This window comes from Peromyscus eremicus, chromosome 1 (genome assembly GCF_949786415.1).
Source record: "Peromyscus eremicus chromosome 1, PerEre_H2_v1, whole genome shotgun sequence".
NCBI classification, from domain to species: Eukaryota; Metazoa; Chordata; class Mammalia; order Rodentia; family Cricetidae; genus Peromyscus; species Peromyscus eremicus.
The window spans coordinates 4,131,614-4,203,702 of NC_081416.1; the positions used below are offsets into that span (position 1 = coordinate 4,131,614).

Here is a 72,089-nt window from a genome sequence, read left to right on the forward strand (position 1 = left end):
GATCTCAGTTCCTGTGAGAAAAAATGAAGTCTAACAGAGGAGAAATTAGCTTATACTCAACAGAATGCAGTGTCTGACTTGTGTGGGCAGCAGCCTGGGGCTTATTGTGGGAATGGAGTCATGGACCATCATTAAATCGAATGCATGGAACTGGAGTCTGGATTTAATGTGTCCGTCTATACAGCTGGAAATGTCACTACAGTTTTTTCAGTTGATTCAACAAACTGTACACCTCTATAGCCAATGTCCAGTGAGCTGAGATCCAAAGCCCACTAATATAACAAAACAATCGACAGATGCAGGGAGATAGGGACGTGGGCATTCACGGCCCAGATTCCCACCATGTCTCTTGTGGACAAGGCGGTAACCGCTGTGCTCCACTTGGGGAATGGTTGGTAAGGAAAGCTTCAGGATCCTAGCAAAGCCTCAGGGGCTCTCCTCCAGAGCCTGGCACCAGCAGTGGAAGGTGCTGCCATTGAGAAGAGTGTGGAAGGTAGAGACAACAGAAGAGAGATTCCAACAGGGGATTTACCGTTGAGATTTGTGGCCTCAGTGGTGAGGGGTGGAATGAGAAGGACTATTTGCTGAAGTCATCGGAAATAACCCAGGAAGCAGCTGCCACTACAGGGACCCCGCAGGGTTCCAGATGGAGATGCTAAGGGAAGGGGCTCTGGGAAGACAGAAGTTAGTCCTCGACAGAGACAGCTGCCACTCTGCTATCTTGGGGGCTTAAAGAACACGGAGGGCTTTGACCCTTTGTGAACTTTTGCTGAGGTGATGTTGACAAACTCAAAGGAAGGTCCCTCTTCCTCCGTCCCCGCCAAAACCAAGCAGACAACACATCAGTAAAGGGACAATCCCATCTGCAGGTTTTTTACTCAGCTACGCAGCAGAGCACAGGAGTGCAGGTCTGAACTGAAGAACAAACTACCTTGTCCCTCATATCTTAAGAAGCAAATGTTGAACAGACAGGGACCCTCCCCTTGCCAGAGCCGTACAGTACTTAGTAAATATTTACTGAACAGCATGGTTGACACACCATGTCCCAGTTTCAGACCTCAACATATGGGGTTTTCTGTGTCTAGTTAGAGATGTCATTCCACTCCAAAAAAGATCATCTAGGAAGGTCTCTGTAGAGATGGAATGTCTCTTGGGGTAAGTGGTTTGCTAAATAGAGAACCTGAGGCAGCTTATCTGCTCCTGAAAAAAGAAAATTTTAAAGGAAAAAGTTATTGCAGCCAAGTATAGTGATCCATGCCTGTAATCCCAACATTTGGGAGGTTGAGGCAGGAGCATTATTGCAAATCCCTGGCTCTCCTGACCTACATATTGAATTCCAGGATATCCAGAGCTACATAGCAAGATACTCTCACCCTCCTCCCTCTGGGGGCTCGGGGGAGACAGAAGTCATTGTTAAGGGTTAGGAGCAGCTCCCATGGTGACACAGTGTTTCTGAAGAGTTTGCAGATAGAGATATGACGTAGGGTCTGAGGAACTGGTAAGGACCTGGTAAGCTCAGCAGTCAATAGAAAAACTGAGCGTTTGTGTCTATCCAGCATCTTGGTTTAACCAAGAGGTCCATCCATGGTTGTTGAGCCGTTGATGATACAGATCCAGAAAAAGCCAACAAGCAATGGCCTTGCACCAGAAAGGGTAGCGAGAGCAAGCAGTACAAGCGAGGACAAAGGACTTTTAATAACGCGAAGGTCTTAAAATGGTGTCGAGATTGGAATGTTCAACCCAGAATTATCTGTGTCAAATTAATTACACTCCCCTCATCCTTTCTTCCCATTGAAATAAAAATGATAATGAGCAACACCGCTCTGCAAGATGAGTATCAGCTTTTCCTCTGAAACATTCAGAACTCAATGAATATCAATTATATTACACGCTATGCATGAAAAGATGCCAACCACTAAGGGCTGTGAGAAAGTATTTTTATTTCAGCGTCAAATTTCAAAGAAAAACACTCAGAAATTGCTATGCACATTTGCCTTTATAGCTTTTATTCTTGGGATGTGGTTCTGAACCCAGATTCCAGTGAGTCTCATGTGCTCCTGCCAGCAGCGTGTTCAGGGAAAGATTTAGTTGACCTGTGTCACCGTGGGTCACTCTGGGTAACAAAAGCCTTTGCAGCATCAAACACGCTTTTATCAAGAAGTCCAAGGCCCGTGGACCGTGAGCCCAAAAGCAAGTGCTCTCTTTGCTTCTGTTTCTGTTGGAGCCCAACACTGAGGCAGCTGAAGGTGGTCTGTTCACCAAACACCACCGTAACAGAACGGAAACAGAGGCTACAAGACGCTCAACTGACGTAAGGAGCCCGCAAAGGTCACAGAGCCGTAAGATACACTGCCTGCCGAACCTGTTGATAAAAACAACAGAATGGAGGTCTCAGCACCACAGTGTAAAGAAAATGGGTTTGTTGGCTTCTCAAATGCTCCAGTTGAGGGTTCTCTAGAAAAGTCTAATGGACTGAGCCCCTCCGTGCTGGCCTACTGGAGAATGGAATGAGGGACACGCGGGTGAACCTCATCGTTCCGGCTTTGAAATGCAGTTCTATCCACACTAGTGGTCTGCGAGCCTTCTCCTCTTTCTGCATTGGAGTAACATGGATTTTGTGATTGCTCTCTCCTCAGTTCCGGCTGGAGGCAGCAGCAGCCTGGAAGGGTCCGTGATGCCTTCCTTCCTCACAGGCTGGGTGCATCACTTGCTCTTCTGAACCACACATCTAGCTCTTCAAGCTTTCAGTTCTGGTAACGGCTCTCAACCTTGACAGGAACAGCCTGTTAGACACGGGATGTGCTCTTGGCTAGTTTGGGGCCTCTACCCCGAGCATCAGCCCTGGCATCTTCAGCGAATCTCTGGAGAGGGGGTATGAAGACTCACGTGGACACGGTGGGGGGAGTTGGGGGAGGGGAAAGAACGGGATAAAAATACATTGCATCAACATCTACCCCATCTGTGACCTGCTGGGGTGTGTGAAGGGACTGGTCCTGAATGGTCAACATGACTCGGGGCAACAGCAGGATGTCCAAGGAGTTTCTGTGGAGGTTCAGTGTTGATGGTTTGCTGGAGGCCAGAGGCCTTGAACTTGACCAACAAAATATTACACAAAGAACATTGTGGTGGTATTGTGTTCCCCAAAATATTGTGTACCCTAATAGACTTATCTGGGGTCAGAGAACAGAAAAGCCACTAGATACTTAGGATAGGCAGTGGTAGCACACACCTTTAATCCTAGCATTCCAGAGGCAGAAATCCATCTGTTCAAGGATACAGCCAAGCATGGTGACTCATGCCTTTAATCCCAGAAAGTGAGCCTTTAATCCCAGGGAGTGATGGTAGAAAGCAGAAAGGTATATAAGGTGTGAGGACCAGAAACTAGAAGCATTTGGCTGGTTAAGCTTTTAGGTTTTGAGCAGCACAGTTCAGCTGAGAGCCATTCGGACATGAGGACACAGAGGCTTCCAGTCTGAGGAAACAAGATCAGCTGAGAAGTTGGCCAGGTGAGGTTAGCTGTGGCTTGTTCTGTCTCTCTGATCTTCCAGTATTCACCCCAATAACTGGCCTCGGGTTTGATTTTATTAATAAGAACTTCTGAAATTCCTGCTACAGAACATCTGTAAGGAAACTGCATGATACATGGCGGCTCCCAACGCCACCAAGACAAAAGAAGATGGAGGATCAGAGGAGCCAAGAGTCTTGTTTGCTTGCTTGTTTTTTGTTGATTTGTTTTTAATTGAAATTGATAGTCATTTTATGTATTTTTTAATTATTTTATCTTTTAAAAATCTATATTATTATTTTAGTTTTCCTTTTGGGGGGGCACTACAAGGGTGAGGGGCAGATGTGAAGGGACTGGGAGATAGGTGCGATTAGGGTGTATGATGTGAAATTCATTAAAGAATCAATTAAAATGTTTAAAAATTTAAATAAAAAAGAATGACATGGATACCATATTGTAAACAAACATGTATTAAACCTAGGAACATATTCTCCCCAACCCTCACCTGGCACAAGAACAGAGGCCCTGTGTGGTATTCGGCCAGTGTAGTATTCGGCTTTCTGGGAGTCAGCTGGTATGATCTGCTTGCCTGTGAGGATTTGCTCAGCCCATTGACAGAATCAATACCCTAATGCTATTTTCTTTTTAGAGACCCCTGGCCAGTCCCCAAATATGCTGACTAGTCTAACCACAGGGAAGAGTAAGGTAACATCATTACATGACATTATCGGGCACACTACCTTTCCTTTTTAGTCCTTAAATGTCAAACTTGGGAAGGCAGGAAAACCCCTTGTCATAAGAAGACTGGGAAGGAAGAGCTGAAGTTGTTATCTTGCTTGCTGACAGGTGTAAGCCCTGGCCTGGTGGAATGTCAATTGGGAGGTGTTACCTGTCTGCACACACCCACAACCTCTGGATTTTCCTCACCATTTCCCATCAGCACCACCTGATTCTTTTAATTGGATATGCACCATCCCAACATTGAGAACAATATTGGCAAGGGAAAGGGGGGCAGTTTTACAAATGTTTACCGAAGCCAAATGTTACCCTACACAGTTGAGGGAAGTGCTCTGCCACCGAGTTTATCCCATCCTTGGCTTTTCAAAACAGTGTTTCACTTGGACTTTTGAACCCCCTGCCTCAGCTTCCCGAGTACTGGGATTATAGGTGTTCACTGTCATTCCAGCCTGGATGCCCTACCTCTTTAAGTCCAGATACATCTTTGGTTTTAATATTTCAATTGGCCATTTGCTTTCTCTATGACAGATCCCCAAAGGTCACGTAGAACAGGAAACTTGGACTCACCAGCAGAGAATACAAAGGTTCCAAATCACAGCTTCTTTATGCCGACCTCAGAACGGAATAAAACAGTTTGGTGTGAAGAACATGGTGGAGTGGAGAGAAATTTCTTACTGAGCTGGCTTTAACTATAGTTATGAGATCTGAGTTTCCAAATAACACAGTCCCACTAAGAGTGAACTGTATGACGTAGCTGGAGACAGGCTCCGTGGTGAAGTGCTTGACTAGCATGAGAAGCCTGTGCAACACAGATTGTCTGTGTGTGTGAAACCCAGATATCTAGTCAGGAGCCAGGAATGGAGGGTCAGCATTTGGGAGGTAGAGCTAGGAGGATCTGAGTTGGAGGCCAATCTGGGATGCATGAGATCCTATCTCACCTACTGTCACCAAACAGAATCCAATCTGGGTCTGAGCTACCTCACAACTTTTTCTAGTTCCATCCATTTACCTGTTAATTTCACTTTTTTTTAAAAAAATGGCTAATACTCCATTGTATAAATGTAGTGTTTTCATTATTCTTTCATCTGTTGATGGACATCTGGGTTGTTTCCAGTTTCTGGGTATTATGACTATAACAGCAATGAACATAATTGAGTAAGTGTCTCTGTGTTAGGACGAAGTGTCCTTTGGGTAGATGCCCAAGAGTGGTTTAGCTGGATCTTGAGGAAGATTGGTTCCCTCTCTCTGAGGAACCGCCGCACTGGTTTCCACAGTGGCTGTACAGCTCAAACTGCTGTCTTCCTTTGAAATCCATTGGGGAGTAAGGAACAGGATTTGTCTCTTAGGCATGCTTGGTCCTCCCAATCAAATGTCCCCTTTCCTTCTAAAGTGATCTGGCTAACAGTGACTGAAAGACCAAGAGAAACAGATTTTCCCTCTGGTTTTCCACCCCCCATTTCCAATTAAGGTATTTGGGCAAATACTCAAGTAAATGGGTAAGACTAGAGTCTGTTTTAAATGTCAGCTAAAATGAAAAGTTTTCAGAACATTGGAAAACATGCTTAGAAACAGTATTTAGATGACTGTTTCCCTAAGACTCTCACAAACAGCTCTTACTTTAGAACATGCCTGTCATGGAGGGAACTAAGACATATGTGGAACTCACCCAGGGAATCCACCAGCTGCTAAGCTCCCCCATGAACGAGTACCACAGTGACTCGATGGCTGTAGCATCCCATATTCCTTTGTACGCTGGGGTGAAGAAAATTGCTGCTTCACAGTGTCTTCTGGAAGGACACTATGGTAACCCTTGGGAACCCACTGCCACTGTGGCTACCTGCACAAGACTGGCCTGCCAACACTCCATCACGAATGGAGGAGGCGTCCATCCTCTAAGGAGCTATGTGAATGGGTGGTGGGGTCATTTTCTTTGGTGGTGTAGCCACTGTTAAGTTGCCCTGCTCAGTAAAAAGCCGCACCCTGTGCTCACACCAGTCATGTCCAACCCCAGAGGATCAAAGCAAAACAGGAGAGTCGTGTCGGGAAGAAAGTGTTCAGCCAGTGGGAGGGGATGGGAGAAGGAAAAGGGGAGTGGAAATGACCGAAATGTATCACATTCATGTGTGAAGCTGTCAAAGAATAAAAACCAATAAATGTAAAAAGAATCACAGTTTCAGACTTATCAGTGGATAAGATAGTTTCAGTTAGGATTCTACAAAAATATAAGACAACATTTTGTTTAAGTTACATTGATTTATTTTCTTGATTTCCCTCTTAATCCTGCATGCACTGTTAGCGCAAAAGCTGAAGTGGATCTCCACCTCCCTGGATGGGACGGTAGGCACACAGTCATCTGAGAGTTTCTCCATCAGCGGCCACCATCAGTGACCTACACGATGTTCACAGAAAATGTACCAAATATCCTGTTTAATGTAAACAAGGCAGGAGGCCAACAGAGTATATTAAGTGACAATATTTTACAGGGCCCAGAAGTAGAATCATCTGTCTTAACATAGCAAGTATCACGATGACATGCATATTTTACTTTATTGTACAAACCCAAAATGTACAATTACCATATAGTTTGTGGGTTTAGTATTCCACTGTAACTTCTTCTGTTACGTGGTATACTTAATAACCAAATGGTAACTGTAGAATAATGTAATAACTTATGGAGACGTTACCGTGAAAGTATGAAATCATTCTATAATTTGTGCCCTGTAAAATTAAATGTAACAATCTTTACACTAGCAACAGTGTAAGCAAGCTAAGGATTTTGGTCCACATATATATATATATATATACATATATATATACACATGTGTATATATATACATATATATATATATATACATACACACATTTATATACACTCATGTACAAACACAATAATATACAGGAAAGCCAAAAAGCTATGAATCCACTCATAGCTTCATATTGCACAGATACATTATGAGAACATTAAGTTATAATGTGGGCATTACGATAAAAATTGGCAATGGCAAATCTGATTTTGTCAAGGGAAGAATGGCTCATTACTGAAACTAAAGCCAAAGACTACTGTTAGGAAGTAAAAAAAAAAAAAAAGTGCACACTTATTTCCTATTTATACAAACATGAAGCAGGCCACAGTTCAGTTTGGAACTCACCATGGCAACCACTTGCTAAGGTGGTACTTTCCACTCACACAGCTTGTGGAAATACCGGAAATAGCCGGGTCTCTGAGGGCACATGGTTTCCTTAACAAATAACCTTAGTCCCATGACTTGTGCTGACTCTAGGTCTGAATTAAGAATGAAAAAGAAATTGAACTTAGAAGAGAAACTGGCTAACCCTAGCTGGTTACAGATCAAGGTCATTACGACAACTTAGGAAAACTCTATCTCAGAAGCAGCAAACACACAAATAACAGTTAAAGCTTTACTGAGCTCATCTGTGTGGATTAGCGATAAGGTCCTGCTGGGAAGTCAAGGACGACGAGTATTTGGTCTGGGAGGTAACCTCACTGCTACCACACCTACTGAGCACTAGAAGGCATTAAGAGATATCTGACACCTCTCAATGCCTTATTTTAACACACCTTCATCAGAGTAGACTGCAGCAACATCTAAGAATGGAGGTGCTGTGGTAACTCTTGCACAAACTGGTCAATAATACAACAAAACAAACCATTTCTCATCACTCAAAGCCACAGAGGGAAAATCATGCAGAGAACCACTGTCTCCTCTTGTTACTGTTTTATGTAAGGGATTTTTTGAATGAGCAAAGGAAGATTTGCATTATGCTAGAAACGGACAGTTGTTTTGTTGTTTTGACAATGATGACCATTCTAGAACTGTGGCTATCATATCTTTTGGTAGTTTGTTTCTAAGGAGCAAAACTGAACTATAAAATGAATCAGAAATGCTAGTAAAACAGACTGAGCAAAGTGTCAAAGTGCTCCGAGCACATGCCACGTGCCGGGGCTGCGCACACGCATCTGGTGACGTCACAGAGGGTGGAAGCAGACGCACTAGAGCTGAGCTCCCAACAGTGAAGAAGAAAGTGCCTGCTGCTGAACACTTGCGTGCCACATCCAAGTGACTGCACCAATCACCTGAAGACTACAAGGACAAGGAGACGGGGTGACCTGCAGCCGCGCCCTGCAGCTTGGCTAACCTAGACATTCAGGCATCCATACCACTCACACACACTCAGCTTCCTCAAACCCTTTAAGGTGGAAACGGAACATGAGAAGACTTTTTTAAAAATCTCTTAAGACCAAAGACCAAACGAAATGAAAAGCAAATGTAAACATGAAGAGGCCCTTGGCATTCTGATCGCCACGTAAGAGCTGGGTCAGTTCCTACCGGCAACTACCGCTTCAGTAAGGAAATCAATTAGAAAGCATTTCAGAAAGCAATTCTCAGAGAGGGAACGGGGGAGGTCCCGACCCAGTATGTGTTAATTAGCTTAAAAAAATACTATTTCAGCAAACACCACCAATGATGGGCCTAAGTCCAATGCTGCCGCCAAAGTGACAGTTAAAATAAACCGGGAGCCACATGGAAATCAACACGAACATGGCTATGTGCACACAAGAGTAAAAGAACATTTCTTTAAAAATATATATATTAATTAATACTTTCTTTATCATATTAAATTGTTATTCTTACAAAAGCTGAAGAAGTTGATGTTGCTCTGCATGTTTCTATCTCCTAGAGATCCCTTTGATGTTTCCTCAACTACATTTTTTTCTCATTTACAGTTTTCTTAAATATTTTTGTACGATAAGAATCTTAACCTTAAAAAGTTATAAAATTAGTGATTTTTTTTTTTTTTGCTGCTTATTAATACAAAAGAGTTTTATAAGCATCTGAGTCCCAGAGAATGTCAAAATGCTCTGCTGCCTGTAAAGATTTTAAAATAACAGAAATACCAGCAAAGTCCTAACATCACAAGTTTTGCAGCTTTCAGTCACTGAAACGCTATCTCCAGAAGTTCTGGTTGCATCCCGGGTTTCAACAACGTGCAATTTATACAGAGAATCATGACAGAGCCAGGGGGAGCGACGTCAGGCGCGTCCATCGACAGCAGTCACGCAGTGGATTCCTACGTCATTTACCAAGGTTTTCTGTCCTCTCGTGACTGGGTGGAGCTGAGTCTTTCCGGATGAAATGTACACAGTAACTTGGGTTCCCAGAGACCTGGGCGACTGTGGCAGAAGCATGGTGACGTCACTCACGGCGTGGCGGAAGCGTGGTATTTCACAAAGGCAATGGCCGCCAGCTCCTTACAGAACTCCTCTAAGACAATCACACCCTCTAGCAACGTGATGTGGTCGATACTGGAAAAGGCAGATGGAAAATCAGGAACAGCACAACACTGAGTTGGGTGAGATTTCTGGATAATGTATGTAAAACTGACTCACATTGGGCCTTCAGGCTCCAAGCCCAGCAGCCGCTTCCTGACCAGGAGAAGCTTGGGGGTGAAGTCTTGAATACGCTGAATTCGAACCATCAGGTCACCAACAACCTGCATCAGAAACAAGAATTCAGCTCCTGAGTGACTCCATGAGGATTCTTAGATCGAGACTCCTTCCTTCCCATCACCAAAGAACCCCAAGCGTCGCTATTATCTTTGACAAACCAAATCCTATCTAATCTTCAAAACACAATGTCAGGGCTGGGAGGCGGCTCAGTGGGTGAGGTGCTTGCTGTTCAGGCACGAGCACCTGAGTCCGGATCCCCAGGCCTCACATACAAGCCGGGAGCAGTGTGTGTGTCTGTAACTCCGGCACTGGTGGTGGACACAGGACAACCCCAGGGGCTTAGTGGGCAGCCCGCCCAACTGAAAGGGTGAGCTGTGAGTTCAGTGGAAGACCTGGCCTCAATAACTGAAGTGGAGAGTGACGGGAAGACACCAGACATCAGACTCTGGCCTACACAGAAGCACACGTGGCCAAGCACATCTGCACACGCACACATGCAGCATGGGCCAATGCATACACGCACACTCATACATGTGCACACTCACAGCTGTGCACACCATATAAATAAAACAAAATTTTAGATTAATTACTTTATGTGTATGTGTGTTTTGTCTGCATGCATGTATACCACGTGCCTGCAGAATTCAGAAGGTGTTGGATCCCCTGGAACTGGAGTTAGGGATGGTTGTGAGCCACTGTGTGGGTGCTGGGGACTATCTGGGTCCTTTGCAAGAGCAGGTGCTCTTAAGCCCTGAACCATCTCTCTGGTCCATATATCAATAATTTAAATGAATTCTCTTAACTCTGTAATGGTTCAGAATGCGGAGCAATTATCTGCAAGCAGTAGACATGTTCTGCTTTACATGAACTACACACAATGAGGTGAGGATGTGGACCAGGTGGCTGGCTGAGCCCAGAGAACAGAACATTTATGAACTCACCCTGACGATCACAGAGAAGAGGGATCTGCAGCCAGAGGCCAGGTTCACATAGGGATCCAGGAGGTACTCATGTGTGTGCGGATGCGGGAAGAGGGAGAGCCTGGACAACACTGAGGTCACCTGCAGATTCACATCGTAAGGCTGCGAGGAAGCGAGAAGAGAAACACTCATGTCCTGTGCTCCCCTGACACATCCATGTGGCTCCCCTACCACTCTCCCCCCACCACTCTCCCCTGCAAGGGAGACACTGGCAGCTAAATTAGGCCTTACCACGGAAGTCAAGGCACTCACTGCAGTGCGGAGACTTACAAACAGAAAACAAGGACACTAAGAAAGACAGCTGCGATAAACAGGACAGCTGACGTCATGAATGAGTGCAGCAGGCCATCAAACTGCCAGCGTGACAGACCTAGTATTAACTAGGAACCACAGGGGACACACTGACCCGAAGTCCTAGCAAGGTGTCTGAACTTTTAAACAGTGTAACTTTAGGCCTGCTCTCCACGACTCAACACGTGTGTAGCTCCTCAGGTATCTCTTGCACGCAGCATCACAACATTCCTTGAACTTCACTGCTCACTGCTGTTTACAGGCCACAGAAAGCCAGCAGCGGAGAGAACGGCCTTGTTAGGACTCCCGATGAAGCCCACTCGCCCCTGCTCTCTTTCTCCCAGCAAACACAGGAAACTGGTGGACTTAGAACTAAGTACCTAGAAGGGACAGACGCGGCAGGCTGGGGCAGCACAGGTGGTCAGGACTGAGACGCTGCTACGCAACATTACCATTCACCGAGTACAGTGAGACCAACACCGGATCTCTGGTATGCAGGAGAAGGGCTGGGCACATGGAGGAAGACAGCAGACGAGCTGATAAACTACGTTTCCCCCATATTCTATTACAAGGTGCCCAAAACACAACTCCTGGCTTTAAGTTCAACTGTAGGCTTTCTTACTATGAAATCATAAACACAGGGATTTTTTTGTGAGAAAAAAACTACCTTTGAATCACTCACCCTTTTTCATAATCTTGCCTTAAACAAGACAAAGGAAATCTGAAGTCCCAATAAAGGAGAGTTTAAAAGTATATTTTCCTACTTGTGAATATTCACAGCAGAATACACACACACACACACACACACACACACACACACACACACACACACACAGCTTTCTTCAAGAGCCAGCCCATTGGCTGTGGGAATTCACAACCTATGGACAGTCATCAAACACAAAGACTAAGGTCATCATCCAGGATGACCCCACGGGGTCCACCACATCAGTATGACAATCAGTACCTTCCGGAGCATTACCTGATCAAGAATTCTTCCCATTCTGTCAAATAAAACTTTCAAAAAATGTCCTTCAAAAAAGGTTGCTTCTAAGTCACACTTCTCCAGAGGTTTGGGGGCGCCAGGCCACTCCCATCGTAAACAGACAGCACAGTAGTCTCGGAACTGGGAAAAGCATTTGGAATCATTGAAGAGCAGTCAGGAAACAAGTTGGGATGAAACAGAAATAATTTCCTCAGATACCATATAAAGAATCACGTGACTGTCAGCTACGCCTGAGGCGGGTGTGTGTGTGTGTGTGTGTGTGTGTGTGTGTGTGTGTGTGTGTGGTGACTCAGCCGATGAGGAGGTGCAAGGGACATGACTATGGCCGAGGTTGGTGGGGAAACAGCGTATCAGACTTTGAGAAATCACTCCTTCAGGATCTGCTACGCGCCTTCCTTTAAAGGACTGAATCCTTCAGTTATCATGGCAGCCTTGGAGAACATTTACAAAGCAAGGTTCAGAACCCGTCTAAGGTGTTACACATAATGTCACACGTAATGGATGGACGATGCCTGTTGCCAAGCACGCTAACTGTTCTTAGACACTGGGCCTGTCACCATGAAAGCACGGAACAGTGCTCTCTGAAGGGTGGTCCATGGGTCAATGCTGACCCTCAAAGTCTTGTGATCACCGTCAGTGACGAGAATGGAAAAGGGAGTTAGCACACACAGCTCCCATAACTTGACTAGGCAGTTTCATATTGGCCAAATCGAACAATGAAATAATTGGGAGGGTTTTTTTTTTTCTATTTTTATTTTTCTAGTAATTCATTCTTTATCGTGTTTAAATAAATCTGGTCCTTGAGAGCTATGGTGGCCCACATCTATAATCCTGGCACTCGGGAGATGGGAACAAGAGTTCAAGGCCAGCCTGGCTAACCGGAGACCCCAGATCAAAAATAGACAGATAGATAGACAGGTAGATGGCGCCAGCAGACTGAAGTCTCATTTCCCAGGTGAGCTGACTCCTTTCTTTTGAGTAAGGGTTGCTGGCAACTGGACAAGGTCATGGGGGGAGGGGAGGGACAATGTGTGTGCATTTTACACGCTCATCGGTCAGCTCTGTCACTCACCTGCCTGTGTGCGTCTCTGAGGTAGGTGTCATACCCAGTGCCCTCCACATGGTACGAAGACTTTGCTTCATCTGGCACTAAACAGAGGAAACTTAAAGGGAAAAGGCCATGATAAGCACAGACAGTCTCCATGGCAGCATCTTATATACTAAGCTTCAAATTCTGCCGCAAGCTAAACCAGCTAGAAATGCAAATGGAAACTTGAAAAATTAAGCACACATTGTTTTGATAAATGGTAGCTCTGTTCTCAGATTATTAAGTAAAGATTTTATTAAAAATAACTAATTCTGTATGTAACACAAACCGAAAAGACTTAGTACTGTGTCACAATAATGGGTTGCTTTATTTATTAACCTCAAAAACTGGCTTTAAGAAACTGAACTTGAGATATTTTTATGGACTGTAACTTCACATGTGAGCCATACACTTGCCAGGACCAGGCATATTGTTGACAGCATTAAAAGTAAAGACACTAGAGAAAACTGTCATGAAAAGACACTTTAAAAAGTGTGAAAACACAAATGGAAAGAAGTAGTTGGACACTTGGCACACCTGCGTGGTGAGCACAACTGTCAAACTGGCTCTTGTCAATGCTGCTGCAGGGGGGATCACGTGACGCTAAGTGGTCTCAGGTCGCTGGCACACTTAACCGTCACTCCTTTCTCAGTGACGCTTTCCTCTGCTGCTGTGCTAAGGGTGGACCTCAGAAGGGGGCACAGACTGTCCGGGGCTCCTCTATTAAGCCGGGCTTTACTTCTGGCATCAACTGTGACCCTGCTGTCACTTGCTACACCATCGAGACAAAAAGACTAACAGCACCTGTAAAGACTGAACTCACAGTGCGCTCCTGTGACGGCCCAAGGGCAGAGCTACCGGATTCAGATCAAGCCAATGGCACAGTGACCCACCTGTTGACGACTTTATGGACTTCCGTCTTGCCGTCATTTTTGGGGTGGTCTGGGCTGGCATGGGGTGAACTGATCCACTCTTGGTTTGGTAGAATATTATCTGGTGAAATGTCAGTAAATAATGGATCTTCCTCCAGATCTCTAAGTTTAATTTAATGATGTATAAAAAACAACATTTATTATGACATTTTCTAAACCAAAAGATTCTTTGCTAGTTTCTGAGAAATACTACATAATTTTTCTAATACAAAGAAATAAGGACTAATGTATTTAATATGCAAATTCCCACTTTACACTAACAATCTCCAGGGCTCACTGCTACTTTTGTTAATGGGCTCAAGGAGGAGTCAGCAAATCTCCTGACATTTACAGGGATGTGGCTAAACTGCTGGGGACCTATTTAAGGCACTGGGAGGGAACCCACACACTGGCTGGGGAGACGCTGCCGCCTCAGACACTTACACAGCTCCTGCCATCAGCCCGTTCTCCACCGCATCCTTGTCTTCTGGGCACATGGGTTTGTATTCCGTATAGTTCCTTTCTTCAAGGTTCCTCAGGACCAAGTTGTAAAGAATGTGCTCGTTGGGTTTTTGCAGGAGATGCTCAAACATCCTCAGGGTCATTATGCTTATCTGAAACCAAGATTGATAAAAGCGGAAGGGAAAGTTTCAAGTCCGCTGCCCTTCTTGCCATTTCACGAGTCAGACTCCAGGTGTTGAAGGCACACAGACTCATCGGAAGGACTTGACACCAGAGGTGATCCCCCGATTCCATCCTGGAACCCACATCCTGGAGAACACCGACTCCTGCGAGCTTCCCTCTGACTTCCACACGTGCACCACGAAACACGCATGCCACCAACCCTCACCACCACCACACAACTAATCACAAGGACATTGAAAAACAGCATTTCAAAGACTCTAAGGCCAGCGCTGTCACGCATGGCTTACCTCATCAGATATGTGATCACAATGTTCAATTAGCCTATGTCTTAGGGGATGCCTGCTAATTTCTGACAGAGTTTCTGGCTCCCTCTGTTCTCCGAGGATAAAGACCACCATTTCCTGAAGCAGGACATCCGAGGTCACTTGCCGAACAATGCGATGCAGCAGAGCCGTGGATGTCAGAATCCCCATCTCGGAGCTAAGTATGGCAGACAGGGGGCGGTCAGCGGGAGAAATGATGAGGACAGTGACTACTTCTGTAAGGGGAGAGGGCACTCACGTCTGCATCAGCTCAGGTTCCATAACACCAATGAAGAACCTCTCATGGATGGCTTTGGCGAGAGCAACAGCAGCAGTCTAGAACACAGCACGAACATCAATAAACCGATTTGGGCCTAAAGACCACTGGCTCTCACTAGAAGCCACGTGGAGGTGGGACCCAAACCTGGGTCTTCGCAAGAACAGTTACTTGCTTTTATCCCACTCCACCTCCCCCAAACTAAAAAGAACAGAGGAAAACAATCCCAGTAACTTTGGGAAGCTGGAGAGGAGCCATCGCTGTCTAGTGAGTGTAAAGCATCGCCCGTGACAGTAAGGTGCAGTCAAGACACTTCTGGAATAGTGACTCGTTTTACTTCATCAACACATTTTAAAGCTATCAACAAACAACGAAGACTTCAAACCTTTTGTGCTTCCTTGATGAGTTGATCACAATAATCAAACCAGGAAAGAAATGAAATTAAGGCTCGCTTCCCTGGGAACGCTGATGCATCCTCTTTATGACTATATGAGTCCAACCTGCACAACACAAGAGAACACACTGAGGCCGGGAAGCGTGGACAGTCTTCGGTTTCTAAGGTGGAAGAAAACATCCGAACGAGCTCATTCAATACACAGAGCAATGCTGGACACCAACCAAAGAGACTTAGGGGACATAGACAAGAGACGTCCCTTCAGACAAAAGCCGTACATCAGTTCACCCCAATACAGAAAACTGTCCAGAGGGCAACCAGACAGTGCAGGAGCCAGGGAACAGAAGGTCTGCCGAAGGAGGCTTCTCTCTCTGCCCCCAAATGCAATGTGCTCCTGACATTAACAAATGCAGCTGCCTGAAGGACACACGCAGAACACCGTGAGGGGACAAGAGCACAGGACAGACTTAGATGAGAACATTAGCTGGTCATAAACTGGACTCGATGGGTTTAGAACCAAAAGGGCTGAGCTGAGTGGGGAGGACGGCAGGGTGGACCTCAGAGGAGCTGGGCAGAGTGTGAACATGATCAAAACACACTGTATCGAAGTCTCAAATCATTAATATAAACATTTAATTTTCAAAAACAATGAAAATATTAGGCTGCTGGTAGGTGGCAAGTTGTGAGTAGTTTTTAATGTTTTTATTTTAAAACAATTTATAAATGTTATAAAAAAAATCATTATTTTCTTAAAGATTTTTATTTTTAGTGCTTGTGCGTGTTGTACAGAAATGTGTGTATGAATGTGGACTCCCATGCAGACTTGAAGAGTGGATCCCTGCAGCCAGAATTATAGGCAGCTGTGAGCTGCCTGTGTGGATGCTGGGAACCGAACTCAGGGCTTCTGCAAGAATAGTATGAGTTCTGAACCAAAGTCCCATTTCTTTAATGAGAATACAGTGGGTGGGTTTGGGAAACAGAACTGAAGTAGGAGAGTCTATAGGGCAGCCACAGAATCCCCCAGCCTGTCTAGGGCAAGGGGAAGTTACTCAAAGGCAGTCTCTCCTGGGCCAGGTGAAGCGTGAGGCAGAGGCAGGTGGATCTGTATTTAAGGGTAGCCTGATCTACAAAGCAAGTCCTAGGCCAGCCAAGGCTACACACTGAGACCCTGTCTCAAAAACAACACAAAACAACAAAGCCCCTCTTTTAAAGATTTCTGTTAACATAACAACCAATTACTGATCTTGGCATAAACCTGTAATGGGCAAAACAGGAGCTGGACTCTGTAACCCTGGTCTGGTTCCACACCATTTTGTCAGCCCTAAGAGACAATACAATGAGTCCCAAGAAAATATTCCATTTAATCATCACAGTAGTGCTAACTTTTCAAAGCTAAACATTCCTGTCACTGTAAAGCAGAAGTGGACTTTGGAATGTAGGCACCCAGGTATTCCCCTCTGTGGAAAACAGTGGTGCTTACCCCCAGTTAACTGCCTCCACGGTTTCAATATCTAAGGGATCCACTGACTGAGGTAGGGCCTTGTACAGGGAGGTAAGTCTGCCGGTCAGCAGCTCGCACAAGCAGGTGCTCTGGGCAAGGCACTTGGCAGCCGCAGGCTCTGGCAGACTCACCAAGAGCATCAGGCCCTCGCACGCTTTCACGGCTATCCGGCCGTCCTGAGGAAGAACACACGCGTTATTTGTGGAATTAAACATGAAAGGATTCAGTGTTTCTCAACAAGGGAGAATAAATCTGTTTCTACTTCATAGGGGTGTTACTGTGAACACGCTGGGGAGAGTGAGACTGTGACTCACAGGGCTCCTTGTCAGGGTCAACAGAGAATTCACTAAGTTGTAATCCTGCTTTGGCCGAAGGACGGAGGCCTCTGGCGACGAAGAGACACTGAGGTCATCCAAGCTTGCAGACAGGTCATCCACCTGGGGAGGGGGCTCATCCTCTGACTCTGTGGGCCGCATCCCAGTAGCACTTGACAGCTCCTGAGGCTGGGGGCACTGGCTGGTGTCCGCTGACACCGGGTCCTGACTTTTGGGGGCATCTTCTGAGATGACATTCGGGGTTCCTTTGGAAGTCAGCGACCTTGACTTGTTCTGAAAAGGAATGTGTGTCTGTGAGGGTCACGTTCAGAACAGAAATCATGCTACACAGTGAGGCCCTCCTCAACCGAACAAAACCCAGAGCTCACACAGAAATGGCCTCCTTCCTTCTTTTCTGATGTGCTGGGATCACGGCCCATCCTCACTAGGGCTAGACAAGCCCTGTACATCGCTTCTGAGCTACATCTCCAGCTCTGATAGACTGTGGGGGTCAGAGGTGGCGCTGGATATCGAAGGCAAGGCCCCACACATACTTGGCAAGTGCTGTACCACCAAGCTGCACTTCCAATCCTTTCTTGAATATTTATTTTGAATTAAGGCCTCATTTAGTTGCTCAGGCTAATCTGGAACCCATTTTGTAGCCCAGGCGGGTCCTGAAATGGCAATCTTTCTGCCTCAGCCACTAAGTGGCCTCCTAGTGGCTGCTATCACAGACCTGTGCCATGAGGGGCCCAGCTTGGACTTTTCTGATTAGCATTCCAGGTGCTAATTAGAGTGGTAATAAGCGTTACATCAAATGAAAACGTACAGACTCAAACCACATTTTAGATGTGATGCTACAGTCACATGGTGTTACCGACTCTCCACACTAATCACAAGCCTTTGACTCTGACCACACACGGACGATCTTAGCGACAACTGTGGCTGCTGGAAATCACCAGTACTGGCAGGCACAGTGTTTTCAGTTCCCAGTTATTACAGATACATCACCGCATCATCAGTGTTATTCCTGCTTGGGCGGGGGAGTGCAAACCCCAACGTTCAAAGGTCGCCAGCATTAAGACTTGAGGTTTCCACAAAAGCCTCAAATTTTCTTTAATTTGTAAGAAAGTTTTTAAAGGATTTTCAAAATCTTAGCCTCTGCTTAGGAAATGATAAGAAACTACCCTGGGGACATTTTTATTTGTGTCTTAGAGGATTCGATTTGCTTGCCTGGTCCCCCCATCCAAATACAAAGAGACCCTTAACTGGAGCAAATTGGGAGTTTCAAGGCAAATGTCTTGCTTCCTATTTGACACAGAACAGAAATCTAATTCCTCACAAGGTGAAGCTGCCCTGAAGGCAGCCTCACCACAGGGCACGCTGCCTTCATCACGGGGCACAGAGAAGGCTCAACCGAGTCACAGGCCACTCCCCGGCACAGTCATCAGAAACCATGGCCACTGCTGTATGAGTAGCCCTAACTCAGTCCTCACACAGACAAGCTCAGGGCACACAATCAAACAACTCCATGTAGTGAACAACTTGCCAACTGCCTACAAAACCCACAGCATATCACACTTTACAAAAGAGCATCACTTGAGCCTGTGAGATGGCTCAGGGTGAAGGCGCTTGCTGCCAAGCCTTAGGATCCGAGTTTGATTCCCCAAGACCCACACAGTGGAGCAAAGCAGTTCCTACAACTTGTCCTCTGACCTCCACACAAATACATGCATAAAATACACATTTTAATTAAAAAGAGAGAAGCTCAGCATTTTCCTGCCTCCTAATTTCTAATTCTGTCAGAACTGATGTCTCCAGGAAGAGTGCTGAGGGCAACTGCTCCGTAGGCTGAGTCCTAGTCTCCTGTGACCCTGAGAGGAGCGGACTCCTGGGCTTGCGGAATGTGAACTCTGGAGGCAGAGCCAAGCAAGCTTCAGTTACAAAGCTAGTGACAGGAACTGCGGCCATCAGCAGAGTGCCCCTCATCGCTTAAACCCAGACTTCTCTCCAAACCACAGACCTGTGGTCTCAAATACCAGTCCTTACGTCCATACGGGCATCAGGACAGCTCCCAGTACTGAGAACCCAAACACCATCGTCCCCTCGAGACCAGCTCCTCCAGCTCCCCTGCTTCCTCCTCCTGCCTCATCATTTCTTGAGGATTCCACGCATCCAAATGGCCTTTCCCTGCATCCTGCACACAAACATCCCACAGCACACTGGGCCTGCTGCAGCCACGGCAGACAGGGCCACCTCAGTTCAACCCACTGCTTCCCACTCAGTCAGTTCCTCATATTTCTCCCTCCCAACGGAACCAGCTCAAAAACGCTGCCTGCAACTTCAGTTACTGAGGCCCAGATCTGACCAGGTAGTAACATCGCTGTTCAGAATTCATCAGTGGCTCTATGTGAAGAGACCCATCTCGCCATTAGAGCCTTTGACAGTTTCTGGCCTGTCCACTCTTACTTAGGCTGCCCCCTAAACAGACTCATTTCTAGCTGAGCATGTCTCACGGCTCGTCTCGAAGATGACTCTTCTAGGAAGTCTTTCTAATGACCTTGAGCAGACGCCATCTCCCCATCCTAAGATTTATTCTGCATCCTCCTGAGTCTCAGTTTGCTCTACCTCATGCCACTTCACTAACACCTAGCAAAGACTGACCCCAACTCTCCTATCTGCGCTTAACACACAGCAGATGCCTGTGATGGCTGGTTACATGAGCAGATTTCAGGGGTGCATGCTGGAGAGCCACAGAGCAGTAGTGGATGGTGACAATGGTCATTGCCCATATTAAAGCGATAAAGCTCCATCTCCTGGAAGGCTTGCCATTCTGTGAGGATCAATGAAGCAGGCGTTAAGCTTTGTTAGCTATGAGAGGCTGTGCAGACCCAAAGATTGGAGAGGCAGAATCATCGTCCTCAAGAGGCGAATTGATTAACAGGAGGAAATAAAGGCACATCAGTAATCCTGAAGCTGGGGAGGCTGTGGCTGAGGCTGTGGCTGAGGCTGTGGCTGAGGCTGTGGCTGCAGTACTACCCACTCAGCACCGTGCTTGCTGAGTAAAGCAGACGTGAGTTTCAGGTGTGGCAAGTGCATCTCAAGACTGACACACACAAGTCTGCAGATTTCCTCTGCTTCTGGCCTATGTAATTATGAGACACGTTTCAGAGACTTCCAGGCAAGTTTTGGGGAAAATCCATCTAAAGTATACCAAGTGTCTAAGAAAATATTAGAAAAAATGAACTTTGAAAACAAAAATCTCAGCCAGTAGTAGTAGCTCACGCTTGAAATCTGAGCTTTCAGGAGCTGAGACATGATTTCTGCAAGTTCAAGGACAGCATAGGCTATATTGAGAATTCTAGGCCAGCCTGGGCTACAGGCTACAGAGTGAAATCCTATCTCAAAAATGAAAACCAGCCAGGCATGCAGGCAGAGGCAGAAAGAGTATCCCAAGTTCAAGGCCAGACTGGTCTACACAGCAAGTTCTGGGCGAGCCTAGGCCACACAGCGAGATCCTCTCAAAACACAAGGTGAAGAAACCTCACAGGCAACCAAACTAACCTATTTCCTATACAAACATTAAGAACAAAAGAACTATAATCTAGCCTAAGTAACCTATCTTTAGAAATCCAAAACTTGACTAACAGAACTATTTTGATGCAAACCTGGAGAAGAAGATAATAAGGGCACACACTAACGGAAAACAGGCGTCTCACGGCCCTAGACTACATGCAGAATTCAATTCATGTAACTCTGCAGCCGAGCTGCTGCCAGCCTCCAGGAGTGTTGCAGATAGGACCCCAAAGAAACATATTAGGGTGGCAAACACTAGAGCCTCCCAGCACCCCGAGACAGGAGACTGCACACACAGCTTACAGGAGGGCCCACAAGAAAGCCGCTTCCCTCAAACAGCCCTCAAGGATTCCACGGCTAAGAAGAAAGGGGCTGGGGCATGGCTGCGTGTTAAAGCGCTCACCTCCAAGCACAAGGGCTTCAGCTGAGGTTCCCAGAGCCCATCACAGTGGCGCATGCCTGTATCCCTGCACTGAGGTTTGCTGGCCAGTCTATCCTAACTGGTGAACTCCAGGTTCAGTGAGAGAGAGTCTCTCTGTCTCTGTCTCTGTCTCTGTCTCTGTCTCTCTCTCTCTCTCTCACACACACACACACACACACACACACACACACACACACACACAATATGTAAACATACATTTTAAAAAGTCTAAAAAAAGATTAAAGGAAAAAAGAAAGTGAACAAAAGCAGAAAGTAGACACAATTTATTTTCCTTTTTAAAGCTGTAAGTAAAATCTAAAATATCAGTTAAAACAGAGCATGTCTTGATCATGGCTATAAAAATAGTACAAAATACTGCAGCCATCCAAAAGGAAAACACGCTGCTGGTAACTGGAGATTGGTACAGCCTGCCCACCTCGGCACCTGCTGCCCTTCCCCCGCACTCCCTGGCACAGCGTCTATCTGGCTCAACTGCATTCCTTGAAATTCTCCTTCCAGGGTGACTTCAAATTGGAATAAACATTGATTTTAAATGAAAACTACTCTGGAAGGCAGACCTTGCAGGCCTGAAATGCTCCTGAGGATTTCATTTCAACTTTCCTAAGGAGCTACGAGTCTGAGGAGTGTGGCATTACCTCCAGAAAAAAGTTCACCAAGTAGGGATCCTGTTTCAGCTTCGCACACACGATGCAGAGAAACTGAATCTCTTCATTTTCCGTTGGTGTTGCAAGGACCTCACCACAGAGTCGAATTAATTTCTGTCAAAACATTTTTTAAACTTTAAAATTCTCTTTGTGCTATTATGCGGGCAAAGTAAAAAGAAAATGTATAGAACTTTACAGAGAAATATAAATACAGTGAGATATAGAAAACCCAAGTGTTTGCTAATTCTCACGCTATTAGAATAATTTCCTCCATTATTTTTACTCCTAGAAAAACAATACAAAATCACTTGTATCTGAATTCACTGAGCTTTTAACTTGAAGTCAGGGGAGTGGGTACCTGCACAGGCCTGTGTACGTTGATGTGTGGAAGCAGGGGTTGCCGGATTCTTCCCAGAAGCTTGGTGTAGAACAGTAAAACCTGCTGCTTCATCCCTGGAGGACACTGGGCGCAGAACAGATAAACACATGCAAATGTTCACAGCAAGGCAGACCATGTCTGTCAACATAGTTCCTCTCAAAGACAATGCCAGTGACCAGTTAATGACTTTACCACAACGAAAATTTCCATGACTGGCATTCTAGAAACACAATTATACACCTGAGACCACACATGGCATGTGAGAGCACAGCCTCAGGTGATCACACACTTCATGGTGAGCATGCACTTTCGGGCAGTCAGCTGGTTATTGCTGGGACAACACCAGCCTATGAGGGTCTACTCGCTGCCAGACCAAGGGTCGAGCTTGTTACTTACAAAACGAGCCAGTTCTAACAAACAGACACTGATAAAGGGATCTTGCGCATTGACTCCTTTAATCTAACTGCAAAGATATTTGGATTATGAGGACTATAAAGAACATTACTAGGAAGTTCTTATAGCATGCCAGCTACTTTGCTGAAAAGCAGCAATCCTGATGATCACTCTGGATTAAAGGAGCATGAGTCAGCCAAGTCATAAGTTCTGTAATAAAGTAGATGACATTGCCTACATACAGTTAAGCAGTCATGAGATCTGTATGCCCAAGGATCATCACAACATGCTATCTGGAAACAGCTTAAATATAATCTTTAGTACGATGATATTTTTAGGTAACAACTACCTTATATTATTCAGATAAAATGCTAACAACATTTATAATCACTTGCATCAGAAATAAACTTACTAGCAGTACAATTATTACCATCTTGCTAAAACATCAAACTAATTCAATTCAGTGTTGTAAAACTCCTCACTTGAAAGGATGGGGGGCAAGGGAGTATGATGTGGTCCAGGTTATTGGGGAACAGATTCGCTCCTTAGAAAAGGGTGCACTTAACTCAAATGCACCTCAAATAAATTGGGGTATTATAGACTTCATTAAAAAGAAATTGTCTTTAATATGATTTACAATTATATGGTATTAAAATGACCATCATTTCATTTTAGCTTTTTACATTACAGAAGTTCACAGAACTACTGAGTTTTCAAGCTGGAGGAAGGCCCTACAACCACTACAGTTAAAATAATACAGGTCACACAGTGTGCAGGTGTGCAGCAGGCAGCATTATGGAGCTTGTGAAAACCATGGTGTCCACACCACGACAAAACCAGCCGACGCATTTCTCAGAACATGTCCCTGCCACTAAGTTTGAAGCTCTCGTGGTAAAATACCATTTATGTTATATTATCTTTGCAAAGATTTTTCCAAATTCATTAGGCCTAAAATTTGCATTGCATCCACTGTGATGATTCAGTGAATGTCCGAATAACCAAAGACGTTCCCTTTTAGGACCACAAACTCTGACAGTACAATTGTAATGGACTTCTTATCCCCCTTGACTGTGAGCACATGTACTTGAGTTTATCTTCACAAATGTTTACCCTGGGACTCTAAGCAGCTAAGTAGGAGTGTGGTCCAGAGCATGGGCATCTCTGCTCTCTATGGATGCTGTAGCTGCACAGGACACATACAGCCCCCATCTCCCCGATCTCTGGCCAAGCTGAGATGGGTGGGTCAGAGACTTACATCAGCTTTCCCTAAGGTGTATAATGTTTCCAAGATCTTGTGGTGGAGCAGGTATTCCATACATGGCCCTGTTTCTCCAGATTCTCGCTCATTTTCTTCTTGGACCAGTATGTCTAACATCTGTTCCAGGTGGGATGGAATGTTCGTATCAGTCACTGGGGCTTTATCATCTAAACAACAGAAAAATCATAAATACTTGAAAAACTTCTTAAACTTCCTGTGTGCAACTGCATTACCCTCCTTCCCCATTCCAACTCCCACAGAAACGTCTAAACCACACATGTGAGGTGGGGTCACATGTGGCTATCTTTGTTAGAAACAGCATATTCAAACTGTGATCCACAGCCTGGAAAAGACCTTGTCAGTGAACATTCTTCCATATCATTTAGAAATGTCTCTGAAAGGCAGACCTAACTTCTGTCTCCTCTGGTCCACTGCTCCTGAATTATTATCACCCCTGTGCCCCCTGCACACACTTCGGCCTGCGGTACCTCTGCTCGCCGACTCAGGGGCTTCACTTAGAGCTCAGGTCAGACCTGCTCCCTCCGACTCCCCTTCTCTCATCCTCGGTCTATCCCAAGACTCTACCTGACTCAGACTGAATTTGTCCTTCACTAACTAAAGTACACACTTGCTTCTACTACTAGATAGAGAAAAAAAATCCTTTAAAGCAAGAATGTATTTCCTTAAAGCCCAAAGAAGGAAAAAAAAAAATCACAAAAGCTAACAGTAATATTGAAAGGTAGCTTGTCTCAAAAAAAATCAAAAACAAATCAAAAACAAAACACCTCTGCAGGTCAGCTGCTAAGCATGAACCGCACTCAGCGCATGTAAACTCACTTTCCATCTGCAGGGGCCATACCCCAGCCTCACTTACTGCAGTTTCTTGTCTTTTACACATGAGTTACCTCTGACCTCATCAGCTTGCCGGACAGCCACCCCCATTTCTTCACTCTTGTCTGATCCGTACATCCACTACTGTGACGGCATCCGTACACCCACTACTGTGACGGCATCCGTACACCCACTACTGTGACGGCATCCGTACACCCACTACTGTGACGGCATCCGTACACCCACTACTGTGACGGCATCCGTACACCCACTACTGTGACGGCATCCGTACACCCACTACTGTGACGGCATCCGTACACCCACTACTGTGACGGCATCCGTACACCCACTACTGTGACGGCATCCGTACATCCACTACTGTGACTGCATGATCCTCCAGAGAGCAGACCAAACCCCAGCACAGGGGACACGGGAAGCAACGCCTCAGTTCTTATAAACACCATCAGCCACAAGGAATGCCCGTTCTGTATGATTTGCAGGTGGCTGCTTTTGTGCTCAGCAGCACAGATGACACACGCAAAGGAGACTGTGTGGCCCAGAAGGGACAGTTCGCTAATTCTGAGGATAATCTACCCATGTCCTTCTCCTCACTGAGTACAACAGAAGCAACCAGGAGATAGTTTATAAAGACTGTGGAGACTACTCCTGGCTGCTCTGCTTCCTGCCTTGTTTTCAGGAGCAAACCATCCAAAGGCCAGGTCCCCACTTGAGCACTGGATTTCTCTCTTTCCTACTTAATGATGATGCTCGCCAACACCCTGTCTTACTCTGGTATCTGCCCTTCCCTCCACTGGACTCTCTGAAGCCTATCTTACATCCTTCCAACCCTCCACCATCAGTTTCTTTTTTAAAATGCTAGTGTTGTGGTGCCGATATACCGGATGGCGGCATGTAGAAGATTGCAAATAGATCCATAACTATCGCCCTGTACAAAACTCAAGTCCAAGTGGATCAAAGACCTCAACATGAATCCAGTTACACTAAACCTGATAGAATAGAAAGTAGGAAGCAGCCTTATACACACTGGCACAGGAGATCACTTCCTGAATAGAACATCAGCAGCACAGACACTGAGATTGACAATTAATAAATGGGACCTCCTGAAACTGAGAAGCTTTTGTAAAGCAAAGAACACTGTCAATAAGACAAAACAACAGCCTACATAATGGGAAAAGATCTTCACCAACCCCACATCTGACAGAGGGCTGATCTCCAAAATATATAAAGAACTCAAGAAACTAGACATCAAAATACCAAATAATCCAATTAAAAAATGGCATGCAGATCTAAACAGAGAATTCTCAACAGAAGAATCTCAAACGGCCAAGATACACTTAAAGAATTGTTTAACATCCATACCCAACAGGGAAATGCAAATCAAAACAACTCTGAGATACCATCTTACACCTGTCAGAATGGCTAAGATCAAATACTGAAAACAGTTTATGTTGGAGAGGATATGGAGTAAGGGGAACACTCCTCCACTGCTGGTGGGAGTGCAAACTTGTATAGCTACTTTGGAAATCAGTATGGCGGTTTCTCAGAAAATTGGGAATCAATCTACCTCAAGACCCAGCTATACCACTCTTGAGCACATACCCAAACAATGCTCAATCATACCACAAAGACACACACTCAACTATGTTCACAGCAGCATTATTTGTAATAGCCAGAACCTGGAAACAACCTAGATGCCCCTCAACTAAAGAATGGAAAAAGAAAATGTGTTACCTTTACACAATGGAGTATTACTCAGCTGTAAACAACAACATCATAAAATTTTCAGGCAAATGGATGAAACTAGAAAAAAAAACCATTCTGAGTGAGGTAACCCAGACCCAGAAAGACAAACATGGTATGTACTCACTCATAAGTAGATAGTAGATACAAAGCAAAGGATAACGAGGCTAGAATCAATAGCCCCAGAGAAGCTAGCTAACAAGGAGGACCCTGAGAGGGATACATGGATTGCTCTGGGAAGGGAAAATGGATGAGATCTCCTGGGTAAACTGAGGGCTGGGGGGCGGGTAGAGGGGATGGGAGATGGGAACATGAGGGATTGGGATGGTCAAATTAGGGGAGGGACAGAGAGGGAGAGCAATGAGAGAGATATCTTGATAAATGGAGACATTATGGGGTTAGGGAGAAACCTGGTAACACGAAAACTTCAAGGAATCCACAAGGATGACCCCAGTTAAGACTCCTAGCAATAGTGGAGAGGGTGCCTGAACTCTGGCCTTCCCCTGTAACCAGATCCATGACTACCCTAATTGTCATCATAGAACCTTCATCCAGTAACTGACAGAAGCAGATGCAGAGATCCACAGCCAAGCACGGAGCCAAACTCTGGAAGTACAGTACAGTTGAAGAAAAGGAGGAGGAATTATATAAGCAAGAGGGATCAAGACCATGACAGAGAAACCCACAGAGACAGCTGGCTCCAGCTAGTGGGAGCTCACAGACTCTAGACTGACAGCTAGGGAGCCTGCCTGGGACCAACTAGGCCCTCTGCATGTGGGTAACAGTTGTGTAGCTTGCTCTGTTTGTGGGGCCCCTAGCAGTGAGACCAGGATCTGTTCCTGGGAGCATGAGCTGGCTTTTTGGAATCTATTCCCTATGGTGGGATGCCTCACTCAGCCTTGGTACAGGAGGGAGGAGCTTGGTCCTGTCTCAACTTGATATGCCATGCTTTGTTGACTCCCATGGGAAGCCTGCCCCTTTCTGAGGAATGGATGGGGGGGCAGGTAGAAAGGAGATGGGGGTTAGAAAGGAGATCAGGGAGGGAATGGGAGGAAAGAAAGGAGGGGAAACTGTGGCTGGTATGTAAAATAAATTAAAAATTTTAATAAAAAAAAAATGCTGGTGCTGGAACCCAGCACCTAACTCATGCCAGGCAAGTGCTCTACCATCTCAATACCTTACATCTTTTGAAGTAATTAAAACATTTGGGGGGTATTGGGGATGTGGCTCAGTAGGCAAAGTACTTGCCATTCAAGCATTAGGACCTGAGTTCGGATGCCCAACACCCATGTAAAACCAGGCGTGTGGCTGTGTCTGTGATTCCAGTAGTTTGGGGAGGGAGAAGACAGGTAGATCTCAGGAACTCACTGGCCAGTCAATCTAGAGAATCAGTGAGCTTCAGTAAGAGACAATGTCTCAAAAAGTATGGTGGAGAGCTGTGGGATGTCCTTCTGTTTCTGTGACTAGGTGTGGCACCCATTGGTTAATAAATAAAGCTGTGTTGGCCTATGGCAGGGCAGGATGGAGCCAGGCAGGAAAATCCAAAAGAGATAATGAGAGAAGGGGGGGATCGAGAGAGACGCCAGCCTGAGGTCCAAGGAGCAACATGTAAAGCCACAGAACACGTGGCAATATACAGATTAATAGAAATGGGTTGAGTTAAGTTATAAGAGCTAGTTAGCAAGAAGCCTGCCATAGGCCAAACAGTTTGTAATTAATATAAGCCTCTGAGTGATTATTTCGTAAGTGGCTGTGGGACTGTGGGTGGGAAAGATTCGTCCAGACTGCTGGGGAAGGCAGGACTGGAGAAATTTCCACCTACAGTGGAGAAGGCCAACAAGATGGCTACCAAGTAAAGGGGCTTGCGGTACAAGCCTGATGACCTGAGTTCAATCCCTGGAGAGAGCCAGCTCCACAACGTGTACTCTGATCTCTACACGTACACCAAGGCATGCTTATTCATATACGCCACACACACACACACACACACACACACACACACACACACACACACACGGGGAAGGGTCGGGGACAGAGGTGGACAAAGGGAGACAGAGAGACTAATTGACCAATTTTAAAAAATAAAAACAAAGGTGGAGTGACTGAGGAAGATCCCCAGGATGGTCTTCTGCGCCCCTACCCATCCCCACCCCTCTCGGGTCTCCTCGTACAATACTCCTCAGGAGGCAATCCACATCCTGTCCACACATTTTCTACCCATTTTGTCCTAAACTTCATCACAATCATCTTCCCTCAGCGCCATTAAAACAGGTTTCCTCAAGAACACCAGTGAGGGCTGGATGGATGGATCAGTAGGTAAGAGCACCCAGGTGAGGGCCTCTCCAGACGAACAAGGCCAAAGGGCAATGTGGTCTTCTCTAGACTGAAGTAGCCACCTGCCCGTCCCACACCCAAACACACACTGCCACGCCCCCTCCTGCCTGCTTCATTTCCCGACTCTTAGCTGACACACACTTCACATGTTTCCCCGAGCTGCTGTGCCTGCTGAGTGTGAGACTTCTACTCAGCTCCCACTGCCTAGAACACTGCCAAACACAGGAGATGTCCAAAGGAGACGTTTGAAATGACCCTAAAAGAGGAATCAAAATTGTTTAAAGTTAAAAATAACTGAAAGCTCATCTTGAAGCAGATCATACGCACGGATGTTCCTTACCTGAAGTCTCTATGTAGTAATGGGTGATTGCCTTCCAGTGATACACAAAGTCTTCTTGTAATGGAAGAGACGGAGCAAGCTACACAAACACAAAAGAACAGACTTAGAGCGAGGCATTAAACCCGCCTGTAAATTTTAATATTACACTTGTCCAGGATGCAAGAGAAGCATCAAAACAAAGGGTAAACTTGATTTTTATGTCAGATATCAAATAAGAGTTGGATCAAAATGAGTTGAATCCAAGGAAGCAAAATGACTTAAGAAGAACATCCCCTTGATCAATATTATTTGTGAACTACGGCATTCAACTTTCCCCCAGTCTGTTATCACACGGCTTCAAAGGCGACGAAGGCAAAGCACTGTCATTCTGACTAAGGTATCTGTGCAACGACACTACTGATGACCAGAGGTCTCTGGACCCCGGACTTTGGATGGGGAGAAGGTGGCGAGTAGCTGGCAATGGCTTACACACCAGCACACACACACACCGCGCTGCCAACGCCATAATCAGATTAAACCGCTCCCTACTTTCCACGGCTGTCTCTGTAAGCCTGGGTCAGGCAGTGTATATTTTTAGCAAAATAACTACATGAACAAGACACTGCAATTTAAATTCTACAAAATGTGTTACAGTGCAAGCTTTGAAATGCACTTCCTAAGTTTTAAGGCCGGAGTTACAGCCCCCAGCCACTTTTCTGCCAGTGGGCCAGCACCAGGGAAATCAAGTTAAATGGAAGACAGGCAGATGTGGCCGCTCCTTCTCCAGGAGCCTTGACTCTTCCTTGAGAGAGAGGGGGGAAGAGGGGAAGGAGTGGGGGAGGGGGGCATCCTAGAGGTGTCATCAACTTCTGTCAGAAGTACAACTCCGACCTACGGTAATGCAGAGCTAGAGGTTTCTAGCCTGGGAACCCAAGTCTGATGGGGTAATTGCCATTTCATACTCCTCTAAGAGCCAACAGTGTCCAAACTTCAACATTGTGGCCAGTTGTTGTCATCTACAAAGCTCACACTTGAGAATGCGCAAACTGAGTACACACACACACACACACACACACACACCCTCATCATGTCTTAAGAAGTCTATGGTTTTGTGTTGGGCCACATTCACGGCTTCCCATGGCTGCAGGTTGGGGACACCCACCAAATGACCTGCAGTCAGATCTCTCCTACACTTCCACTTGTTCCAGGTTGACCTTTGGTTTCCCAGCTAGTGACCTTGAAGTTGACAACTCTGTCAACACCATTTCTCAACTCTTGTGCAACTTACGGGTACAGTCTTGGACATGTTAAGTGGCTCACTCCACAAGGTGCCTACATTTATGAAAATGGGACTCAAGAATTTCAAACCATCATTGGCTTCTTAAAGCTGACCCTCGCTACACTGTCTGCCTGTGTGCAGAAAACTTGACCAAGAAAGTAGAAATACCCAGTGCAGTTGTGAAAGACTTAACAGGCAGTTAAGCTTTGGGAAGATTCAGCTTTACGGAGTTAAATTTACTAAAATGGGACAGACACAGGAGGAAATGATTGCGTTTTTAATGTAGTAACAATTACACCTTTTAGGTGGTTACACAGTGTCCTTCCTCCAGCTCTTCCCCAGCAGGACCCCAGGCTGGAGGCTCTGCCACAGAACACCATCAAATCCCAAGCAGGACGGTGCTATTACTCCGGTGCAGGGGAGAAACAGCAGAATTGTTCTGAATTACAGTAACTCAGATGAGTAACAATCTCATTCAAACATGAATAAATTCTCTTACTTCGTGAGACTCCAGTAAACTTGCCTTGTCTGTAACTAACATGCAAATGACCTGTTATCACTGCATAAAAACATCCATCCTCTGAAAGGGATGTGTGAATCAGCAGCAGGAGACTATAATTCAATTTTTTAGTATTTGGAGATTAAATTCTCAAAACTCTCATCCCTATAGCCACCCCAAATGGCCAGGACACCTATCTGTGACTTCCTGTTCTCGTACTGGGACTTCCTGTTTTCCTACCTGGGACTTCCTGTTATCCTATCTGGACTGTCCTCCTCCTCTCTAGGAAGTTTCCCCTCTCCACTCTGAAGCACCCACTTCCTCCTAGCCTTGACCCCAACTTTTACCACTGCTTAGCTGCTCTCCTTTAGGATGTAACTGGACAAGGGCTGGAGTGGTACCATTCTTTTCATCATTTAGACTCCTGGTTTCAGCCCAGTGATGGAGCCGAATCAGCACCAAAATGTTCATTTGATACACAGGTGTGCAGGCTAGCACTCACTGGTCCTGCACACTAGTGAGTCTTTACTCATTGAACTGGAGATCAAACTGAGGGCCTTGCAGAAGCAAACACTCCACCATCAGGCCACACCCCTAGCACTCTTCACATTTTATACTGCAGCAGGGTCTCACTACATATTCCAGGTAGGCCTTGAACTTGAAATCCTCCTGCCTGAGTGCTGGGATTACAGGTGTGCACCACCCCATCATACCCAGCCTAAAACAGTGTTAAATTCTCACTGGAGCTCCTCTTTTGCTCAAATTCCCATCAAAGACCAAAACACCAGTTAGCTGACTTGCCTTAGGTAACAATGCTTTCTGCCAGAAACCTGGACTTTATCCAACACGTCAAATACACAAAAGGACTTCCATCAACAAACCTTCCAGTCACCACCTCTGCTTGAAATGTCTACAAAATGCACATTCTAAAAGATCTTTTAGAGTGTCCTTTTTTTTTTTTTTTTGGTTTTTCGAGACAGGGTTTCTCTGTGTAGCTTTGCGCCTCTCCTGGAACTCACTTGGTAGCTCAGGCTGGCCTCGAACTCACAGAGATCTGCCTGGCTCTGCCTCCCGAGTGCTGGGATTAAAGGCGTGTGCCACCACCGCCCGGCTAGAGTGTCCTTTTCTACCCCAAACTTATTTTTATCTTTGTTTTGGTGTTTGTTTTTGTTTGAGACAGGGTCTCTTGTAGTCCCAGCTGGCTTCAAACTCACTATGTACTGGCCTTGAACTCCTGTTCCTCTGGCTTCCAGCTCCTGAGGGTTGGGATTACAGCATGTACATAACCCACATCTGGGTTTGCCTTGTGTTTTTTAAGACAGCCCAGGCTTGCCTGGATCTCACTCAAGAAGGTCTCGGAGATACAAGTGTGAGCTACAACATCTGGTTCCAAGTCCTTACCACCCTCCCTATCTTCTCTGCCTCTCTACTACCCTGTTCCAGTCTCACCTCCGGAGAATCTCCAACTACTCCTGAGATCAGCTTCCTTCCCCCTCCAGCCCCCAGCCTGGCCAAACCGATCTTAGAAGCATTATCCACCCCACAAAACTCTCCTACACACCTCGTTTTAACCCCTGTGGCCTTCTGTACATCTAACTACTCACACTGCGTGGAGAAGGAGCTTGAGTGCACCAACTCAATAAACTTCCGTTGTCAGGACAGAAGGGGGACAGAGGCTGGCCTGGACCCCTGCTCTGTCGGTTCCAGGCTGATCGCGCCCTTCTGCATCCCTGACAGTATGACTTCCCAGGTGTTTAGCCAGTCGGCACTGTGAACCAAGACGCAGACACACCATGTTTCCTCACCCCGCCTCTTAAAACACTTGCTGAATGAGAGAAGGGCTCAAGTGGGGTTGGAAAAGAAGTCCCAGGACAGAGCTGTTTTCAAGAATTGGTAGCCACCAGCCATGCCACTAGGCAAACTGCTGAAGAGGGCAAAGGATCAAGGCTAGCCTGGGCTACAGCTTTAGGCCTGGAATGGTTCAGAGGTAGAGGGCTCTAGCAGGCAGGAGGCCCATGTTCAGTTTCCAATATGGTGGATTGGGTGAGATGCTGTTCCCAACAACTGTCTTTGAAACAAACCTATACTTTGAAAACATTGATTCACATTCTGAAGGATGACTTCCACTGAGCTGGTTAAAACAGATAAAAGTTCAGAAAGGGAAAAAGCCACTCTGCAGGACCTGGCCCTCAGCAAACACTAATGGAAACGGCTGAAACAGTCATCTCACCTTAGGACGGGCCTCATCAGAGTTGAGACATGTGGCAACTGGCTAACAGAACACATTCATTCCTACAACTCTTACTGTAACTCGAATTCCTAAATGGTCTTTTAATAAATAACCCGGAGTCAGATATTGGGGTAAATGCTGAAAGATCAGAGAGACAAAGGAACAAGCCATTGTCACATCTCACCTTGTCAACTCCACGAATCCTCTGACTAAATGCCTCTGAGTCCTCAGAGGTCCAGCAGAAAAGGGCTTTGGCAGAAAAGCCTTCAACCATAAAGGGCTCTAGTTCCTGTCTCCTCACACCTTATATACCTTTCTCCACCCAGCCATATTACTTCCTTCCTAGTTCTGGGATTGAAGGCCTGTGATTCCCAAGTACTGGGATTAAAGGTGTGTGTCCTCACTGCCTGGCTCTGTTTCTGTCCTAGATTGAGTCAATCTCATGTAGTCCAGGGTGGCTCTGAACTCACAAAGCTCCTGAATGCTAGGATTAAAGGTGTGCATCAACACTGCCTGGCATCTATGTTTAATCTAGTGGCTTGTTCTGTTCTCTGATCTTCAGATAAACTGTATTAGGATACACAATATATCACCACTTACTAACCAGTTCATGCTACATGAGAGGAAGACCATCTTTTCCAGAAAAGGAGTTAAGAATTACATGACAGGTCTTGGCTTTTATCGGCTTAAAACACATTTACAAATGTGAGGCTTTGAAAACATCTTCTATTTCCCCTTTTTGTAGTTTTTGGCAAATGAGGAAAAACCATTTGATTAATACATGCCAGGTGTGATAGCACGCTCCTGTAATCTCCATACTTGGGGGGCTGAGGCAGGAGGACCCCAAGTTTGAGGTCAGCCCCAGCAATTTAGTGAGACCCTATTTAAGAATAAAATTTTAAGCCGGGCGGTGGTGGCGCACGCCTTTAATCCCAGCACTCGGGAGGCAGAGCCAGGCGGATCTCTGTGAGTTCGAGGCCAGCCTGGTCTCCAAAGCGAGTTCCAGGAAAGGCGCAAAGCTACACAAGAGAAACCCTGTCTCAAAAAAAAAAAAAAAAAAAAAAAAAAAAAGAATAAAATTTTAAAGTCTGGAGAGATGGCTCAGCAGTTAAGAGTACTTGTTGCTCTTGCAGAAGACCACGTTTGGTTCCTGGGACTCGGTACCCTTTTCTGACCTCCACAGGCACCTAGCATACACTTGTTTCATATACATATGCAAACAAAACACTCATACACATGAAATAAAGTGAATCTAAATAGATTTTTTTTTAAGAAAAAATTTTAAAGGGATGGCCCAGCAGTCAAAGATACTTGCTGGTGTCTGACCCCTTGTGTTTGATTCCCCAGGACTCACACAGTAAAAGGGAAAGATGTCCTCAGACTTCCACCTGATCAAGTGCTGTCTTCTCTCTCTCTTTCTCTCTCTCTCTCTCTCTCTCTCTCTCTCTCTCTCTCTCTCTCACACACACACACACACACACACACACACCCTACACACCACATACGCTTACACATGCATGCACTCACTCAAAAAAAAAGGTCATAATAAAAATGTTCAGGAAAGGCTGGGGGTGGGGTGGGTAGAAGACTGTGGTACAGTGATTCCCTAGCATTTACTAAGGTCCTGAGTTAAATCCTCAACACCAGAAACTAAATGAATAATGAAGCACTAGCCTATGATCCCAGCTCTTGGAAGGCGGGGGGCAGAAAGATCAGGAGTTCAAAGTCATCTTTGGTACTTAGCAAGTTTGAGGCTGGTCAGGGACCTTAACTCAAAAACAAATCAAACAAAAAACCCAAACTCCTTACCTAACCTCATCTAGATGAATATACACCTGATTAACCTTAAAAAAAAAAGAAGGCTTAGCTGACTGAATATGGACACTTAGACACAGCAACACCATAAGGCCAGGTAGGAGAGCATAGCTCCGAAGAAGCATGCAGTCACTGGCGGGCCTGCGATTCCCTCCCAAGTCTGCAGAACCCTGATGATTCTATTCTTTGGAATGCTACATCAGAACATAAAAGGAGAAAGAAAAAGCCAACAAATTAAGGAATGCGAAGACTTGTTTATGGATAAAAACAAGCAAAAAGTCAGAGACTGAGTAACCAGGAACTAATCTTGGGTTATGAAAAACATTCAACTACCAAAGGATGGCTTTATGTATCATTATCTAAGAGTTCTTTCCCCGGAGAATGTTGAAGGGGGCATCAGAAAATATTCTTCAAGGGATGAGGGACTAAGTAGATAACCCCAGCCCTTGGGAGATGGAGGAAGGGAGGTTTACAAATCTACAACTCTAATTTTGTTAGCTGACCCTAAAATCACTGTATTTGATTTATTTTTTTTCTTTAAAAAAAAAATCATGTGAATTTGAAAGTGATTAGGTCATTCCCAATGTAAGTACAGGGCCAGCCTGGGCTACATGAGACTCTAACACAACAAAAAAGCAAAGCAGAACCAATCAGATTTCAGGAGCTTTACTTTCTCTTGGTAAACTGTGTGGGTGGTATAGCATATCAGAAACCAGCATTGAGCAAATGAACTTGACATTTCCACAGGTCAGACACTTATTCCTGGGACTAGGTGAACCTAGTGAACTCCTTCTCACTGACCCGAGCAAGACAGAGAAACTATTACCCAGCCAGAGTCTCACTCAGGTAATCTGGTAGATGTTAATGATACATGCAATTATAAAGAGATTACAAAAACAGAAAACACAGGCCTTAGGACAAAAAACGAGCCAATAAACCAAAAATCCCAGCTAGGTTTGGCGGCATGCCTAGACAGAGGCTAAGGCAGAAGTTCAAGGCCAGCTTGGGAAACTTGGTAACACTTGATCTCAAAAAATAAAATAGAATAAAATAAAATTCAGTGGGAGAGCTTTTGCCTAGAACATGACAGGCCCCAGGGTTTAATCCACATAACTTATGCCTAATTATCTATTTATCATTATATTAAGTTTGACGACTATACTCGAAAGTATAATTCAAAATATCGATATAACTGTTCTTAAAACTTTTCAATTATTTTACAGCTGCTGTTGCAGGCTGACTCTGTATTAGGCAGGGAAAGGAAAAGCTGTGTCTCAAAGCCCTGTCTTCTCTCCGTGTGTCAACACTGCTCCTCCCCCTTTCTTGCTTGGTTTGATGTGTCACCAAGGGGGTAAACAAAAAACCTAGATTCCATATACTACATAACTGGAACTGTATTAAAGTTTTGTCTCCATAACTGAAATTTACAACTCTAATTTTGTTAGCTGTTCCTTAACATCACCGTGGCATTTGATTTTTTTTTTCCTTTAAAAAGTCGAGTGAAGTTGAAAGTTCTATTATGAAGTCATTCACAACATGTAAGAAAACGTCATTTTTAAAATTAACACAGTAACTTTCGTCACACAGGGTAATACTCAATCCAAAACAAGCAAGTCAAATAAAGCAACGGGATGTGTTTGGTACTGGCAAGGCATTCTCTTTCTAGGTTCTTCGGGTCTGTTAGGAGGTTTGAGTAATGTCCCTCTGTTGTTTAAGACCAGCCTCAAAGTACAGCGGTTGCAGGCTGCGCCAAGAGCGTCCGGGAAGCGCATTATTAGACAAGAAAAGGGAAACAGATGTGAGAGCTGGGCGATCGCGGACCTGCAAACTCCTGCAGATCCATCATCTCCCAGGTCCTGCCGAGGTGAGCCGCCGGGCCCGAGCAAGCAAGCAAGCAAGCAAGCAACCGAGAGTCGGCACCGGCGTCAACCGGGCCCGCGGTCCCCAACGCTCCTCTCCCACCCGCACGGAAGCAAAAGCAAGTCCAGCCCACCGGCACCGCCGTTCTATTGTCTTGCGCGGCGCTGGCCACTCGGCCCCGGAGGTTAACGGCCAGGAGGCCCCGGGAGCCGCCCGGTCCCCCGGCGGGAGGGCAGAGGCCGGGCGAGCGCCCAGGCCTTCCTTCCCCGCAGCCTCCCCGCTCCCGGCAGCTCGGGCCGCCGTCCCCGCACCCCCCACGCCCCGCGCGGCCTCACCGCCTCCACGGCGTGCTGCAGGATGGACGTGAGCTTGGAAAACATCCTGTCCCGGGACTGCAGCAGCCTCTCCCGAGACGACCTGGAGAGCTCCTCGATGCGCCGCCGCCGCCCCTGCTGCGGCTGCCCGGGCCGCTCCAGAGTGAAGGCGGGTGCGGGCGGGCTCGGGCGGGGAGCTGAGGGCGGAGGCCGAGCGGGAGGCGCGGCGGCTCGGCTCGGAGGGCGCGGGGCCGCGGCGGGCGGCTCCGAGGACGCTCGGCTGGGACTCGGGGCCCCGCGGAGCTCGGCGGCGGCGGCGGCGGCGGCGGCGCGGACACGGTGGCAGGAGGCTCGGGCTCTTCCGGCAGCTGTGCCCGCCGCGGCCTGCAGGGGGCGCCGGCGCATCCCGGGGAAGCCCAGGCCTCGGCGGCCTGCGGCGCTGGACGTGGGGCGGGGCGCGCAGAGGCCGCGGCGGGGAGGGCGGGGCCGGCGCGGTGCACCGGGCGGGCGGTGCTCGGCCTCGGTGACCCGCGCAGCGAGCGGATTTTGCCACGACACGTTGACATTGTGCTTACGTATGTCCCATACCGGGCAAGTTTGGAAGGCCGCTAGGGAAATACTAGCATCCCTAACGCAAAAACGAACAGTGGGTCCACGTGCTAGGATTCGAACACATCAGGGACAGGTGAAAAAGAGTCCTCCGGGCTGTAAAATAGCTTATTAGTCTTATCAAAACCGGAAGTGCCAAGTGGACACGTGGGACGAGGGTTCGGTTAAGTAACTCAGGATAGTGAGTTACAAGGTTTCAGTGTGTTCCTGGAAAAGAAAAGAATATTCAAGTTGCCTAAGACTGATAAGTGGAGCTACAGTGTGATAAGCACTTAGCTGGAGGTCTCCTGAAACTCCATGCAACAATGTATTAAATAAGCCTATAGGAAACACTGATCCGACCTGGCAATTTTAAGTTGGTTGATAAAACTTCTGAAGGAACTTTAGAGAACTTTGCATTAGCATTTCACCAGGAGGATCGATCAGGGAGTTCTGGATTAGAGTGGAGTAGATTTCTCATAACCATTGGTGAAAATACCTATTTATAGTAAAATTCGTTGAACAGAGGACAGATAAAGGGCAGAAGAGGTCGCCACAGATCTTAGGGTTAAGAAGCCAGGCCCAGGAGCTGGGTCCTGTTTGAATCCAGCTCTGCCACTCTTGGGCATGGGGTGGAGGGATTTTCACAGACTTTCCTCAACTGTTGGTTGTCATGTTAGTAACGACACAGAGGATGGGAAGCCAAGGTATAAGGTAACGGGAGACAGACTCTTGTCCTCTTTTTCCATTCTTCGGTTGTACTTCCGCTGAGGCCGGTAAGCATGACCTCGTTTTCTGTAAACTAAAAATGCTGCCAACCTCTGTAATTTGTTGAATATTGAGAAGTGTTTCTTTCCAAATTCAGGCTCCTTGTTCCTGCTCCAACCCAGAGCATATAATTGTTGTTGTTGTTGTTATTATACTGTTTAAGAGGTTTGGTCATTTTATTAACTATAATGATTTTCCTGGCCTAATTATATGGCATTTTGTATTTTCATAATGCCTTACAACCACAGCTTGTGTGGGGAGTTAGGTTTGTGTACAATGGATACTTAAGTCTGCATACTTATTATAAGCTCAATAAAATATATATTTGGGTCTATCTTAATACCAATACTCAATGATTTATCTACCTGGTACCTAATTTCTGAGATGCACAAGTTAGCAAGGAACTATAACTGAGCCAGTGGTTATAGTTCCTGTTCTCATCCTGGAATGCTTAGAGTGACACCAATGTACAGCCTGCCTAATTCATGGGTATAGTTGGACTCACCCCAGCAACTGATTTGGGAAAACTCAGGAGGAAGCCTTTCTCACCTTTGAAAACACCATGGTTGCCTGGAATTCCTCAACTGGAACCTTGTGTATTTATTCTGTTTGCTTAAGGCAAATAATAAATTTAGTCCTTTTTGAGAACTGAAATGGGGCTGGAATGATGGCTAAGATCGCTTGCTGCTCTTCCAGGGTTCCCAAGTTCCGTCCCTCATACCTGCATCAGGTGTCCACAACCTCCTGTAAGCCCAGTTCCAGGGGATGCAACACCCTCTTCTGCCTTTCCTGGCCATGTGCACATGTGTGTACTTGGAAGAAGCACACACACACACACACACACACACACACACACACACACACACACACACAAATAAACACAGAAGGCCTGGAAACTGACGCCCAAGTAGGATGGAGCTGAGAAAAAGAAAGAGATGATGCTAATTTTCAGTGTTTGGTGACTTCTGGTTCAGTGGGTGGATGGGGAAAATTAGCAACATTCTCTTCACAAACCCTGCCAAACTGAATAAAAGAGTTTCTCCTCCACAAACCCAAAAGGACAAGTAAGCCGGTAGAAGGGATGGTAGCAGAACTCCAAGAACTGCTCGTGGTTTAGTGATTAGTGACAGAGTGGTTTGCGTGTGAAATGTCCCTCAGAGACTCATGTTTGAACACTTGGCCCCAGCTGGTGCTGCTGCCTGGGGGTCACAGAACCTCTAGGAGGTGGGACTTCCAGGAGGAAGTGCACACTGGGAGCATGGCTTTGAACTTTATAGCTGGTCCCACTTCTGGTTCCCATCCATGTTCCCTGTATGGGGGTGAAATTGGATTACTCAGCGTCCTGAGTACCAGGCTGACCTCAAGCTCCGGCCGCCCTGCCTTCCCTGCTGTGATAGATTGTCATTTCTGGAGCCATAAAGTAAATCCTTTCCTTCCTCAGTTGTTTTCAGCTATGGTGTTTGTCACAGCAACTGAAAGGCAACCACAAGAGCAGGTATCTGGGCACATGGCACAAACAGGCTCCAGAATGGAGGGACAGGTGGAGTTTGTTGAGATCCGGTAGTTTTGTGAGACCCCCTCCTGCCCTTCTGCAGTCCTGGCAGAAGATGACTTAACTCAGGAGAGGGTAGAAATGCCATATTGGGATAGCGGAGAGAAAAGAATGAAGTGAAAATGGACACATCCCTAACCCACTCCTGTCTCCTAGGGTAGTCACCTCAGTCTGCTCCTGCCAGATGGAAGAAAGGAGTCTGGAAAGACCTGAAGATACTGGCAGGGAGCCTAGTGCAGAACTCCTGAGCTCCTGCTGTATGCTCCGAGAGCTCAGTCGGTCTTGTGCACCTCTCCTAAATGGATCCGACTCTATGAGGTCATCAGAACTAGGAGGAATGTGTCTAAGACCGGTGATTGGAGGCACCAAAGAAGAGACAGTGGAGGGACTTGCAAGAGACGAGTCTGTATTGAACAGATGGAGACTAAAACCTAAGGAGAAACAATGTTCCCACCACTCTCCAAGAACAAAAGAAGATACTCATGAATGAACATCTGCTATTTCTAAAATAGCAGCTTTGGAGCACAAAGAAGGAAGGGCTTAGGAACCAAGAGTAACACACAGAAGTTAAAAACGAATATTAAAAAGATGGAAACATTTCCCAAAGTATTTCCTAAGCACCAGTGAAAAGCCAGGTGTGGTGGTACACATGGTCTTTAAAAAAACAAAAACAAAAACAACAACAACAAAAACCCAGAGCCAGAGATCAGGGTGAAAGCTGAAAGATCAGAGAAGCAGAACAGCCAGCCACTAGTTCTTACCTCTACAAAATCCTCAGTCTAAAGAGAGTGAGTTCCTGTTTCCTCACGCCTTATATACCTTTCTCTGCTCAGACATCACTTCCTGGGATTAAAGGTGTGTGCTACCACTGCCTGGCTCTGTATCCAGGGTGGCCTTGAACTCACAGAGATCCAGATGGATCTCTGCCTCTCGAATGATAGGATTAAAGGTGTGTGCCACCACTGCCTAACATCTATGTCTAATCTAGTGACTGGCTCTGTCCTCTGATCCTCAGGCAAGTTTATTAGGGTACACAATATATCACCACACAAAAACATGTTCTTAAAAGCCTCAAGAGTTGTGGTGACATGACGGCTCCCAGCAGCAGCATAAAGCAAAAAGACACTGGATAATGCCTTCAAAATTCTGAGGCAAAATTACTTCTAGCCTCGAATTGGACTAAGACAAGGTTGTATGTGTATGAGGATAAAGGGAGACATTTCAGATGCAGGAGATGGTGAACTGTTTCCAGTTTGCTCTGTCCTGGGAAACTGAGATGTGTTCCATCCAACTCAGGCAGTAAACAAGCCAAGGGGAGGGAGGGGCAGGAGAAGGAGGGAGGAGAAGCGAAGGAAGTTCCTGGGACAGATGAAGGTGAATCTGAGGATGACAGCAGCTAGGGGAGGACCAAGCAGTCCAGGTAAGAATGGTCAGAAGATTTTGGGGGTGCGGGGATGCAGTTGATAAATGGAATATGTATGTGTTTGAGCAGATTTTCTAGAGAACACGAAAGTTTGATGTTGGAGTAGTAATGAATTAAAAACAAAACAGCAGGAGGAGGGAGATTCTTGTTAACACCAAGAGTGAAGCTTGTAGTATAGGAGCAGGAGGTCAGTCCACATGGTGCTGATACACACGATCAGTCCACATGGTGCTGATACACACGATCAGTCCACATGGTGCTGATACACACGGTCAGTCCACATGATGCTGATACACACGGTCAGTCCACACGGTGCAGATACACATGGTCAGTCCACACGGTGCAGATACACACGGTCAGTCCACACGGTGCTGATACACACGGTCAGTCCACATGATGCTGATACACACGGTCAGTCCACACGATGCTGATACACACGGTCAGTCCACACGATGCTGATACACACGGTCAGTCCACACGGTGCAGATACACACGGTCAGTCCACACGGTGCTGATACACACGGTCAGTCCACACGGTGCTGATACACACGGTCAGTCCACACGGTGCTGATACACACGGTCAGTCCACACGGTGCTGATACACACGGTCAGTCCACACGGTGCTGATACACACGGTCAGTCCACACGATACTGATACACACGGTCAGTCCACATGATGCTGATACACACGGTCAGTCCACACGATGCTGATACACACAGTCAGTCCACACGGTGCAGATACACACGGTCAGTCCACATGGTGCTGATACACACGGTCAGTCCACACGATGCTGATATACACGGTCAGTCCACACGGTGCAGATACACACGGTCAGTCCACACGGTGCAAATACACACGGTCAGTCCACATGGTGCTGATACACACGGTCAGTCCACATGATGCTGATACACACGGTCAGTCCACATGATGCTGATACACACGGTCAGTCCACATGATGCAGATACACACGGTCAGTCCACATGGTGCTGATACACACGGTCAGTCCACATGGTGCTGATACACACGGTCAGTCCACATGATGCTGATACACACGGTCAGTCCACATGATGCTGATACACACGGTCAGTCCACATGATGCTGATACACACGGTCAGTCCACATGGTGCAGATACACACGGTCAGTCCACATGGTGCTGATACACACAGTCAGTCCACACGGTGCTGATACACACGGTCAGTCCACACGATGCTGATACACACGGTCAGTCCACACGGTGCTGATACACACGGTCAGTCCACACGATACTGATACACACGGTCAGTCCACATGATGCTGATACACACGGTCAGTCCACATGATGCTGATACACACGGTCAGTCCACACGGTGCAGATACACACGGTCAGTCCACATGGTGCTGATACACACGGTCAGTCCACACGATGCTGATATACACGGTCAGTCCACACGGTGCAGATATACACGGTCAGTCCACACGGTGCAAATACACACGGTCAGTCCACATGGTGCTGATACACACGGTCAGTCCACATGATGCTGATACACACGGTCAGTCCACATGATGCTGATACACACGGTCAGTCCACATGGTGCAGATACACACGGTCAGTCCACATGGTGCTGATACACACGGTCAGTCCACATGGTGCTGATACACACGGTCAGTCCACATGATGCTGATACACACGGTCAGTCCACATGATGCTGATACACACGGTCAGTCCACATGATGCTGATACACACGGTCAGTCCACATGGTGCAAATACACACGGTCAGTCCACATGGTGCTGATACACACAGTCAGTCCACATGGTGCTGATACACACGGTCAGTCCACATGGTGCTGATACACACGGTCAGTCCACATGATGCTGATACACACGGTCAGTCCACATGGTGCTGATACACACGGTCAGTCCACATGGTGCAGATACACACGGTCAGTCCACATGGTGCTGATACACACGGTCAGTCCACACGATGCTGATACACACGGTCAGTCCACACGATGCTGATACACACGGTCAGTCCACACGGTGCTGATACACACGGTCAGTCCACACGATACTGATACACACGGTCAGTCCACATGATGCTGATACACACGGTCAGTCCACATGATGCTGATACACACGGTCAGTCCACACGGTGCTGATACACACGGTCAGTCCACACGATGCTGATATACACGGTCAGTCCACACGGTGCAGATACACACGGTCAGTCCACACGGTGCAAATACACACGGTCAGTCCACATGGTGCTGATACACACGGTCAGTCCACATGATGCTGATACACACGGTCAGTCCACATGATGCTGATACACACGGTCAGTCCACATGGTGCAGATACACACGGTCAGTCCACATGGTGCTGATACACACGGTCAGTCCACATGGTGCTGATACACACGGTCAGTCCACATGATGCTGATACACACGGTCAGTCCACATGATGCTGATACACACGGTCAGTCCACATGATGCTGATACACACGGTCAGTCCACATGGTGCAAATACACACGGTCAGTCCACATGGTGCTGATACACACAGTCAGTCCACATGGTGCTGATACACACGGTCAGTCCACATGGTGCTGATACACACGGTCAGTCCACATGATGCTGATACACACGGTCAGTCCACATGGTGCTGATACACACGGTCAGTCCACATGGTGCAGATACACACGGTCAGTCCACATGGTGCTGATACACACGGTCAGTCCACATGATGCTGATACACACGGTCAGTCCACATGATGCTGATACACACGGTCAGTCCACAGGTCAGTCCACATGATGCTGATACACACGGTCAGTCCACATGGTGCAGATACACACGGTCAGTCCACATGGTGCTGATACACACGGTCAGTCCACATGGTGCTGATACACACGGTCAGTCCACATGGTGCTGATACACACGGTCAGTCCACATGGTGCTGATACACACGGTCAGTCCACATGGTGCTGATACACACGGTCAGTCCACATGGTGCTGATACACACGGTCAGTCCACATGGTGCAGATACACACGGTCAGTCCACATGGTGCTGATACACACGGTCAGTCCACATGATGCTGATACACACGGTCAGTCCACATGGTGCTGATACACACGGTCAGTCCACATGGTGCAGATACACACGGTCAGTCCACATGGTGCAGATACACACGGTCAGTCCACATGGTGCTGATACACACGGTCAGTCCACATGGTGCTGATACACACGGTCAGTCCACATGGTGCTGATACACACGGTCAGTCCACATGGTGCTGATACACACGGTCAGTCCACATGGTGCTGATACACACTGTCAGTCCACATGATGCTGATACACACAGTCAGTCCACATGATGCTAACACACACAGTCAGTCCACGTGGCACTGATACTCATGATCAGTTCACATGACACTAATACACATACCATTTAAAAAGCCATTACAACGTAAACGGTGGACGCTGGTCCAGTTAAGGCAATACATTGCTGTATCAGGAAGACGAAAAGACTCATAGGTGGTGGGATGGTGTGTGTATGTGGACTGAATCATCATCTCAGATAAGGATGCATAGGTGGTGGGATAGTGTGTGTGTGTGTGTGTGTGTGTGTGTGTGTGTGTAGATTGAATCATCATCTCAGTGAGGAAAGATTAGCAATTGTTGAAGAAATGGTTTGGTGCTTAAGAGCACATACTGCTTTTGCAGAGAACCCAGGCTTAGTTTTTAACCCACATGGCTGCTCACAATCAAACCTGTAACTCCCACTCCAGAATATCTGATGCCTTCTGGACTCTGCTGGTACCTGCATACATGTGTGCACATGCATGCACACATACAAGTTAAACAATAAAATGAGGGCTGGAGAAAGGCTCAGATGAGCATTGGTTGCCCTTCCAGAGGACCCAGGTTTGATTCCCAACACCCACAAGGTGGCTCACAACTGTCTGTAACTTTTTTCCCAGGAGATCTGAAGCCTCCTTTTGGCCTCCCTGGGCACCAGATCAGCACATGGTAAAAATACTTACATGCAGGTAAAAAGACAGCCATACACCTCAAAGTAAATACATCTTTCAAAAGTACCATAAACATATAGGAAGGAAATAATGACAGCATCTTCACACACTGTTGAAATAAGGTGCCTCTGTGAAACAGGAAGCTGGGAGTTTGGAGGAAGGACTGAGGCTTTCATAACAAGCCCTATAAGAAGCTCTGGGTGAAACTGTGTGCTGGCATAATGCAAACTTTGTTTGGTAAGGGCAGAAACTAGAGGCAGAAAACCATTTTTAATGCCTCTTACAAAAGTTCAGACAAGATCCTAATCTCATAACCATGGGAGTTAGTAACTTGTTTGATAGGATGAGCTTGGAGGACTTGAAAACTGAGATAAGGTCAACCAAAACTTTCAGGTTACAGAAAACTATGATTGAGAAGAAGAAGCCAAACATCACTAAGTTTCCGGCTTGGATGAGGTTGGTGAAAATGTCATTGAGACGGTGACTGTGGAGACACAGACAGCGAGGGGCTTGGGAGACAGTCCAGCTGGAAAAGTGCCTTCCACACAGTCCCCAGGACCTGAGTCCAATTCCCAGGAAACAGAAAAAAAGTAGGTACTGCATCAGTCACTTGCCATCATATCACCAGGAAGGGGAGACAGAAGGATCCCTGGAGCTCGCTGGCCAAGAGGCCTTGTCCAATCAGTGAGCTCTAAGCCAATGAGAGACCCTGTCTGTAAAAACAAAGTGGGAAGCTTCTGAGATTGGCCTCCATGTACACACGCATGCTCACGTGCACCACACATGAGCAATACATATGCACAGAAGAAAATAATGGAATAAATGAGAGGAAAGGGGGAAGATTTTAGTATGTAGGTTTGATTAGCTGTACAATTGCTTCTCTGTAGAGATGCCTGGTTTGAGGTAATAAATTTGACTGAAGAAATTAGAATGTTGTACCCAGAGTCCCCCAAAGACCACCAAGAGACTGAATCTGATGCAAAAGCAAAGAATCTTTGTATTGTTACGAGTTAACTCAGGACTCTCCATCTGTCTGATGCAGCAGCAGAGCAGGAGAGACCCCAAGTAGCAATGGGACAGGGTTTTTAAAGCAAGTGGGGGTGGGGGAGCTTGGAGTCTACAGACTACATAGGAACAGACTCAGGATTGGTTTATGCAAGTGGCAATCATGTTAGTAACTTTTAATTGGCTAGGGTTAGTTGGGGGTTACAGTTATCCATTTTTGGGCAGGCCTGGACAAGTCCCAGGCTCTGTCCTTGAGCTGCCATGGAGGCTGGCTGGCCTAGCACATTCACATTGACCCATGCATGTAGCTCTAAGTTGGTGAGGGGTCCCAGGCAGTAAATAATTGACTGAACCTTGAGCAGTCAGAGTACAAGTTCATGCAGAAAGGGAGCTACTGCAAGGACTATGTCTTTTGTTTATGCCCCGTCCCCCCAGAAATTGCTTGCTCAAGTCTCAGGAAACTGAAATTGAGGCCTGATCTCTGAGAGAAGACTGAGCAGCCTGTTATGGCATCTTCTTGGTCCTTTCAAGAAGAGAGATGTGGGCTTGGAAAAAAGATATGAGAATCATCTCTAGAAGGCAGTAATCAAGATAGAAGAATAAAGAGAGTTCAATAAGAGGTATAGCCAAAGAAAAGAGACAAGTAAATACAAACTTGAGATCCCTTTAACAAAGGACTGGGAAGCAATTCATTTTTCAAAATGAGCGGTCTGAGACAGGAAAATATATTTTATGGAAGTCTGGAAAGGAGTGTCAAGTTTCGAGTGGCTGGTTCATACTGTAATGGTGACTTTGGTACTGACTACAGGCCTGGTCTACTGAAGGTAATTCTACAGTTGTAGCATGTATAGTTTGTATATAAACTGCCCCCCAAAAGGCTCACATATTTAAGGTACAATCCCCTGCTAGTGCAGCCAGTGATTGGATCATGAGAGCTCTAACTTCTTCAGTGGGTTAATTTCTTGATTGGGTCACTTTATAGTGGCAGTATGATGAGGTGGGGCCTAGTTGGACAAAGAGGTCACTGGTGCTGTGCCCTGGAAAAATAATACTTTGTCTGTACCCTCCCCAATGTTCCACCCCACTTCTCTTACATTCTCTAACTGTTTCTGTGTCCTAGCTGCCTGCTCTGTCATAGCCTCTCTCCTGTGAGGTTCTGCCTCACCACAGGCACATGGTGATGGCACCAAGTGACCTTAGAGCAAAGCCTCTGCAATGGTGAGCAAAGATAAACCCTTTAAAGTTGTTCATATCACAGCGATGAAAGTGGCTAACACATCCAGAAACAAGGAGAACCAGGTGGCTCTCAGAAACATGAACTAAAACCCCAAACCCTACTGTTGGTGTCACGGTCCCTCGGTCTACTTGTAAGATAATCTTTTTGTACACTGTGAAGATGTGTCTCTGCCAAGCTACCTTCTAATTGGTTTAATAAAGAGATGAATGTGTAGCTAGAGTTTTCCTGCCTGGCCCACAGTCAGGACAAATCTCTCTCACCTGCCAGTCCCACAGCCACTCAGACCCAACCAAGTAAACACAGAGACTTATATTGGTTACAAACTGTATGGCCGTGGCAGGCTTCTTGCTAACTGTTCTTACAGCTTAAATTAATCCATTTCCATTAATCTATACCTTGCCACATGGCTCGTGGCTTACCGGCATCTTCACATGCTGTTTGTCATTGTGGCGGCTGGTAGTGTCTCTCTGACTCAGCCTTCCACTTCCCAGCTTTATTCTCCTCCTTGTCCTGCCTACACTTCCTGCCTAGCCACTGGCCAATCAGTATTTTATTTATTGACCAATCAGAGCAACACATTTGCCATACAGATCATCCCACAGCACTTCCCCCGCCTTTTTTTTTCAAAAAGGAAGGTTTTAACCTTAACAAAGTAAAATTACATATAATTTGGGAATTTGGGCGTAGCTTCTCTTATTACTTCCTGCTGGAGGGGGGCGCTGTATCTTATGGGGACACAAAAAAATTTTAAGATTATGGAATAGTCCATGAGGCTGTATTGTCTGAGCCAGTTGCCTTCAAACCATTCTGGATGTTGGATCATCTGGGCCATGGTGTCATCGGAGACCTTTCAGGGAGTCTTGGCTGGTCAAACCTGATGTATCTGAATCTGGAACAAATCCATAGCCTCTGGCTTTCTGTGGGAACAAAAGCAGAGTCTCCTTTCCAAAGCAACACATCCTTACATCCAAATTTTGAAGTCAAGGTATCTTTAAAATAAACATTTTGGCATAACTCAACATCTTTTACGATCAAATGTTTTTCTGCAGTTAAAAATCCCAAAGACAACACAATCCAGATTGTCTGTGTAACATTCATCTTTACATGGCTTATTTTTTATATTAATTTTACTGTCTCTTTAAAGACTTCATTTTTTAAAACTATGTATTTGTTTCTATAACTGTATATATCACCTTTTTTGTCTCTTTCAAGCCTACATATATTTTGCACACATTGTAAACTATTACATCTGAATCTGTCTTATTGTGAATCTATTGCTTTAAACTGCGGCATTTGTAAGACTGAAATGGCGCTATGGCTACTGACTCCGCCCACCTCAGCTTCCCAACATGGCGGTGGTACATTTACCGCCAGCTCTGGGAGCTATCATAGGTCTGTGCTTTTATCCAAGTGGCGTGTAGCCCAGAAACCTCTTTTTTTGTTTTGTACTAGCAAAGGCTAAATCCACCATGCAGCTTAATGTGCCACTTGCATACTGCAGATCAAGTGCACAGGAGCCCGCCATAGTAGCTCAAACATGCAGGCTGCCGCTAACTTGAGAGAGACGACTAGGAACTGTTTTTAGCGCCGTTTTAGAATCTTTTTTCTCAGGTTTTAGGTGGAAACTCTTGCCAACATGTTGGGCGCCATTTGTAGCTAGAGTTTTCCTGCCTGGCCCACAGTCAGGACAAATCTTTGTCACCTGCCAGTCCCACAGCCGCTCAGACCCAACCAAGTAAACACAGAGACTTATATTGGTTACAAACTGTATGGCCGTGGCAGGCTTCTTGCTAACTGTTCTTATATCTTAAATTAACCCATTTCCATTAATCTATACCTTGCCACATGGCTCGTGGCTTACCGGGATCTTCACATGCTGGTTGTCATGGTGGCGGCTGGCAGTGACTCCTTCTGCCTTCCTGTTCTTTCTTTTCTCCTATTAGTCCTGCCATACTTCCTGCCTAGCCACTGGCTAATCAGTGTTTTATTTATTGACCAATCAGAGCAACACATTTGCCATACAGAACATCCCATAGCATGAATGGCCAATAGCTGGACAGGAGGAAGTAAGGCTAGACTTCCAGGCAGAGAGAGAGAGAAGAGATGAATCTAGGCACTGGCAAGATGCCAGAGAATACAGACAGAAAACAGGAGGTGCAAGATGGAAGAGAAGTAAAAAGCCACGACACAAAACATAGGTTAATGTGTTAATTTAAGTTATAGCTAGTGGGACAAGCCTAAGCTATAGGCCGAGCTTTTATAATAATAAGTCTCCATGTTGTTTTTTTGTGAGCTGGCAGCCCAAAGAAAAATCTGTCTACAACTTCTGAGGATAGTCTGCAAACTCAGCTCTTGGTAACAGTGTCTAACCTCATCCCCAAGCTCCGTTGTACAGGACTGTGCTTCAAGCCAAACTGCCACCATCTTCAGGAGTTAGGTTGGGCCTGCTGGCCAACGGCCATTACAGCTGGGCTTGTTGACTCCTGATGTCCCCTCATGCAAGGAGGGAGCAGGAAGGACATAGGACCCTCCTCTGAGAACTCAGCCACCCCCTCAGACAGTGGTATACAATTCTGCCCTAATTGTCCATGGTCCCAGAGTCTCTGGCTAGCAGATATGGGTGGGTAAGGGAAGGGGCTCCCTCTGCACAGCCATGGGGCTCAGGGAGAGGGGGTGACGGGTGTCATCATCCCTGCCAGTGCAGACCTTACAGTAAGACCACTTTAAGGTCACCTGTCAATCTGTAAATAAGCCTAATAAATTAACTGATTTCCTTCCCAGAGTGAACTCTGATAGAATTACACCTTGTTTTGTTGGGATTGTAGGAAGACTAGACGTTGTTTGTATCGCTCCAAAGGAAGGAATTTTAGCAACACCCCCTCTTAAACATTTTATCCATGGAAAATTCTCTATGTGAGAAAGCCTGCTGTTTCTAAATGGACAATGGAGTTTACACCCATTGGGAATGGAATAGAACCTGGTGGATGAATGTTGCAGAGTCCTATCCTTCATGGACGATCCTAGGAGGAATATTTTTCATGAAGTCCCAGTGGGATCATGTACCCAGTGACCATGGGGACCTCAGTGTCCTCTTTTGTCTTTCTTGCTTCTCCCTTACTCTCCCCACACACTGCTTTCCTGAGATCTGAAATAAGCCACCACAATCACATCTTTACTTCAAGATCTACTTGTAAGAAAACCCACTGTGTTAGGAAGTGGGGGTGGAAAAGCTTAGTGAGGAGGCCAGATGCCACAAACTGAGGGAGGTTGAGGGAGACACTACTGTGCCACCTCCCCTCCCCCACTCCACCCCAGTGCCACCACCTCCCCTCCCCCACTCCACCCCAGTGCCACCACCTCCCCTCCCCCACTCCACCCCAGTGCCACCACCTCCCCTCCCCAGTAGCCTACAATAATGTAGCAGCTCCGGGAAATGAGCAGTTTCTGTTAGATCCAGCTGCACAGACCAAAAAAATCCCACATAAAGTGGCTTAAAGCAGTTTCTTTTTTAAGTAAAAGAAACTTGGGGTGGCTAGAAAGGTGCTCAGCAGTTAGGGCAGCTGCTGGTTGCAGGTCCTAGTGCCCACATCAGGCGGTTCACTAGCACCCTCTTCTGGCCTCTGAAGGTACTGTATACATATGGTATATATTCACAGACATGCACACATACACATAAATAAATATGAATACAAATTTTAGTTAAAAATTTTTATTAGTTTTTAAAAACTGTGTGTGGGTATTTTGTCTGCATGTAAGTATGTGTATCATATGTGTGCCTGGTGACTAGGGAGCCAGGAGAGGGCATCAGATCTTTTGGAACTGAAGTTACAGATGGTTGTGAGCTGCCGTGTGGGTTCTGGGAATTGAACTTGGGTCCTCTGCAAGAGCAGCCAGTGTTCTTAACCACTGAGTCCTCTCCAGCCCAATAAAATAAAAAGTTTAAAGCAGTTTCCTGGGTTGAGTTAGAGCCACTATGATGGCTCCAAGATCACTATGTGCTCCTAAGAGTTCTAAACCACCATGTGGCACAGCCACACTCAGGTCACTTCCTGGTCCCATAAAGGTTCAAAAGCACTGGTTCACAATATTAGGGCAGGGGATGGAGGAAGGAAGAGACTTAGGAAGCACTTCCTCCGAGCCCCAAACTCCTGCTTACAGTCCTCTGATCAGAACTTACTTTTATAACAACTAAAGATTAGGAAATGTCTGTGTCCCAACAGTCGCTCCAAAATAACCACACAGAGGCTTATTATTAATTATAAATGCTCGGCCGATAGCTTAGGCTTGTCTCCAGCCAGCTCTTACAACTTAAATTAGCCCATTTTTACTAATCTATGTGCTGCCCTGAGGCTCATTTACCTCATCCATGAATTTCCCATGTTGCTTCTTCTGAGTCTGGCTTGAGACTCCTCAGACCCCATCCTTCTCCTTCTTCCCAGAGTTCTCTTAGTCTGGTTTTCCCCCTAACCTTATCCTGCCTGGCTATAGGCCAGCCAGCTTCCTTATTAAACCAATCACAGTGACATATATTCATGCAGTGCAAAGGAATATTCCCCAGTTCAATTCTGTGTAACTAGCAGAAAAATGATCTTGGAAGGTATGACAGTCAAATTCAGTACAAATTTCCCCCTCAATCCAGTGTAATACAGGAAAGAAAAGTGAAAGAATAGAGAAAACAAAATAGGCCTTTCTATGATAAAAATTGTGAATGGGTTTAAATGACCAATTAAAAGTCAGAGGATTTAAAAATATTTAAGCAATATATTTGTTTTTCTTTTTTCGAGATTTTCGTTATTCTTTTATTAGCATACTAAGTAATTGGTTTTACCATGGCACTTTGATACATGCTTTGCTCTTATTCATCTCCATTTCCCACTTCCTCCCTGCTCCCCTGTCTCTGCTGCCTCCAGGTCACATGGACTCCTTTGCTCTTTCCCCGCCACACCTGCCTTAAGATCTTATCTCCCCTCTCTTGTTCCATTTTGTAGCGTCACGACCTACATACACACATACACAGAGTTACAACTAGAATCTTCATATGAGAAAAAAAGATGATTCTCTTTCTGAGTGGCTTATTTCACAGCATAATGATTTCCAGTTGCATCAATTCCCCTCAAATTGTTTCACTTTTCTTTATAGCCTGCTGGAACTGTATTGTGTATGTGGAACATGTTCTCATGGCCCACTCATCTGTTACCACTGTGCAGCAACAAACCTGGATGTTCACGTATCTGTGCGGCACTTAGAATCCTTTGGGTATAAACCTAGGAGTTTGATTTTAATTTTAAAGCTCAGTCTTATGATAGTTCTATAAAAAAAGCACTATATTTCCTAAAAGAGAGGGATTTAAAAGAGAAGAGATAGGCTCAAATAAATTTAAAAAATCAGAATTTTTAAAAAGCTAGGATAATAATTGTGTCATACAAAATTGGACCAAAGATGCAAAATCTCATAGGAGATAAAGACAGAACACAGAATTAAACAACTGCATCTAAAGAAGACATATTGTCTGGGCTCATAACATACTTAACGAGGAGGCACAATGTACATCAGACAGTAAAGACAACATTAACATATAAATTTAAATCTAGACTGAACAGGAGAGGAACATGAAATATTTATTTTTCTTAAGTTTGGCTTACTTAACACAATGATCTCCAGTTTTGTCTGTTTTCTTACAAATGTCATAATTTCATTTTTCTTTACAGTTGAATAAAACCAACACATTACACACCACATTTTCTTTACCTATTCAGGGGCTGGTGGGCCCTGATCTCATGGCTTAATTATCACAAAACTACAGCAGTAACCAGGACTATGCATGCATCTTTCTGCTATTGCTGATAGCAACGGTGTACCTTTGGGTACACACCAGGAGTGATATAGCTGGATCATGTGATGCTTCTGTTTCTTATTAACATTAATTCTTTAACCAAATCACTTACATAGTACACACACTTGGAAGTTATATCCACCCGAGAAAGACCAATATCAAGTATTATGTAATACAATCTCATGTTGGAATAAAATGGTATAAAAAGAATAAATTTGAGTAAAGAGATGGAAGATAACTTGGAAAGTTATTATTTAAATTTGGCTGTCCAGGGTTGTGGGTATAGTTTGGTGGTAGAGTGTCGAAATACATCCCAAGAATGGAGTTGTGTGAGAATTCTAAGTGCTTCTCAGAAAACAACAACAACAACAACAAAAAAGAGTTTTGTGACCTCAGTTTCCTCAAAACACAGAATTGTTCTTGGAATGTTTCTATGTCCCTCCTAGGCATAGTAGGTAGGAGTGAGTTTACGTCAGATGTTGTTATTCATGTGCCGCTATGAAAACATATGTTTTTGCCATGTGTGGCTTGTCCTTGTGACTGTACACTGTTCTTAACCCTGGGAGTATAAATTGCCTGGTGTTCTGAATACAGTTGGCTATTGCAGGAGACTTTAGTCTGACTCATTTTTAGACCTTGCTTTTGCAGGTTCACATTGCCAACTAGAGCAGTAAACAGTAGAATGCTCACATAGCTGTGAAAGGCCATGGGCTCTTGAACCAAGATCCTAATTAGTCTTAGCAATAAAAACCCAGAGTCAGATATCGAGGGTGAAAACTGAAAGATCAGAGAAGCAGAGCAGCCACTAGAAACTTCTTACCTCTACGAATCCTCAGACCAAATGGGGGACTGAGATCCTGTCTCCACCTCCCCAGTGCTGGGATTAAAGGCCTGCATCACCACCACCCAGCTTTATTTTTCTTTTAGATTGAATCAATCTCATGTAGCCCACGGTGGCCTTGAACTCCTGATCTTCCTGCTTCCTCCTCCTAAGTGGTGGGATTAAAGGCATGTGCCACCACTGCCTGGCCTCTATGGTTAACTAGTGGCTAGCTCCACACTCTGATCTCCAGGCATATTTGTCAAAACACAAACAAAATATCATACAACAGGTTCTATATACAGTACTTTAAAAATAAATCAATGAGTAAGTTAGTAGATAAGGTAGGCAAATGAGGTGTCATGTGAATAAATCAAGGGAAGAGGAGACCCTCCAGGGAGAGCATTGTAAGTGCCGATGTCTGGTGATGGGAAACATGACTGAGGATGGCCAGTGTGGATGCAGCAGGAAGCCATCAGGAAGGGAGAAGTGTACAATGCCTGAAGCAGCTGGAAGTCAGAGCACACAGAACAATAGTACTGAGCCCAATCCACTCCCCCTTTATGTCATGTGGAAAGGTTAATAGAAATATAACACATGCATCCTGACAGCTTAAAAATGTCCCACGCTGGGGAACACCTGGAGGAAGATTTACTGTATATTTGTGGCATTATTGTTGGTCTCTCCTTAGGAGGACATGGTTATCCCGTCAAATGAGACCCCACACTTGTGAACTGCCCAGTCTCAGATGCTTACTAAGAGTTTTGCCTGTATGTCCTGTTGATACAGCCTGATCCAGCTCTATAGCTCCCAGGCCAAGCGATGCTTTACTAGGCTATCCATCCAGTCCAGGCCAGTCCCAGTAATTTCTGCTGCCATTACAACCATCTCTCCTAGCTCGACTCTCGGGGTTAGGAGCTGTTTCTGGCAGCACCACTTCAGGATCATGCTGTGCACTGAAATCAGTCACCTCTCCAGCAGCAGCACGCACTGTCTCCCCACCACCACAGAGCCTTTCCAGGCTGCTGGTACTGTCTCACTGAGAGTATCTCATTGTGTCTCGTGCACAGATGCCGCCTTAAGCTCCATGAAAGATCTAGTGGGGGGTGGGAATGCAAGTTGCAAATTATAAATGATTTTCACATTCTTTCATGTCTATGCCAAGAGTGTTCTGACACGTCAGTTTTATGGAATGCTGAACCCAGAGTTCAATCAACCAACCAAGGAAAATGCCAGAGCCTCTTCAGCTGCTCTAGCACTCACACATCAAATCTAGAATGGCTCTTAAATGCATCCGTATGAGTACATTTGGGCTAATCTAATTTTGACTTATTTCTTCCCTGGAGTAGCACTCTTCAAATTCATTGACAACATGTTCCTCAGGTGTTTTTTTTTTTTTAAAATCTCCATATATACTAGAAAAATATGGAAATTCTTTCAAAATATAAGCCATATGCTCCCTGGGCTAAACTTAGCATCCATCCCCTCAGCACATATTGAGATCTGACTCCAGTTATGAGTCTGGAGTCATCTCTGGGGTCAGGAGGGACTGAAAAAGACAGGCATCTTCCTCAAGGAGACCTGACCTTATCAGGAGGCCTTGGAGCCAAAAGCAAGCCAAGTTTAGGAGAGTAGATTAGGAGCTGATTGGATGCAATTATGTGCATTTTAACACATACATGGAGACTTGATTACAATAAAAGGCGCGATGAAGTAGTCATGTTTTTATAGCTATGTGCAGAGTCAGCATGAAAGGGGCAGCTATAAATGTGTTCAGACAAGATTGGGCATGTGGAAGGTGGTGTGGCCATAGGACACAAATATATTCAGATGTAGGGTAGTCCTGGGGATACAAATTATCAGAGTGGCCATGCCAAGAATAAAGTAATTTGCCACAGTGGTGAGAAACTTTTTGATAATATTAAAACAAAATAATGTATTATTTTTCTTACAGAACAGTGCAGTCTTGAAAGTGAATTGTACACTAAATAGTCAAGCAAGGGTAAATACCTTTATCTATATGAATATCCACGCAGAAATTGGAAAGTTACATAGGAAACTTATAGGCACTTTATGGGTGTATACTGTATATTACAAAAATAACCCTCCACAAGATCCCAAAGGAACCTCTAGGAGACGGTAATGCCCTCTTCATGAAGTCTAACCAACCAGAGGGCCTTTGGCCTGAGGATTTTGAAATTCATCATGAGTAAAATTGGAAGCCAGGTGGACTTTTGTTGTTTCTGGGTTTGTTTGCTTGTTTTTATAGGGTCTCAATATGTAGCACAGGCTGGCCTTGAATTCATGATTCTCCTGCCTTAGCCTACTTAATGCTGAGATGGCTGGTATGTGCCACTGGACGCAACTTACCCTGGTGGCTTCTGTGTGGAGAACAGACTGTGGGGAGGCACGAACGGCAAGAAAGCCCAGAGTAGAGGCTCCAGGACTCCAGAGAGGCTGGACTATTGCAGTTACTTTACCGAGGGAACTCAACGAATGGGAAAATTTATTTTGCTTCTTAGTTTTTAGGGTTCAGTCCAAGGTTGTTTGAGCAGAATATGGTGGTGGTTCTTTACCTCACAGTGAGCAAAAAACAGAGAAGCGACATTCAGGAAAGAGTCAGGGAGAAGTAGAGCCTCCAAGGACAAGACCCAGCAAGAGCTACTTTCCCCCAAACACCCCCTGCCTTGCACCACCTCCCAACAATGCCATCCTGTTATGAGTCCTCCAAGGCGTTAATCCACCCATTAGGTTGGAGTTCTCAGGATCCACTTGCCTCATGAAGTATCATCACAGATACCCCCAAAAGTGTACTTAAGTAATTTCCTGATGTTTCTGAATCAAATAGGTTTAGAGAAACCGCGACCAAGGGCACTGGGGCTTGAGTGAAGGTTGAGGTCTTACACAGTCAGGTTCTGGGTGTGTTTCTCAGGCAGCACAGGTGGAGTTTGCTGAGAACTGATCTCGAACGAGGAAGAGAGCAAAGACCATGGTATGGTTCTAGCCCAACAGCCCTGAGAGGTGGTGCTGTTGACAAGCATGGGAAGTATGGGTGGGCGGTTTTTAGAGGTGGGAACCAGCGGTCCTGCTATCAGGCTGGAAGTTGCCTGTAGGTACTCTAGTGGGGTGCTGAAGAGGTGGAGACCCAGGCTGGGGCAGGTGGGCAGATCAGGGCTGAAGTGGAATTTGAATGGCTGTAGGAAGGAGGAGAGGCTGAAAGGACTCATGTGGAGGATTCTAAGCTTCAGAGGCAGGAGAGTGATGCCATCTGTTCTGTATTTTCTGACCAGAAAGCAACAGCAGCAGTAATAACTAGTGTCGAACTCTGTTTCTCGGTAGTGCCACGGGGTGAACTGAGGGCCTAGTGCTTGCTTGGCAAGTGCTCCACTGTAGCACGAATCTTAATTGGTCTTAATAATAAAAACCCAGAGTCAGATATTGGGGTAAATGCTGAAGGATCAGAGAGACAAAAGAGTAAGCCACAGCCACCATCTCTTACCTCGCCAACTCCTCAGCCTGAAAGAGACTGAGCCCCTGTCTCCTCCTGCCTTGTATTCCTCTCTCCACCCAGCCATATCACTTCCTGTCTCCACTTCCCTAGTGCTGGGATTAAAGGGGTGAGATCAAAGGTGTGTGCCTCTGTTTCTCTTTTAGACTGGATCAATCTTGTATAGTCCAGGGTAGCCTTGACCTCACAGAGATCCATCTGCCTCTGCCTCCCCAGTGCTGGGATTAAAGATGTACACCACCACTGCCTGGCCTCTATTGGTAACTAGTGGCTTAGCTCCACACTCTGATCTTCAGACAAGCTTTATTTGTTAGATCACAAACAAAATATCACCACACTCCACCATGGAGTTCTGCTAGTAACTCCATGCTAGTAACATTTGATATCAGTAATTACTCTGTGTTTGCTTTGTTAATGACAAATAAATTTGAAGCAGAGCAGAATGGATCTGATTAGCCATTCAGGCTGACTGGAGATGTACAGAACCAGACAAAAAAGATTGCTACATAATTTTGAGCAAGGATTGATACCATTGAATAATTCACTTTGAAATGGCTATTTTATATCATGTGAATTTCACCTCAACAAGAAGTAAAAGAACAACTATAAAACCAAGGTAACAAGGGCTGGAAGGGTTGCTCAGTGATTAGGAGCCCTGGCTGCTCCTGTAGAGATCCTGCTTCAATTCCTAGCACCTACATGGCTGTTTGCAACCTTCTATAACTCCAGTTCTAGGGGATCTGATGAATTCTTTTGGACTCCATAGTACCAGGCACACGTGTGTGCACATCCATATACACAGGCAAAGCACCGTATACATGAAGGGAAACAACAAAACAAAAACAGAACCACAAGACCACTCAACAGTGAAGTTACAGTGTTAGGATGCAGGACAAGATCAGTGAGGCCCTCCAGCAAAGGGTCGTCTTTAGGAGGCAGCCCTGATGCTGCAGGACAGTTCATGAGGGCTTCTGCAAATGACTGAGAGACATAAACACAAAAGGGAAGTCTGTGTGTTTTCAACAGAAGAAGAAAACGAAGGAGAATATAGTGAGGGCAAGATTTTGTTAAAAGAACCCTAAAAGTCAGACCATAAAGAAAAATACCAGGCGTTTGGCAGTGTCAAAACTCACTAATTTCTGTTCAGCAGTAGAGAGCCCTGTGGATGAGGAGATAAACAGCAGGGCTGGAACTGTAGCTCAACAGCAGAGCGCTTGCCTGGGGTGTGTGAGGCCCTAGGTTCCATCCCCAGCACTGACCAGACAAACACATAATTTCCTTTTGTTTTATAATGACTCACCACAAATCTGTAGCTCAAAACAACACAAATGTTTTCCATTCTTGCAATTCTTGAAAGAAGTTCCACTGAGCTAAAATCCAACATTTCCCTGATCAGCTATGAGTACCACCAATGGAATTATTCACTTAATCTTTAAATGGTGTACAGTTCTATATATTTTATTCAGTGTAGTATATGGTAGTGAATTACTTTTGTAGAGAAGATAAAGGAGAAAATAGTCACATTTAACTTCACTGAATTAAAAAGGACATCACACAGTTAACTGCTTTACGTATTCAGTTAATATTTAAACAGTGTGTGGTGGCCTATACTTGAAATCCCAGCAGGAGGACCAAGCACTCAGCTGCTCAAAGTCGGCTTACATTGTGAGTTTGAGACCTGTCTGGGTTGCACGAGACTGTCTCAGACAAACAGAGAAATAGAAGAGAGATCAGTGTCTGAGACTGTGTGAAGAAAGGGAATTTCGAACACAGATGGAGGGATTGAAATCATATCAGAGGAGGGAGTTCCCTTTCATTTTAAAAAAAGAAAGGATAGGTCCAGGCATTAAAGTGTGTTCACTTAGTAAGTTTTATTTTTACTAGAAAGGAAAAAGAAGATGAAGCTTAAGGGTATGCCCTGAGGAAAGTGGAGAATGTCTGAAATAGTCTTTAGCCTTTGTGGAGGGGAGAGAGGTGTTGGTGGTAAGGATGTGGGAGCTATATTTACTGTGAACTAGCAGGCAGCTTTGGAATCTGGTGAACATGTAACCAATCTATACTGTTATGGGATTTTCTTCAGTGGCCTTCAATGACCTATATTTCAGTAACAGAGACAGTACAGTCAATTAGAACTAGAGTTTTTCTAAATCACCGTTCAGAGAGTGGTCAGCTGTAAGACGAATTGCTAAATGGTCTTACTAAAAAAAAAAAAAAAAAAAAAAAAAACTGGAGCCAGATATTGGGGTGAAAACCGAGAGATCAGAGGAATAGGACAAGCCACAGCCAACCTCACCTCACCAACTCCTCAGCCTTCAAAGAGACCTCCTTCCTGTATACCCACGCCTGTATGCCTTTTTGTCCCTGCCCTCTTACTTCCTCTCCCACCCAGATCTATCACTTCCTGTTTGTCTGTACAGACCTCCAGACCTCCATGGTTAGTGCTGGGATTAAAGGCATGTGCCACCACACCTGGTTCTTGAACTCACAGAGATCTGGATGGATCTCTGCCTCCCGAATGCTAAGATTAAAGGCGTGTGTTACCATTGCCTGATCTCTATGTTTAATATAATGACTGGCATTTTCCCTCTGATCCTCAGATAAGCTTTGTTGGAGTACACAGATAAAATATCACCACAGTCAGCCAAAGTGATGGCACTTAAAATCTGACCCCAGGACTGAGGACTATGGAAATGGATCAGTCAGTGAAGGGCTTGTAGTGCAAGTGTGCAGACCTGAGCTGGACTGTGGGGGGCCCACAGAGACTCTCTCCATAGTGTGCTCTTATTCCATCTTGACTCAAGGTCAGAGAGTCTGAGCTTATTTTGCCCTGCAAGGCTGAATAATAGGATGTTTTGGCCAAAGGCGTGGTTTCTAGGTGTCTTATACTTCAAGGCCTAAATACAGGATGTTTTGCTGTAAGGTGTGGCTACTAGATATTTTGAGAATTAAGGAAGTGTTTACATTTATCTGTACTTTGTGTACACATTTATGTGTACCGTTGTGTCTTTTGCCTCTCTCTATGCTGGTGTATAAAAAGTCCATGAGGAATAAACTCAGGGCGACTGTGGTATTGACCCAGAGCCCTCCCGATGCTATTCTGTGTCTCTGTCTTTTTCTTTTACGTTGTCTATTTTTCATATCTATTATTTCTTAATCCTCACTCCTCACTGCAGAGGGAGACAGGTGGAAATAGCTGGATCACTGGAGTTCACTGTCAGCTAGACTAACTGAATCAATGTGTTTCCAGGAAATGTGAGAGGATGACTTCAAACAAACCCTTTCCTCTCCAATTTGCTTTTTGGTCATGGTGCTTCATCACAGCAATAGAAACCCTAGCTGAGACACTGGAGACCAGGATAGAGGTGGTGATGATTAATGTCTGTTGCCAACTCCACACAATCCAGAGTCACCTGGGAAGAGAGTCTCAATGAGGAATTATCTGCATAGGATAGTGGGCATGTCTGTGGGGATTATCTTGATTATATTAATTGATGTGGGAATACCTGCCCACAGTGAGCAGCATCATTTCCTAGGCAGGGGATCCTAGATTGTCTAAGTGTAGAGAGTGGCTAAATACAGGATAGCATGCTTACATTCCTCCTGTCTCTGCTCTTGACTGTGAGTGTGACTGGATGCTTCAAGCTCCTGCCTCCCTGCTCTGGCCCCACGACGGACTGTGAACATGGAGCTGTGAGCAAAAAGAAATCCTTTCTTCCCTATGTTTTCTGTCAGGGTTTTGTCTCACAGCAACAGAAAATGCAAACAAACAAACAAACAAACGAAACCAAGACTCCGTCCCCTGTACAAGACTCCATTTCCTTTTCCCATATTCACGTCAAACCCAAACTGAGATTTGTGGCCTGGGTGAATTTCAGGGAAAGTCAGTATGAAGCAGAATGGTTTCTTAAGAGACATTTATTTGTAACACAGATCTGAGGCACAGAGTTAACAGAAGCAAGTAAAGGACGAGGCATGCCCATGTGTGGGTGTAGACTTCTCAAGGGGTCACTCTTAGGTTTCTGTTTTCCTTCTTTCTTTTTATTTTTTTAAAGATGTATTTATCTTTATTTAATGTGTGTGAGTGTTTTGTCTGCATGTATGTATTGCACCATGTACATGCTTGGTGCCCATAGGGGTCAGCAGAGGGTGTCAGATTCCCTGGGGCTGGAATTACAGATGGTTGTGACATTGCTGTGGTTGCCACAAAACCTCCCTCCCCCTTTTAACATTGCTCCAAGAGCATTGCTTACAGCAGGTTAAAGTGAAAGAATTTCTCCGTAAATAGGTATAAGGCAGATTTGGGGTAGTTGTGGTGGTATTTGGATTTAAGAATGGAAGAGGAGCACTAAAAAGCCATACATGCATTGTTTAGGCACCCTTAAATATAGCTTATTGAGTGTTCTTTTTTCTTTTTTGATTTTTGAGACAAGGTTTCTCTGTGTAGCCCTGGCTGTCCTGGAACTCTTTCTGTAGACCAGGCTGGCCTCGAACTCACAGAGATCCTCCTGTCTCTGCCTCCTGAGTGCTGGGATTAAAGGCCTGCATCACTACCACCCAGCTTATTTAGTGTTCTTGACAACTGAAAAATAGAAATTGGTCTTTATCAGTGGTACCTGAAGTTCCCTGCCTTCGTCAGCAGAAGGGGCGTTCAGAGCCTGGCGTGAAGGGCCCATGCCACCCCGCGCTTTCCTCTCTGTCTCCACTCTGTCTTTCCTCTCTGTCTTCCCGTCTGTGGGTAGGAAAGTGTTAACAGAGCTCAGGGAAATGGTTCATGGTTTTGCTTTTTCATAGTCAAAGAAAAATGAAACCTGTGCCATGCTTCCTCCAGGGAAACAGAGGGAGACTCCGCATCATAAACATCTTCTGTGTCCCCACCAGATAGATAGCCACACAGAAGCATTTCTGAAGGACTCTCATGGTTTTCAGGCTCTGGAAGGATTGGGATCAATGCAGGAGTGTGCAAATTGCTCAGAGGCAAAACCAGAAAAGCATTTCTTCTTGGCCCTTTACCCGCTGGCAGGAATGGGCTCATGTACCTGAGTACAGTTATGCCTTTTAAATTCTGAAGTCAGACTTTCCTGGACTGTGAATCAATGACGGGATCTAGTGTCGGCATTTCTGCCTGTGACCTCTAAATGCAGTACTCAGAGAAGGGCAGCTTGCCAAAAAGGCACTTTGTGGCTCTGTTTCTATGTCACAGCATCTGCAATTGGTATGCAGATGATCCTTATGCCAGAGAAAGGTCTCCGGTCTCTGTGACCCTTTGACTTCTAATTTCGACCTCAGGTTTTAAAATAAAAATGCAATTATACCACCTTAGATTTCCCTGCCTTAAAAATATAACTAGAATCAAACTGCCTTTAAAATGCTTGTCTTTGGCCAGGCAGTGATAGTACATGCATTTAATCCCAGCACTCAGTAGGCCGAGGCAGAAGTATCTCTGTGAGTTCAAGGCCAGCCTGGTCTACAGAGCAAGTTCCAGGACAGCCAGGACTACACAGAGAAGCCTGTTTCAAAAAAACAAAGAGAATGCTTATCTTTGTGCCCAGAGAGGAGTACAGCTCTCAGCCCCATCAGAGAAGTTTCTTTTTGAAGTGGATAATGGTTAATACAGAGACTCACCACCGGCCCAAGTGCAGAGAATAAGTGTGGGGTGCTTAACTCTATTGGGAGATCTATATCACAGTACCTTGAAAGGCTAAAGGAACGCTGTAGAAGAGGAGAGTGGGAAGATCAGAAGCTAGAGGTTGGGGAGGACTTAGAAGACACATTCAGGACATGGCCTTTGAAGTCATGAACTCACAACACTAGATCAAGCCAATGAACAGGTGGGGGAGGGGCTCCCCCAGCTGAGGAGCCATTGGCTGCTGACGGTTGCTGGGACAGGAAGAGCCGTTTTTCTTCAGGGAGGTGGCCCCTGGTAGATGGCCAGTTGATGACTCTACACTCATGCTCATATAGGAAGCACTAATTGGATTCAGTGAATATGGGTGAGAAATGTCCCCCACAGTCTCAGGCATTTGAATACTTGTTCCTCAGTTGGTGGTGCTTTTTGGGTAGCTTCAGTCGGTGAAAACTTGCTGGAAGAAGTATGTCACTGGGGATGGGTTTGGGGATTAAAAGCCTCAGACATTTGCAGTTTCTTTTCTTTGCTTTGTGCGTGTGGTTGAGGGTGTGAGCTCTCAGCTTCCAGCTCCTGCCGCCATGCCATGCCTGCTGCCCTGCCTCTCCATCCTTAGCCCTCTGGAGCCAAATGATCCATTCCCTTCCTTCTTTAAAAAAACGCCCTGATGGTGGTGCTTTATCACAAGTACAGAAAAGCAGCTAACACAGAGGGTTATTGTTGAAGAAGTGGTTAAGAATTGGAAAGGGGAAGTGGTGGAGGGTTGAGGAGTTGGAGGAAATTGGAAGGGGACGGATGAATACAATCAAATTACATTGTATCTGTGGATGGAGTTCTCAAAGAGTAAAAATGTTACATAAAAAAGAATAGGACCGGGAAAGAAGCACAATCAGCCTGAGTTTCAGTAGAACGTGCATGTTTTAAAAATAAATTTCAGTAAGCTTTGTAAGGTTCTGACTCATCTTTCAGTCTGTCAGAGTTCGGATGTGTCTGTCCAGTTACCGCTCATTACAGTCACTAAAGTAATTTGCTGTCATATAGTCTTAGCAATAGGAGAGTCTCGAATGTTTTCCTGTTTTAATTTTTTTCTCTCACTAGGTTGGAAAAAAAAAAAACCCAGCAACTTGTCAGCCTTCCCTGGAATCACTCATAGTCTTGAGAGTCATAGACAGACAATTTTCACTCCCTTGACATTAAGCTCTTTCCTGGCTAGAATCTTGCTAATTAAGTGTGGGTTGAGCTTACTTGAGATAAAAATGTCAATTCATATTTCATTGTGAGCAAGTTAGTGATAAGTATGTGGTTGAACTTTAGAGTTACAAAACTGCAACATAATTTCATTTGTAGCAAACAAGAGGAAGATGTTTGCTACATATGTGCCCTCTTTATTTTTTATTTTTATTTTTTGGTTTTTCAACACAGGGTTTCTCTGTGTAGCCCTGGTTGTTCTGCAACTTGCTCTGTAGACCAGGTTGGCCTAGAATTCAGAGATCTGCCTGCCTCTGCCTCTTGAGTGCTGGGATTGAAGGCGAGTGCCGCCACCACCCTTTGTGCCTTCAATTAAAAAAAAATTTATTTGTTTTTTATTTTAAGTGTATAAGTGTTTTGCCTGAATGTATGTCTGTTCACCTAGTGCCTGAGGAGGCTAGAAGAGGGCATTGGACCACTGTAAGCTGCCATGTGGGTGCTAGAAACTGAACCCTGGTCCTCTGCAAAAGCAGCAAGTGCTCTTAACCACTAACCATCTAGCCATCCAGCCCACGCCTCAGCTGCTGATGGTATTAACCTCTCTAGTTGCCTCGGAAAACTCAGATGTTGCTAAGCAAACTTGGGCATTTAAAATCTTTTTTTTAAAAATTAACCCTATAAATGGTTTTAGCAAGAATTTGTTCCTTTATTCATTCAACAACGTTTGTTGAGTATCCTGTGTGCTGGGGACATGGAGGGTCACGGTAATGGGGGAAGACAAATGCACAGAAAAATCACATACTGTGTTAAGTTGTAATGAAATTCCATGAAGGAAAATAAAGCTGAACAAGAGGATGGAGAATGCCAGACCCGAAAGAGGAGGATCACACAACACATACGTGGAACAGAGGCATTCCAGAGGCAAGGGCACACAAAGGTAAGTAAACCATGTCTGGTGGGTCAAGCAATGGCCAGAAGACTTGTGTGGCAGTGGTGGAGTTCGCAAAGAGGAGGTGGGAGATGTAGGGCAGTGGTGCCCAGGTTGTGTAGGGCCTGGAGAGACGCTGGTAAGTTTGATCACGCCTGGCTACTGTCTGATGAGTCTGAGAGACTGAATATGGAAACAGAACCATTAGGAGACTGCATTAGTCTGGGTCCTCCTGGACGTGGAGATGGCATGAGACACGCAAGAGATGCATCAGGTGGGATGCCTGACAAGGGATCGGGGTGCCAGACTAGGCTCCTTCTGACTTCCATGCAGGTCTGACCCCTGGGAAAGATGGAAGGAAGACAAGGAACATCAGATGGAAAACTCTTAGCTTCTGGTAAGTTCTAAGAAAAACCATCAAGGCTTAACAGAGTCCTTAAGTCAAAGCCACATACCTGGGAAGACCTCCTGTCCTAGGAACTGACCCGCTGGGGTAGCTGTGGAGAAATTTGTCTTTGGAAAATTTGATGATCGTTTTAGAATACAGCCGCTGAGCCCATGGGCCAATCACACACACTCTCTGGGTGATCTGAGAGGTGCAGTCTTTTGGCCATCCTAGAGACCCTTGCCCTAAAGCAGGTACAGGAGACATTGTCTCCTGGATTACAGTGGTAGGAAGACTTTCTATCTTTGTTAATGTAGATATGTTCTGAAGGATAAGGTGACTCCGTTTGCCAATAGATATAGTATTGAATATGACGGAAGGACAAGAGATACAAACGCCTCCACGTTTTTCTACTGTATCAGAAATATGGGTTGTTATTTACTGTAGCTGTGAAGACAGTGAGAAATATAGAGTTCACTTTCATCTTGTTTGCTCTGAAGGGTTGACTAGATCTTCAAATGGTGAGTGGAGAAGCCAGATGATATACAAGCCTGGCTTCAAGGAAGATATCTAATCTGTAGACACAAATCCAAAAATCACCCATGTACACACATTGTTTAGCTTATTTTTTAAAAATGTGTATATGGGTGTGCATCTATGTGTACATACATGTACATGTGAGTGTGGATGCCCATGCAGTCCAGAAGATGCCAGATCCTCTGGATCTGGAGTGACAGGCGTTTGTGAGCTGTCCATAAGGGATGCTGAGAACCAAACTCAGGTCCTCAGTGAGAACAGTGTGCATTTTCCCCGCTGAGCCTTCTCTCCAGCCCCTGACTTGGTTCGTCTGATAGAGGTATATTGATAAAGAAGAGTTTCAGGTAATGACTGACAGGAAGGAGAAACACCCAGTGGGGACTGTGGGTGGGGGGGCATGAAGGAGCAGAAGTCAGTTAAAAACTGTTTCTGGAACAGTAAATACTCATGACCTAATCTACTGTTTTAATTTGATGTCTATTGGATGAGAGTTCTATTAATACCTTGGTAAGTGGTCCAGTTTTAAATAATTGAGAAGAACATACAGGCTCTAAACGTGATTGGCTTTTTGCTGAGTCCTAAACCCACTTATATCAGCTACTGTGTATCTGGACTCGTTTCTTAGCCTCTGTTTGCTTCTGGGTCCTCTTTCCTGTAATAGGAATTGCAGAATTGTCAAGGACACCGAGTTAAGAATTGTCAGCAATGGCTGAGATGATGTTTAATAAGTGGTACACAGCAAACCACGTTTCCTGTCTCAGGCTTGCTAATGGGAGAAGCTGGGATGGAGTGAGAAGCTGGGATGGAGTGAGAAGCTGGGATGGAGTGAGAAGCTGGGATGGAGTGAGAAGCTGGGATGGAGTGAGAAGCTGGGATGGAGTGAGAAGCTGGGATGGAGGGAGAAGCTGGGGTGGAGGGAGAAGCTGGGATAGAGGGAGAAGCTGGGATGGAAGGATTCAGTGCAGCTGCTTTCAGATCCCACTGCCCTGACCTAGCTTGACTGTTCTGTCTTTACTTTTTCGGGGTGCTGGGGAGACACACCCTAGCAAACACTCTGCCCTGAGCTACACCCCCACTCCCAACTCTCACCTTATTTAAGACAGGGCCTGATGTAGCCCTGTCTGGCCTCAAACTTGATATGTAGCTGAGGCTGGCCTTGAACTCCAGAACCTCCTGCCTGTATCTACCAAGAGGTGGGATTATAGGCATGTGACCGCTGCACCCAGCGCCTGTCTTCTATTTTCATTTTGAAGTAAAAGTAGTTTTGAAGACCTGCACACTTCCTTGTCTCTGACCTTTTTAAACCAGTTACCAGCAAAGGAATGGTCTCTCTCTTCCTTTTGGATTTTTGAGGCATGGTCTCACTGTAGCCCAGACAGGTCAAGAACTCACTCTTGGGGCTGCCAAACAGACTCAGTGAGTAGGAGCACTTGCTGTACTACCATGAAGACCAAGTTCCCTCTCCAGCACCTACATGCTAGTAGCTGGGCATGGCCACGTGCACCGAGTTGAGCCTGTGACTCCAACACTGTGGGTCACTGAGACAGGCAGATCCCGGGACTTGCTGGCCAGTCCAGCCAGAGTAGGTGGGCCCCTCTTTCAGGGAAAGACCACTGTCTCAAGGGAATAACGTAGAGAATAATAGGATTAGACTCCTGGTGTCTTCTGACCTCTGTGCACGCTTATGGACATGCTTACACATATCCCCACACAAGAATTCATTACATAGTCCAGGGTTGACTCAAACTCAGGTCCATCCTCCATCATGCTCTAGCAGAAGCTTTTAAAATGGGAACATGGGCCCAGTGGTGGTGCACACCTTTAATCCCAGCACTCAGGAGGCAGAGCCAGGTGGATCTCTATGAGTTTGAGGTCAGCCTGGTCTACAGAGAGAGATCCAGGACAGCCAGAGATTTATTAACTAACTAGAGATTGTTTCACAAAACTCTGACATATAAGCCTTTGTGAACTTTTTTATCCCTTTGAAAGTAAGATGACATCTCTTTCCAAAAACTGAACTTGAAAATAAATGTGCACCCCCATGTTACATTCATATGCACATAAACACAAGAACATATACATGCATACACATGCCCTTCATACACACATGCAAACACACACTCGAATACAAATACACATACAAGGGTATATACACAGATGCAACCACACATTCATGCATACATGTACACATGCATATATATATATACACACACACACACACACACATGCACACATGTACATGCAGACATGCATACACACAAAAGCATGCATGCAGGTATATACTTGTATACACATGTATAGAAATAACATACATGTACACATACATAGACACATATTGACACAAACACACACATGAACACACAAACATATGTGGTTGGTTGTTTTTGACTCATTGGGGGGGCCACAAAAATCACACACGGAGGCTTAGTCTTAATTACGAATGCCCGGCTTTAGCTTGGCTTAATTTCTTGCCAGCTTTCCTTAACGTAACTTATCCCATCTACCTATTGCCTCTGGGCTCTTACCTTTTCTCTAACTTCTGTAAATCTTACTCTTACTCTGTGGCTTGCTGTGTAGCTGGGTGGCTGGGTGGCTGGGTGGCTGGTCCCTGGACTCCTCCTCCTCCTCTGGCTGCTAGATCTTAGATCTCTCCTCCCAGTTTTCTCCTTCTATCTATTCTCTTTGCCTGCCAGCCCCGCCTATCCTTTCTCCTGCCTTGCTATTGGCCATTCAGCTCTTTATTAGACCAACAGGCGTTTCACACAGGCTCAGTAACACAGCTTCACAGCTAAACAAATGCAACATAAACAAAAGTAACACACCTTTAAATAATATTCTACAACAAACATATGCTGGTGTACCCAATATGCACATGTCATACATATACACACATGGAAACACATTCATGCATAACACATATGTGCACACACAGAAACCCATGCACTCACAAACATGTACACATACATGTACATGCATGCATATGAGTTCATATGCAAACACATAAATAGACACGTATATATGCACACAATAGACACAAATTTATACACATAAGTATAATACATGGACACACATACACTGAGATTACAGTTTCTTCTAAAAATTTTTTTAATTAAATTTATTTATTTAATTGGGGGTGTGGCACACACATGTCACATGTGCATGTGGAAATCTAGGGACAATTGTCAGGCTTTGTGGTAGGTGAATTACCCACTAAACTATCTTATTGACACCCAGTCTTTCTTCATACAATGACTGACACATGATAGTTTTCTTTTCTTTTTCTTTCTTTCTTTCTTTTTTTTTTTTTTTTTGGTATTTCGAGACAGGGTTTCTCTGTGTAGCTTTGCGCCTTTCCTGGATCTCGCTCTGTAGACCAGGCTGGCCTTGAACTCACAGAGATCCGTCTGCCTCTGCCTCCTGAGTGCTGGGATTAAAGGCGTGCACCACCACTGCCTGGCTGATAGTTTTCTTTTTAAAATAAAACCTGTAATTAGCATGTACAGTATTTGGTGTCGTTATGGAGTTTTTCGAACAAAATTTATTTTTGTTGATTCTCCGCTTCCCTCTTCCCTCTCCTCCATCCCCCAGACCTCTTGTACCCTTCCCCTGCCAGCATGGCTTCTTTTCTGTTTTTAGTATGCATCAATTGTACAAAGATAGGTCTCAGTATGATATTTTCCCACAGGCCACATGGTGAATATCCTTGCTGGCTGCTTCCATGTTTCCTGGCACCTGCAGGTGGCAGTGTGATCAAATAAGTTCATGGGATCTGCGTGGCAAACTCTAGTTCAATGTCCTATGCACGTAATACATCTGCTAAGACACTTTAAATACACGTAATAGAATTTTCACGAAAGAAAGATACATTTGAAAGTGTGCCAAACGATATAATTTTCATCTAACCTACTATCAAATTCAAACCCACATGTGGTCCAAACTCCAGCAAGCCACAGTGCTTTTATATTTCTCTGGAGTTTTCAAGAGGGTGTGTGGTTTTCCATGATGCTCTAACTGAGGTCTCTCTCTTTTCCCTGTGATTTCAAACAGACTGCTTTTGTGGTGTGAGGTGCCGTTGGTTTTGCACGTTTGGGATTCGTATTGCACTCCGCTAGTCCACGCGAACGTTGCTAGAAATACTCAGATATTCTGTGTGTGCAGATCACATGCTTTCCTCTTTATTTTCAAACAGCAATAACATTTTTTTCTACTTCAAAAAATTAAATATGGGACTGGTGGAATGGCTGAGTGGGTAAAGATGTCTGCTGTCAGTTTTTTCTGGAACCCCCGTGGTGGAAGGAGAGAAAGATTTTCCCCAAGGTTCAGGTTGCCCTCTGACCTCCACACATGCCCTGTGGCGTACACACACACACACACACACACACACACACACACACACACGCACAGAATGAATAAATAAATACATGTAATAAAGAAAGACATGGTTCTAGGGGCTAAGGAGACGGCTCAGTGGTTAAGAGCACTGACTGCTCTTCCAGAGAACCTGGGTTTGATTCCCAGCATTCACATGGTGGCTTACAACCATCTGCTACCTCAGTTTCAAGAAATCTGACATCCTCTTCTGGCTTCCAAAGGTATCAGGCATGTAAGTGGACCAGGCCATACAGGCAAAAGGCCCATACACATAAAACAAAAATAAATAAATAAAAGGACCTCTAAAAACAAACTTCTATGATTCTATTTAACATAGAGAAGAAACACATATACAGATGGTCTTAGAAACTACACTCATTCCACTCACCTGGCACGGGGGAGGCCATGACACAAAGGTGGTTTTCTCAGGGGGATCATCCATTGCTCTCTGGACCACTGCATTTCCCCCAAATCTGGGAAACTCAGCTGCATAACTTGTGATAGCTTGCACTCTCGCTGCACGAATCCTATTTGATCTTAATAAAAACCCAGAGCCAGATATCAGGGTGAAAGCTGAAAGATCAGAGAAGCAGAGCAAGCCACAGCCAACCTCACCTCTTACCTCACCAACTCCTCAGCCTGACAGAGCCTCTGCAAGAGCGGATTCCTGTCTCCTCCCGCCTTATATTCCTCTCTCTGCCCAGCCATATCACTTCCTGTCTCAACCTTCCTAGTGCTGGGATTAAAGGTGTGTGCCACCACTGCCTGGCTGTTTCTCTTTTAAACTGGGTTAATCTCCTGTAGTCCAGGGTGGCCTTGAACTCACAGAGATCCTCTGCCTCTTCCTCCCAAGTGTTAGGATTAAAGGTGTATGGCCTCTATGTTTAATCTAGTGGCTTGTTCTGTCCTCTGATCTTCAGGCAAATTTTATTTGTTCAAAATATTACTACATACTCTCCTGATAT

At 45.5% G+C, this 72,089-nt stretch overlaps 1 protein-coding gene across 5 annotated transcripts; it reads right to left on the bottom strand.

Moving 5' to 3' along the window:
* Window positions 1-6,476: 6,476 nt before the first annotated feature.
* Fhip2a (FHF complex subunit HOOK interacting protein 2A) lies at window positions 6,477-37,597 on the bottom strand. Of its 5 annotated transcripts, none has more exons than XM_059256059.1 (17): window positions 37,374-37,597; window positions 29,377-29,455; window positions 24,108-24,277; window positions 22,439-22,543; window positions 22,072-22,194; window positions 17,419-17,712; window positions 17,084-17,280; window positions 15,595-15,709; window positions 15,192-15,268; window positions 14,918-15,110; window positions 14,430-14,599; window positions 13,968-14,108; window positions 13,060-13,150; window positions 11,964-12,107; window positions 10,655-10,795; window positions 9,654-9,757; window positions 6,477-9,569 (listed from the first exon to the last, which is right to left on the bottom strand). In XM_059256059.1, exons 1-17 carry the CDS (start codon window positions 37,416-37,418, stop codon window positions 9,464-9,466), a joined length of 2,295 nt encoding a protein of 764 aa, XP_059112042.1. In that variant the 5' UTR covers window positions 37,419-37,597; the 3' UTR covers window positions 6,477-9,463. The 5 variants fall into 5 exon arrangements, with proteins under 5 accessions (XP_059112042.1, XP_059112057.1, XP_059112050.1 ...); XM_059256074.1 differs by lacking the exon at window positions 37,374-37,597 and adding an exon at window positions 29,178-29,292 and having other exon boundaries at window positions 29,377-29,450; XM_059256067.1 differs by lacking the exons at window positions 29,377-29,455; window positions 37,374-37,597 and adding an exon at window positions 24,948-25,240.
* Window positions 37,598-72,089: the final 34,492 nt, after the last annotated feature.

Coding starts and splice junctions, on each gene's coding strand:
- Fhip2a (XM_059256059.1), bottom strand. CDS start 37,418: ATGTTTTCCAAGCTCACGTCCATCCTGCAGCACGCCGTGGAGGCG. Junction 17,281..17,418: donor TGACCCTGACAAGGAGCCCT/GTGAGTCACAGT, acceptor GTTCTTCCTCAG/GACGGCCGGATAGCCGTGAA. Junction 14,600..14,917: donor GTGATCACATATCTGATGAG/GTAAGCCATGCG, acceptor TCTTGGTTTCAG/ATAAGCATAATGACCCTGAG.